The sequence below is a fragment of the Nyctereutes procyonoides genome, unplaced genomic scaffold, assembly GCF_905146905.1.
Source record: "Nyctereutes procyonoides isolate TBG_1078 unplaced genomic scaffold, NYPRO_anot_genome, whole genome shotgun sequence".
In the NCBI taxonomy this organism is placed as follows: Eukaryota; Metazoa; Chordata; class Mammalia; order Carnivora; family Canidae; genus Nyctereutes; species Nyctereutes procyonoides.
Window position 1 is genome coordinate 3,189,443 of NW_026575121.1, and position 72,089 is coordinate 3,261,531.

General features: G+C 39.6%; 1 protein-coding gene across 1 annotated transcript; it reads right to left on the reverse strand.

Moving 5' to 3' along the window:
* Window positions 1-8,656: 8,656 nt before the first annotated feature.
* On the reverse strand, window positions 8,657-36,963 carry ITM2B (integral membrane protein 2B). Its single transcript, XM_055335673.1, has 6 exons — window positions 36,773-36,963; window positions 14,836-14,964; window positions 13,144-13,350; window positions 11,130-11,240; window positions 10,541-10,691; window positions 8,657-9,403 (listed from the first exon to the last, which is right to left on the reverse strand). The coding sequence occupies exons 1-6, from the start codon at window positions 36,887-36,889 to the stop codon at window positions 9,318-9,320; spliced, it is 801 nt and encodes a 266-aa protein (XP_055191648.1). The 5' UTR covers window positions 36,890-36,963; the 3' UTR covers window positions 8,657-9,317.
* Window positions 36,964-72,089: the final 35,126 nt, after the last annotated feature.

The following is a 72,089-nucleotide window of genomic DNA, read 5'->3' on the forward strand; positions in this document are numbered from 1 at the left end:
AACAAGAGATGATAGTAGCTTTTACTAGTGTTATTAGCATTAGGAGGAGTAAAAAGTAGCTGAATCCCTAATAATCTGCATTTTGAAGGCAGAGTGCAGCAGATTCGCTGATGGATTCCATGGGATGTTTATGAAAAAGGGAAGAATCAAGGATGAGTCCACATTTTTAGTCTCAGCAACTGAAAGTTGAGATGAAGAAGCCAAGGGATAGCTAGCTTTAAGGAAGAAAATTAGGTTTGGCTTTGAATGTGGTGTCTGGTATGACTACTAGCCAAGGAAAATGGGGATTTGAAAAGATAGCAACCTATACTTTAGAAGGGATTTAAATGAGAAGTTATCCAAACTGCAGACGTTTATTTGAAGGAGTAATATATTTGGCTTGGCCTTCAATTCTTAAAAAAAAAAAAAAAAAAGGAGACTATTTATAAGTTGTTGTTAGTGTTAATGACTATAAATCTAATCATAGGGGATGTTTTCATGTTACTTATACTTTACCCACTTCTCCTCTCATAAAGATGAAGTTTACAATGAAGATGCTTTCACAGTAAAATCATTAAACAGACTTTCCAACATGAGCTGTCCACCAAGAGTTGCACATAAATGTTCAAAGCAACTTTATTCTTAACAGGCAAATATTGGAAACAACTGAAATATCCACATGCAGGAGAAATGATAACCAAATTGATGTATATTTAAAAGTGAAACACTAGGGGATCCCTGGGTGGCGCAGCGGATTAGTGCCTGCCTTTGGCCCAGGGCGCGTGCGATCCTGGAGACCCGGGATCGAATCCCATGTCGGGCTCCCCCTGGTGCATGGAGCCTGCTTCTCCCTCTGCCTATGTCTCTGCCTCTCTCTCTCTGTGTGTGTGTGTGTGACTATCATAAATAAATAAATAAATAAATAAATAAATAAATAAATAAATAAATAAATAAATAAGATTATTTTTTTAAAAAGTGAAATACTAGGCAGCCCTGGTGGCCCAGCGATTTAGCGCCACCTTCAGCCTGGGGTGTGATCCTGGAGACCCTGGATCGAGTCCCATGTCAGGCTCCCTGCATGGAGCCTGCTTCTCCCTCTGCCTGTGTCTCTGCCTCTCTGTCTGTCATGAATAAATAAATAAAATAAAAAATAAAAGTGAAATACTCAGTAATTAAAAAGAACTACCGATTCAAGCAATAGCACAGAACGTCAAAAATGTTGAGTGGAAAAAGTCAGACTAAAGATGTTATATACTCTATGATTCAAGTAAAGTTCAAGGAAATAGCCAAAAACTGATCTATGATCATAGAAACCAGAAAGTAGTTGCAACAGGGTGAATATTGAGTGAAAAGGCGCAGAAAGCAAACCTTCTGGGGGGATGAAAATGTTTTGATCATGGTTAACAGACATATAAAATTGTTAAAACTCACTGGACATGTGCATTGTACTGCATGCAAATTGTATCTAAAATATGCAACAAAACATGAGCCAACTACTGAAAAGGTGATATACAGAAAAACCTTGGCTGAAATCAATTAATCTAATTAAGCACAAAGTTTTGTTCTGGGTTTTCCAGCCACCAAGGCAAAAGGGAAACAAACTGCTTTAGCTCTATTATCTAATACTAGTGTACATCAGAAGAGAAAAACTTTTTTCCTATCACCAAATTTAAGAATAGTTAGATAAAAAGCACTAGATGCTACTAACACTATGTAATACTTTCACTAGGACTTTTATAAAAGCAGAACCATTTCTGTTTTTTTTAATTTCTATCAGTCCTCAGAAAAGTCAGGAGGATGATACTAAATCATGTTTCTATGAAGGCATTTCTATGGGGAGTTAAATGAAGATATTCACAGTAGTTTTCTAGAAGTCCTTAGCTGTAGCGATCGAATCTGGACTCATTCCCTGGGAATAAAGGATTCTCAGATCACCCAGGCTCACCTCCCTGTGTGTCTCAGCTGGGTTTGTGACAGGAGTTGGGTATCAGATAATTAGGGGTTGACTAGAGTGTAATATTCTCTGGAGCTGATTAAAACTAGATACATGGAGTTTAGCTACCAAACTTGTACTTGGCTAATTATATGCTTTGTTACTAAAAAATGTTCTAAGAAAACACCATATTCCTGCCCAAACGGAAAACCATGCCTGGCTTTACCGAATCAGGGACATAATGGATGCCTGTATCCCTGGTATTCAAGAAACTCTACTGAATCTCCTTCCACGCTTCCCAGCAGAGGTATAACTGACAAATTAGGCAATACTGTGTACGACTCCCTACTTTTAATTCATTTAGCACCTGCGGCCATACCTAAAAAATACAAATAGCGTATCTTGTCCTGTGACAACTGAGTTGTCTATTTTAACTTGTATTTATTTATTTACTTTTTGGCCTGTATTTTAAAACTTAGTTCTACCTCCTTCTGGTTATCACTGGACCTAAAAGAATGCTGGTATCCTTTTGACGATGGAAGAGCATCTGGCCTCAAATTCCACAGTATGATACAGCATGGAAAAATACAATCTTTTCTTGGTTTGAAACATTTGAGGATAAACAGTATCAGTTATCACTTCCGTCCTATAAAAAATCTTAAAATGGCTCCCATGGTACATTTTATTTTGAACAAGGCTGTGTCTTTGCACGGTCAGCTGGCCAGGGTGAAGTATCCTCCAAGTAAGACCCTCATCGGCTGAATGAATTGATCCACAAAATGTAGCTCATTCATTATTAATTCAATGGCCCATTCAAATGCTGAAGATTGTCTACTAAAAAATATTTTGGCTCTAATGAAGTTGATATTGAACTGTTGTTTTTCTTTTAGCTACAGCTGACCAAGAAAGTATTCTTTAATTCAATGTTAAGACCTCTTATGTGCCAGGCAGCGAGGACACAATGGTGCATAAGCTTTCTGATAAGTCTAATGAAAGGTTTCTGGAGTCAGATAAAATAAAGTAACATGGATGTTAAATAAAGAGAAGTATGGTGGCCTCTCTAAGGAAATGTTTAATCTGAGATCTGAAGGATAAGTGGGAGTTAATGAAATGTTTTGTTTGTGGGAGAAGGGGTGGGGACAGGCAGAGAGAAAACTGTTTCAGGCCGGGCCATCACTTCCCATGAAAGCCAGAACAGAAAGAGTAACGTTAGGATCAAAACAACGAAGTGGTAAATAGAAGTCGAGCAAGGGCAGAATTTTGGTCTTGGAAAGAGTTTTTTTCCCCGAGTGCAGAATAAACATTTATTTTAAAAAACCACAATCAGATTTATAGTTAAGTCAACTCACTCAGATTCAGAGTGAATAGATTTGAGGAGAAAGCCAGCAAAGATTTTTGAAGAGACATATAGACAACAGGTTGGGAAATGCTATACTATCTAGAATAAAGCTGACAGCAGGCAAGACGAGGGTGGTCTAGGAAGGAGTCATTAACTCAATAAATAATAATGGAAAGCTCCAACTATGTGCCAGTCAAACTATATATATTGAGGAGTCCAGTCCAGGAAATATATTGATCAAATGAGCAAGAATGACAATAATGTAAAAAACAGAACCTCTCCTGATGCTTCAAGAAAGGTTTCTATCAAGGGAGGCACAGCTGAGCTAAGTTCTGAAAGTTGACTAGAAGCCAACTGAAGCGCACAGTGGGGAATGGATGAGAATAAATTTCAAGGGAGGGAAAACTGCATTTATCGAGACACTAATGTAGCCAGTACAGTAGAATACAAAGAACAAAAAGCGAGTGCTATTAAAGTGAGGCTGGAGAAGTGGGTTGGAACTAGATGACGCAAATTTGTAATTTGGTCTTTATCCTAAGAGCCAGGGGATGCCACAAAAGTGCTTTATGCATGAGATGTGATAGAGAAAACAGCAAATTTGTGTTTTGAAAACTGGTGACTACAGAGTAAAGAATGGATTGTAGGGGGCTCGAAGTGGATGTGGTGAAGTGATTTAGACCATGACTCACTCAGACCAACCAGAAGAGTTGGGAGTTGGATGACTTGGAGGCTGTGCAGAGTATGGAGTTTCTGGCCTGGGCTTCTCACGCAGTTCATGACCTGTAAGACCACATCATCTGAACAGAGGAAGGCATCTTCTTACTCACTAGGGTATGAATCAGGTCATTTAAAAATTATGTTCCACATTAAACTATTCACAATGGTCTCCATTGGAAAATGGCACCAGAGAGGAAGATGGTAGAAAGAGGGGGGCATTCATTTTTTACCATCAATACTTTTGTGTGATTTTTTTTTTACAATGAAAATACAAATACAAATAGAAGTTTAAAAAATGAATATTGAAATCCCATCAAATTATTTACAAATGTAAACAAAAGAGCTAGGACGATCTTGTTTTATGCTATTTAGGAACGGATTCTGAGCTCTCAAGAGCCATCCATTCTGCTTCTCAGGACTAATCTACAACAGAGAGTTGAAATAGAATTAAGTGTAGGATCTTAATATTTTTTTTAAATCTTAAATTGTGATTAATATTTTCTCAATAAGATACAGTCTAACAATGATCAACAGTCAGAAAACTGAGACTAAACCATGCTTCTTCCTCAGGTAATATATTAATGAGACAGATCCAGAGAGGAAAAAGCTAGTATTGACTTTGGATGAGACAACGGAATCCTAGAAAATGTTCAACTAAAAGCACAGAAGGCAGAAGTGTGAAAGACAAAAATAGGAACAAAGAACAAGAGCTACAAATAGGAAATAGAAATGAAAATGGCAGTTATTAATCCAATTATATCAATCATCATTTTGAGTGTCAACGGTCAAAACACCACCTAACTATACGTTGTCTACAAGAAACCCACTTCAAACACAAAGACACAGAGATGAAAGAAAAGTAGATGGTTAGAGAAAAATGGATACCAGGGTAACATAATTCAAAAGAAAACAGGAAGAGCTATATTAATTTCAGAGAGAGTTGAAAGTAAGGAATTTATCACTGACAAAGGAGTGAATTACATAATGATACAGGGGACAGTTATCTAAGACATAATGATTCTTAAGGTGTATGCAGGTAACAACAGAACATCAAACTACACAAGGCACAAACTGATAGAACTGCAAGGAGAAAGACAGGACTCCACTATCACAGCTGGAAGCCAGTCAACACCCCTTTCAAAGACAACAAACCTAACATGCAGAAAATCAGTGAAGACATAGTTAAATTCAACAACACCCATCAAATTGTAAACTGCTGCAGTAACAGCAGAACACATTTTTCGCAAGCTCCCATGGAACATTCACCAATACAAACCGCATTCTCGATGATAAAACACAACTTAACAGATTTTAAAGAATAAAAAAAAATTAAAATAATAGAAATCAATGTCTGCTGTCATAGATAACTGTCCCCTGTATCATCTGTCAAACCACAATGTCCATTATTTAGGTTGAATTAAATGGAAACACAACTTGTCAAAACATGTGATGCAGCAAAAGCAGTGCTTAGAGGTAAATTTATGCACTGAATGCATATATTAGAAAAGATCTAAAAGAGATCATCTAAGACTCGACCTTAGGAAACTAGAAAAAGAAAAAAATTAAATCCAAAATAAGCCGAAGAAAAGAAACAGTAAGCAGAGCAGAAATCAATGAAATTTACAACAGGAATCAATAGAGAAAACTCAACAAAACCAAAAGCTGGCTCTGAAAAGATTAATTAAATCAGTAAGTGTCTGACCTGGCTAAGAAAAAAAGAGAGAGGACACAGATTACTAATATCAGAAATAAAACAGGAGATATCATTATAGATCCCATGGAAATTAAAAGGATAATAAACAAAAACTCTGATAAGTAAGATTTGATAACCTAGAAGAAATGGACCAATTCCTTCAAAGACACAATCTACCAAAATCCACACAAGAACGTGATGATCTGAATGGGCCTGTATCTATTAAAGAAACAGAATAAAAACTTAACCTCTGGAACACAAAGCACCATGCCCAGATGAGTTCACTGGTAAGTTCTACCAAACATTTAAGGAAGAAACTATACCAATCCTCTACAGTCTCCTTTAGTGGATAGCAGCAGAGGGAGTGCTTCCTGTCTACAAAAATCCTACAGCTAACATCACACTTAATGGTAAGAAATCATTATCAAGTACAGGGCAAAGGTGTTGCCTCTTAGCACCTCTTTTCAACATCATATTGGAAGTCCTTATTAATACAAGGCGGAAAGAATAGGAAATAAAATGTATAGACTGGGAAAGAAAACTTTTAAAATAGCATTATAAATATGAGGAGAAAAATAAGGATAAGTATCAGAATTAATAGTTGAGAGAGTCTCCTCTGGGCATAAGGAAGGAGACAGGAGGCTGCCTTTTTTTGGTAAAGTTCCCTTTTATAGTACTTGATTTCTATTTGCATCTATTACTTGGATAATTTTTTGAAAAGCAAATGCAAAAGTAAAAATTGCAAGAACAGATGGAAATAATCATGGGTATGTATATAAAAGCTTTTTGGGGGGATAAAAGCTTATTAAAATGAAGACATCTCAGTGTTTTTAACAGCAAAAATGTCTTAAAATTCAAAATGTCTAATAAGAGAACTCATTAAAAAATTATGCCACATTGACAATAAATATAATGCAGCCTTTAAAATGTAGAATTTTCAATGATATGGAAAAGTGTTTATGATATATAAGTAGAGGGAAAAAGACTCTAAAACAGTAAAGACATGTAAGAAGTCAAATGTACACACCAAAATAACTGAAACAACAGTTAAGTCCTCAATAGGGAATATACAACTTCTATTTTCCTTGTGTTTTTATCTATTTTTCCAAATCCACCAAGAACATGTCACTATTATGGTAAGAGAACACAGATTTTAAACACAAACATTCACAATTTTGTTATGATTATTTTTGTGTGATGGAACTGCGGATGATCTTTGCTTTTTTTTTTTCATCCCTTTGTTCATCCAAACTGTCTATTGGTGGTAAAGACAATGCTGTATGTTCAGCAAATCATTATGGTTCTCTTTATTTACACACAGGACAACTACAGTTCCCCATCTTCCTTACCATTGGGTCATATGGCTGCGCTCCGGTCAGTGGAAAAGGAGAGAAATGATGTACACCTGTCAGGCCCAGCCATAAAATCCTGCAGGATCTACCACCCTTGCTTTCCACAGATTTGAGGGGTCAACGTTGACCCTGTTACAAGTTGGAGAAGTCTGGGTCCTTGGAGCCTTCCTGCCACAATGGTGTGTGATAAAGTAGATACACTCCTACTATTTGAAGCCACTGAAGATGCTGGGGGTTGTTACAAGCTGTACATCTATCGTAATAGAGCATTACTATTATCCATGGGAAAACAAACTAAAACGCTCCTTCCAAAATACAAAACTTCAACAGCAGCTCATGATCTTTTGAATGAAGTCCTCAAGATGGCATACAAGGTCCTTCATGCCTGGCTCCACGCGCTTCACATCCCAAATTATCTCATTGTCCCTCCTGAATGCTCCCAAAGTTCCTGGACCTGTTCTTCCCCATTACATCATCAATCACAACTGTACTGCAAGTAGCTATTCACCAGTTCTTCTCCCTAGGATTGTGAGTCTCCTCTAAGGCAGATGTGTTTCTTCTTCACGGATGTATCTTCAACACTTAATGTTACGTGCTGGGCATATTAAGAATGCTATGAAATATCTGCTGAATAAACAATGTTTTCTTAAATGTTCATTGCCCCCTAAACAAACATGAAATTTTAGAGCCTGGAAGGTAGGAAAAAACAATTTTCATTTTATCAGAATATATTTTCTTCTAAAATAAATTCTTAATCTCTGAATATCTGACTAGCCAAAGCTCTTACAACATTACTAAAATTAATGCATGAGCCAGGAATTAAATATATTTTTGGACTAGAACTAGTTCCTAGACCGAACTGTTTATAGGTTTGTGAAACTAAAAATTCTGACTTCCTAAATTCAGAATTGAAATATTTTTTACCTTAGGAATTTATAGTGAAATTACTCTTAGAATATGTATTTTTTTAAAGATTTATTTATTTTACAGAGAGTACACAAGTAGAGGGAGGCACAGAGGAAGAGAGAGAGAGGGAGGGAGGGAGAGAGGGAGGGAGGGAGGGAGGGAGGTAAAGAAGCAGACTCCACACTGAGCATGGAGCCCAACTTGGGGCCCAATCCCACAACCTTGTTATCACAACTTGAGCCAAAAATTAAGGAGTCAGGCACCCAACTGACTGAGCCACCCAGGTGCCCTGAAATTCGTTGTAAGATATTTTAAACGGTGGTGAATTCTAAATTATTTCAGATAGAAGTAACCTTGGAAATATCAGAATCACCACTGTTAACTTGAAATGCTCCATTCATGAAGGAGACATTCACAGAAAAGCAATATATGTTGTGCTCCTTGGAAACTTTAAGGGTCAACAATAGCCCCAGCCCCTCCATTAACTACAAAAACATTAGTTTAAAGGGTTTTACACAGCATCTGTCAAAGCTGAGTCTTAGATGTTACTTCAGTAGTATCCATGAAGAATCTAACTTATTTTAAAAGTTTTTTATTCTTAAAAAATCTACAATTTTACCCACTGTTTATAGCAAACTGAATTTTTAAGAAATACTTTTTTTACATGGATTATCTTAAGATATAAAGAACCAAATAACTCTTTGGTTTTGTTATATGGGAAAAACAACACACAGTCCTTTAGTCAAACAACTTCGTGATATTTATATTCCATTGCACAGATATGGGTTATACAAATTAGTAACACAAGTTATTCCTTAAATTCCAAACATTTTCTAAAATATTATTACAGCAGATGTCTAGGATATTAAAACATCGAGGTGGAAATCATACTCTAAATAGTTAAATATGACACTGAAAATACTGCACATTTTAATTAGGTAAAATTAAAATGTGTGCTCAAATGCTCTAACAAACTAAGTAGCAGGGCAGCTAACAACTACTAATAAGTCACTGTGGTCCATTTTTACGTATGCATATATATGATTATTCTTGAGATAACCCCTCCTCTGGAAAATGCATAATTCAAACGTAAAAATCTGGATAAATGAATTAAAGAAATTTAAGTCCTTCCTAACACATAAGATCTATGGTGAAGTGTATTATTATCTATGACTTCATACAACTACTAATTCAAGATAAAAGACACCACACTTAGAAAGAAGAAAAGATTTTTAAAAGGTAATGGTTTTAATTGAATTAATGAGATGAAAAGAGAGTGAAGCCCTGTTTGCTACTTACATGAAAGAAGATCTTAAAAAATAATCACTGCACAAAATACAAAGGGTGGGGTTATGCTGCGATATTAGATTTTTCTCCCATAATATTTTTCTTGACTGTTCAAGGACAAATTACAGTTTCCACAGCAAATTTGTTCTCAAAATGCCGAATTGTAACACAATTGCTGACTTCACGTTTCTGAATACCTGTTTGGGAGGAAAAAAATTTTTAATTTCTGTTTCTTTAGTAACTCATACCCATCTTTATAGTTATATAAAGTTATATATATATATAGAATTTTTTTACTCTATATTCCATGAACTTCTATAGTTTGATTTTTTTAACACTAGAAAAAATAATTTTCCTCTCTTGTCTAAACTAAATATCTTAAGAGATCTTATAATGCCATATATAAATTTATGACCTTGAAGATATTGGAAATATTCTCTATCCTGACTGTGATGGTAATCTGTCGAAACTCAGAACTGCACACTAAAGAGGGTAAATTTCATTATATTTATGTCTGGCTTTTCAAAAAGAAATTATCAACTATAAAGATAATTTTTAAATGTAAGAAATCAACCAGTAGGTTTCAAGTGACTCATTAGCCTGAAAGGAGAGAACATTTAATAAGTGCTAACTTTAATAAGTGCTAACAAAAAGCCAGTAAAGCAATTTCACTAGGTCCCACAATTCCAAAACTCACACCACATTATATTCAAGTGGCACTTCTTACTTTCTACAGCTTTGTCACATGTACTTTCATTTTATTTTTTACAAAGATCTTGAAAGGAAATGGGGAGATACTGTCATTCTTGTTTTTCAGGTTTAAGAACAAAAAGGTTAAATGATTTGGCGAAGCTACATTACTTATGTCAGTGCTCTTAATTAATTCTTCAGTCAAATTCCCTTCTAATTAACCTGACTGTGATTATCTTAATATGATCTGAAAGGCAAACTCTCTGTTTAGAATCCAGATCCTTGGGCACACACCTGCAGAGCTTCTCTAGACACTGTCTGGACAAGAACTCTTGCATGGTGTGATTGAACCAAAGTAGTGAGATGCAAGGCTGGACTGGGTGACTGCATGAAAAATGAGGTAACGGCATCTCAAGGCACTGACACTTCACATTCACCTAATTCTCTCTATCTGAAAAGAGTGGATTGAGAACTTAGAGGATTCTCTGGAAATCTAGAAATACTATATAATGATACAGTATAGTTTTGCTTTCTCACTTGTGGCAAGCATACAGACAATACCGGCTTATATCTAAATCTAGTTCAACACAATGAAGTGAAACAACAAACTTTTCTGCCAGGACTTTAAAGGTAGAAAACGTTACCTCTGATGGTTTCTCTGCGTTGCAGTTTATAAGTTTCCTTGTCATGGCACAGTCGGTAAATAAAGAAACCCAGGTGATCGATATTTTCAATGCGATCGGTGATAACCATGTGCTCGTGAATCAGGTATGACTGAGGCAAATAGGTTCCAGCCTACATTTGGAAAATATATTATGTGAATACCTCCAAACATACGTTGAACAGATGAGATAATGCATGGAATGGAGGCTGGCAAACTACTGCCCACCATTTGTTTTTATGAATAAAATTTTACTGCAGTACAGTCATGCCCATTTGTTTACATACTGTCCATGAGTTGAATAGTTTGCAACACGGATCTTATTTCTTGAAAGCCTATTATTTATTATCAGGCCCATTAGAACTTAGATAATAATTTAAGAAATTGTATTTCAAAATATAAAATAATAAAAGGAAAAAACTCAAAACTGCAACTGTTAATTCCTCTTTACAAAGCTCTTGGTTATATTTCCAGTAAGATGGGCACTTAGAGGGCTAAAATCTCAACTGGGAATTCTAACACGCTATAACTATAACAGCATTATTAATAAGAAATATTCGAACATCTTATACCTTTATGTTAATAAGTAACTCCAATAGGTTTCTGGGAGGCATAACAATGGAAGTGTTCAGTGGAATCACATAGCACTTATCCAGATTAAGATCTAAATAGGCTGTGAGTTTCTGGAAAGACAAAGATACATTTTCATTAGATTAATATTTATAACACAGGCAGCAGCACCCAGAGTTTTAAGAATAATTTGTATCATTAAAACGGATTGGCTTTAGAATATTTAAATCACTTGCATTTCAACAAATGAAGTATTTGGTGGGACAGGAACAGAAGATAGTAATGAGAGAGGAAAAATTATTGCTACCAATAAACATAATCTTTTTTAAGATTGCAGAGAGGGCAGGTACATGCGCATGTGTACACAAGCAGGGGAACGGGCAGAGGGAGTGGGAGAAGCAGATTCCTCGCTGAGCAGGGAGCCCTACAGATGCAGGGCTCAATCCCAGGACTCTGGGATCATGACCTGAGCCGAAGGCAGACGCTTAACCAACTGAGCCACCAAGGTGCCCCAGTAAACAAAATCCTTATCAGGGGTTTGCTTCTGTAAGTGATTAACTTTAAACTATTAAAATTAACTGCAAATACCTTATCACCTGATAAGAGATACAGTCAGTTCTCTCACTTATAAGCTCTAACACCCTCCAAGGTACCCATCTATTACATGTAAAAATCAACTTCTCTCCTATGTATCCAGAAGGGTATTAGTTACTATCATTCCTAGGGAAACTGAAATAAGTCAATTAAGTGATTTTCTGTGTTCTTGTGGTTCAGATGGACAATTATGGTTGAGAAAGACTGCTTGAAAGGATGGTTTTGAGGATTAAAATGAGTTAAACCATGTTAAGAGATTTCTAAGAGCTCAGTGTTAGTTATTCTTTATCTGTTTGGGTAGGTTTATTATCTTGAAATACATAATTTTTCAAACTATTAACATTCATCAAATGCATTTTATCAAGCATGAAGTATCTGCAAAGCTAACTTCAATGATATGCCTGAATATTCAAAGTGGCAAACTTCTATACAGATGCAAAATCCATAGGTAATATGTTAACTTCTGAATTTCAGAATCCTAGCTTAAGAAAACAGAACATTCTTGGGACAAAAATTATTGGGGCAATTTAAATATCAACTAGATATTAAATAATACTATATTGTCATGTTTGTTTTCTTAGATGTGACAATGACATAGATGTCAGAGATGACATACAGTGTTGTAGAAGAGACAATAGCTCAAGTATCTTAAGGGGTCAAGTGTCAAATATGAGAAAAAGAAATTAAGAAAAATGGTAAAATTCTGGAACCAGGTGGAGGATTTGGAATATTCACTGTTTTCTCACTTCATCTTTTGTGCAACCTGTAACAATATTCAAAATACTATGGGGAGGGATCCCTGGGTGGCGCAGCGGTTTGGCGCCTGCCTTTGGCCCAGGGCGCAATCCTGGAGACCCGGGATCGAATTCCACGTCGGGCTCCCAGTGCATGGAGCCTGCTTCTCCCTCTGCCTATGTCTCTGCCTCTCTCTCTCTCTCTCTCTCTCTGTGTGTGACTATCATAAATAAATAAAAAATAAAAAAATAAAATACTATGGGGAAATGGAGAATGAGAACTTAAAAACTGATAAATGAAATATGCAGAACTAAAAATCACTAATTTCTGAAAATCCTACATAGATATAGGAACATGCATCACCTCTTACCAAGCAAACAAGGGGATATAAGAAACAGTAGCAATTTACTAGCAAAGGAGAAGCAGCCAGGAGGTGAGCTTTCAAGTAGACAAGGCAAAGGGAACCAAAGTTACAATGGAGAAAAGGTCACTGAGGATCTGCTTCTGATAAGGAGCCCATCAAATTTGGACAGTTTATCTTATCAGGCAGAAGAAACCCAAGGCCATTTTTCTTCCAGTAACAAGTAAACTCTAAATAGAATAAATTAGCAAACGCTGAAATTAAAACTGTAGAAGCATCAATTCAAGAACGTGCCTTCTTCTTCCAGTTCCAGACACCTGGCTCACCTTGTTGAAGTCATGAACAATGTTGGCAGGATCACTGTCTGCAAATTCGGGGACAGGCACACTGATAAATTCAACCTCATCCTCCTCAAAGATCTTAATATTTTCCTCGATTGTCTGGTAGCGGGCGGCTGGGGCATCTGCAGAAGGCTCGTTTAAGAGGACGTCATCTTTGATATACTTGATTCCACAGTAGTACACGTCATCTGGCTACGGAGGGTTTAAACACTATTTCAGCAATTCAGTGGGAGACAGGTTTTTAAATGTAAGCATTACTTAAGCTGCCACTGCTATCTAAATAGCATTTTGCTGGCAAACTCTTACTTTTAGATGACAAGTCAGACAGTTTAATTACAGAGTTAACATACTCTTTAAGATGGGGTTTTGAAGCATTGTTTTTAAAAAAATGGTTTCAGAAGGAGAAAAGTAGCTGATTTTTCCTTTACTTTTTGCAGTCGACAAAAATAGAATTTAAAGCCATTATTCATCTGGTGACAAGTAAATCTGAAGAAATACATCAGCCTATTCCCACCTGTAGGCAGTCTTTTTATAAGAGAATATATTCAGAAATGAATCATGTTTTTTTCCTAACAGAATATACTTTTAAGACTTTCTGATGTGATTCATTGATTAAATGATTTTTCTCTTATTAGCCAAAAAAGAGACTTTTCCTGCAATTTTTATAGGAATATAGACAGTTGTGATTTTTTTCCTTCATATACATTATAATTGAGAAATATCAGATTACAGCAATCATTATAAAGACTGTTTTTTAAAAAGAAAACAAAGGCTAGAAGTATATAACAAAATGTTAAGACAGAAATACTATTTCTGGGGGGTGGAATCACGAATAGTTTTTTTTCTATATCAACTATATTTCTTGTAAAAAAATTGCATTAAAAAGATGACTAGTTAAAAAAAAAAGACAACCAGTATTTCAGTAATGTCTATCAACATCCAAGTGAGCATGAACTATATACATCCCCTGGCAGAATGTTTCATTATTTTAATGAAAGTTATTTGTCAAGAGTTTCTCCAAATTTTAAGATGTAAAAAAAAATAAACCTACTAAACTATTGTCAAGAGAAATATATAAAACAGATCATAAATCATGATTATCATCAGAAGAAAAATCTGTCTTAACCCACTGGGATTACTAAACACTCAGTTATAAAACAACATTCAGCCCAAATTACTTCAACATCATTGCTGAAGTCACACAATGTTTACGGGGTGAACCAATGGCTGGGAAAGAGGCAGAGGGATGTGGTGCCAGTGAACTCAGTATCCAGGAGTAAAGGCTACTACTGTAGGGGAGTCCAAACTGGCTGACAAGTTAGAGTCTATCAATATGATAACATTTGATGTTGTCCGATGTATTGACTCAATTGGCAATTAATAATACTATACCTTAGCTACTAGAGTGGGAAAATGAAGGTTAGTCAATTTTGAAAAAAATCATACAATAATCTGTACTCTTTAGTCAGCAATGTGTCAAAAAATCATTATTCGGCTTTTAGTGACTGCCCAATAGACTCAGCAAACCCATGTTCAGATTTTTAACCACAAGTGAAACATAGGACTATCAAATGGCAAAGGCCACAAATAAAAAAATGAAGGCTTAGAACAAACTTGGGCCAATTTTTTAATATGCATGAAGAAAAGGCAAAGAAGTCCTTAGCATTTTCCACTTACTTGAAGTGCAAAATATTTGTACAGGTATGCTCCTCCTAGAATGACACCAGCAAGCATAAATGCTAGTCCGAAGCACATGCACCAACACCAGGCTCTTCTTTGGCCAACTGGTACCACTTCATCAGGGTCCTAAAATATGAAAAAGACCAACAATGGTTAATATTGTGTCTCCAGTCAGAATCACAGAAAGCTCAGGATTCAAAGAAGCCTAAAAAGCCTAAAAAGGATTATCATTTTATAAACAAAGTTATAAAGACCAAAGGACTCGGGTCTCCAATCAAAATCAACCCAGGAATTACTAGGTGGTGGTGCCAGGACTCACCGCAGCGCCTCCTGAGCAGAGGCATCAGTCTCTTGGGAGAGTTCTGCCTTCTAATTCTCAACACCTCTGCTATTCCTACCTCTAGAACAGTAACATACCTTATAATTTCTATTTTCTGTGCACAACTTTTGGTGATTAAAATGTCTTCTAACACTTAAAAATTCAGAAAAGTCTACAATACAACTTTGTCATGAAATATTGTGCTAAGCCTAACCAACTACAACTTCTGTGTATATCACGTTGAATTATAAAACTATGTATTAGCTTGCTATAGGGTAGGTCATATTTCACCGCATGTATAAAACAAAAAGTAACAGGAAAATAAAGGACAGAACAAATAATATGAAATAAATTATTTAAAAAATTAAAGTCTTAAAAAATAGGACATACTTTTCCAAAAATAATCCTATAATCTTACTGCCCTATCCTAAAATCGATCAATCAATCAATCAATCCCAGTTTTACAAAGGTCTTTATTTTTAAGATACATGCAGCAGAAAAATGAGAAAAGATTCAACAGAAAAAAACTTAAAAAGCCAAGAGATACATAATTAGTAAGTATTTTGATTCTGATCCACTCAAGGAAATAAATTAGCCTTAGAATGTCAAATGGGGTCACAATATTCAGTCCTTTCAATACTCCCTCTGTCCTTCTAATTCAGTCACACTACTCCATCACTTCAGATTTACAGCTAATTTCTGATTTGTACCCAGGTTCATGTCAAAGAGCTGACAAATGAAATTAGCTGCTAGTGTTACCTAACTCATGGTTCTAGATATATCAGAGACAGCAAAAGAAAAACTCCAAATCACTTGAAAACAACATAATAAAAGATGTTCTAGTAATCTCTCAAGTATATGACTGATCTTTGCTTGGAAAACAATATAGGATGGAGTAAGGGAGAAAGGAGGCTTGACCCACACCTCTACCAATAAATAGGATATAAAAAGAAGAAAAATTGTTATCAACAAGGCAAGATATGGTTGAGACAAGAATACAGTAAGAAAGTATGAAAGCAGGGGGGTGGGGGGGCGGGGAAAGAAAGAAAGAAAGAAAGCTAAAGTCCTGTTTTCAATGCTAAGATGAGGAATTTTGACTTGATACTACTGAGAAAAAGCCCTATCCCAGATGTCCCAAGCAACCAAGAACACTTTAGGGCTGGACGGTGTGCGACTAGATTAATAGAGGTTTTAAACATAGAATTTAACAACACTCTAGAACAAATGCCTTTTAACTTAAGGACAAGATCAAACAGTGCAGGAGCATTACACTTTGCTGCAGCAGGTGAACTTGCCAATGTTCATGTACATGGACATAAGACAAGTGCACTACAAAGTAGTATGTAAAAAGAATAAGCCTAGACTACCTTATCAAGCCACGTAAGATACTCCATCTGTGAACAGAAAGTTACGAGAACTTCGTAAGGAATTATGAAACTTGAATGATAAAGTCTAGTATTTTGTTTGAGCCCTTGTCTGATATAAATACCTAAGGAGATAAGAAACAGTTCGTAGCATAAATAATTTTAGGGTGGAGGCGGGGTGGGGGCATGAAAATGACAGATGGAAACAGTCACTTCCAAACATTTGGTATCAGCTGCTGAAACAGTCAACTGTGCGTACAACACCCACCCTATTTGGCAGACTCCCTTCTCTAGTAGCACACAAATGAAATGTATCCAAAGACCATGGGCAGACGCTTATAAAAAAATATGCAGCCCCAATGGTCAAATTGATGACAAGTTTCCAGGCCTTTTAATATATCATTTTTAACTGGTCAGCAAATTTCAAGAACAAATTATGTCTACCATGGGCAAAGAGCTGTGCTAGGCACTGGTATAGAGCCCCCGCCAAGAAAGAGATCATTTAGATCAGCTTGGAAAGTAAATACACAAAGGGAACATAAACATGGTATGGACAGAAGAATGTAGAGCACAGAAAAATGGATAGTGTTTGGAGTAGAATTCCCAGGGGAGAAAATACTAGAGGGGAATGTTGAAGAACAAATGCTCATTATCCACACAGAGGACAGAGTCAAAGGCCATTATATTTAGGGCAAAGAATGAATAAAATCAAGGAACCAGAAAGCACATCTCCAAAGGCCACATGTGCTATGGCTGGAGCATCCGATATGATGGGGAGGGTACAAGAAATAAGAATGGAGAGGTAACTGGGGCAGATCACAAAAGGCCTTTACGTATCATGCTATGGTGTTTGAATTCTCAGGTTCATTCAAAAATCACATTTCTGGACCATGACAGTTAAAAAAATTAAATTTCTCTAGGAATTTAATTTATAAAATGTTTCACTTATCTACAGGTCATTTATTCTGCACTTCAACAATATGAAACATGGCTTAAGAATCAGAAACTAAGTCTCTGAATCGCCACATTATAGATCCAAATCCATGCACCACAGTCATGTACTTCCTAAAAGAGCTATCAGGTCCTCAAACTCTATCTAGCTAATTTCTTTTTTTCCCCCCTCTTAATTTCTAATGATCATTTTCTACCTTTCATTAGAGTAATTCACACATGAATCTTCTCTCTCCCTACTAGGCTACAAAGGTTCTTCTGACTATCCATTCATATTTATTTTGCATTACTGGTAGCTCCAAGCCAAGCTCAATACTTGGTTGGCACTCAACAAATATTTGATGAGTGAATTAAAATTTGATTTGTTTTTCAAAGCTTGGTTATTTATTTCTTTAATGACCAATAAAAGTTACATCAACAATCAGCAAGATAATGAGGGGTGGAGGCAACATAAGAATTCATGACACACAACAGATAGTGGCTATTTAGCAAAGAACAGCCCTAAGTACTTATTAGCCCAGTTCAAAATTTATTGGGACCTATTACTTGCAATATACTGTGCAAGATCCTATGGGAAATCCAAATGTGATTAAGACATGGCTCATGTCTTAAGCAATTTACAGTCAAAATTAACATTATTCATGAGAGATAAATGACACAGTATTACAATCTGAGTCATGGAGAAAGCATTAAAACATACTGAAAACAGAAAAGGTTTTATTTATTAAAGTATATTTTAAATGATTAACACTTGATAAAGTAAGCTTAAAGGAAAGGCCACATAAATGAACTAATTAAAGTTCAGCAAGATTGCTGAAGATCAGTAATTAAAAATCAACTGAGGGATCCCTGGGTGGCTCAGCAGTTTAGCGCTTGCCTTTGGCCCAGGGCATGATCCTGGAGTCCCTGGATCGATTCCCACATCGGGCTCCAAGCATGGAGCCTGCTTCTCCCTCCTCCTGTGTCTCTGCCTCTCTCTCTCTCTCTCTATCTCTATCATAAATAAATAAATAAATCTTAAAAAAAATCAATTGAGACAAAGATTTATATGTGATTAGTCATACCACTGTTATTCATAGTAACTCCAAACTAGAAACCACTAGTTTCTAAATATCCACTAAATGATGAATGGATAAACTGTGCTATCCACTAAGTGATAAATGAATAAACTGTGCTATATTCATACTGAATCAAAAATATGCTAACTGAAACAAATCCAACATAAAAGATTACTTACTGCATGATTCCATTTTTATGAAATTCCAGATAAGGCAAATATAGTGACAAAAAGAAGCTCAGGGATCCCTGGGTGGCGCAGCGGTTTAGTGCCTGCCTTTGGCCCAGGGCGTGATCCTGGAGACCCGGGATCGAATCCCACGTTGGGCTCCCTGCATGGAGCCTGCTTCTCCCTCTGCCTGTGTCTCTGCCTCTCTCTCTCTCTCTCTCTCTCTGTGACTATCATGAATAAATAAAATCTTTAAAAAAAAAAAAGAAGCTCAATGGTTGCCATAGTCAAGAGCTGATGAAGGGATTAAAGACATATAAGGAAATTTTTTAGGATAATGAAATGTTTCCTATCTTGATGGTGGGGGATATACAGCTTTATACAATTACCATAAATTCAATCAATCTTGTGTGTAAATTATATTTCAATACACGAAGTGATGGGGGAAGGGAATCAACTGAGTGCCAATGTACCAGGCAATAAGAGAAAGTCTAACAACATGAAGTGCCAGGAAAAGTGTGGAGCAATGGTAATTAAAGTTGGCAGGAGTTGGTATAATTGCTTGGAGAAAAACCTGGTGGTATCTAATAAAATTAAAGACACACATACAGTTTTCATTCCTAGGAATATGGCCCTAGATAAAGTTTTATGTGCATACATAAAGAAAAAGGTCCAATAATGATTGCTGCAGAATGGTCAATAAGAAAAAAATTAGAAATAACCTACATGTCCATCAAGTAGAGAAGTATTATAGGTTCATATAATAATAGTTAAAAATCAATTAGCATAGTTGATTTTAAGATCTCACACACATAATGCCAAGGTTTTTTTTTTTTTTTAAAGGCAAGTTGGGTATTACCAGTATATGATATTTTAGACTTTAAAAACATATCAAATGGTACTACAAATTCTCTGGTTTTATATGCCTGAGTTATTTCATAGTTCAAGGACAACAAAAATCAACAACAACAAAAAATGGAAATCACTCATAAACAGGGCTTCTTTGCCAGGCTATAGGAGTTTACCTAGCCTAATTTAAAACAAGTCACAGAGACACTTCCTCCGCTTGTACTGCAATAAAACTGGTACACCTTAAATTATGCTGATAAGGTAAAAGAACTCCCACAGGTGCTGTACAATTATCATCTCATTAATCTTCCAATAAAACCTCAAGTTTTTACCCCAGTTTATAAATGAAGACACTGAAGCACACGCTGGCCTATAATCACCCCTCTAGAGTAGTATGAAAAGACACAGTTTTTGGAAGCATTCTTGCTTTCTCACTGCACTAATTTCTGGTTCAAATAAATCTTATCATCATATGATAAAGTAAAATTACTTAACCAATTTATTTTAAGCAAAATGAAGGGTAAATTCTGTTCTGGTACTTCAATTAGTTAAGAATTAGGTCACCTCAGTCAGTTCCCTAAGAGGCTTCAGTAAATGTGCTTCCATTTAAACTTAACTCAGACAACACACAAGGGTTTTCATATAATTTTGATTTTGTTCCTATACTAACAAATCACTTCACATCCTCAGGCACTTTTACTTGAGCCTTCTTTATAGGATGAATGAAGACACATTTTTTCCAAAGCTCTCAAATATACTATTACGCAATTATTATAGCCAAATGCAATCACAAAGCCATAGGAACCAGAATACAGAAGAAAATCTCTCTTAGGGTTAAAAATTATATTAGAAAGAAAGAAAGAAAGGAGAAGAGAAGAGAAGAGAAGAGAAGAGAAGAGAAGAGAAGAGAAGAGAAGAGAGAGAAGACAAGAGAAGAGAAGAGAAGAGAGAGAAGAGAAAGGAGGAAGGGAAGGAAGGAGGGAAGGGGAGGTAGCATAAAAATGCTGTAAGCATAAAAACGAGACAGAAATACAAAAATATCAATACAATTTATTCAACTCAAAGCAGCATGAACTACTTACTGAACCTTCAGAAATAGATTTAGTTATTTAGAAACATGTACACTTTTAAAACACATTTGGCAATATGGATAATTATGGAGATGCACAGGCAGCTGCCCATGGACGTGGTTGGTCAATATACTATTTTCCAAAATACAGAATTAGCTGCCAACGTTTAAAAAAAAAAAATCTGATTCAAATTTTTACAAATCAATGTTTTAGTTTTCTCGACTCATAATTTTTTTCCCCAGTTTAAGACTCAACACACCAAATTCTTTTCTACTCTGTTGCTTTGTTTTGAACCTTGATCTTCATTTTCTGCTGTGACTGGGTAATACGTCCTTCTATGAACCTGACTTTATAAAACAACCAGTCTAAATCATTGCCCATATTAAGGATTTGACTTCTGGGTTTCAGACTGGATTAACATTCTGAATAAAGAACCTTAATATTTTAAATGACACACCAGGCATTCTCTTACAAACATCAAATCCAAATTCGGACGGCATCAGCAAACCAAAAATGGTGACAGAGAAGAGGTGGAATGGGATGAGCCCAGAGAAAATTAAGGGTGGAGAGCTACAGGAATCCAAGATCTTCTCCAGACAACTTCTAGTTCCCAGAAAAGATTTTAAAAAGTGAGAATGATAGGCCACTTGGTTGTAATACCATCTAGGGCCCCTGGGTGGCTCAGTGGTTGAGCGTCTGCCTTTGACTCAGGTCATGATTCCCAGGTCCTAGGACGGAGTCCTGCCAAGTCCGGAGTCCTGCCAAGTCCGCATTGGGCTCCCCACGGGGAGCCTGCTTTTCCCTCTGCCTGTGTCTCTGCCTCTCTTTCTGTGTCTCTCATGAATAAATAAATTAAATCTTTAAAAAATAATAACAATACCATCTGTATTCTGGAAAAGGCAAACTACAGAAACAAAACAGAGATGGAGTGAGAGTAAGAACTACAAAACAGTATCAAAAAATAACATTTTGGGGGTGAGGAATGTACTCTGCATCTTGACTGTAATGACTACACAACTACACTTGTCAAAATCAACACAACCGTATACCCCAAAAGGCTGAATTTTTCAGTATGTAAGTAATACTCTAGTAAACTCAAATTCTTCTCCTTTTCCAACCTAAGAACAATAGCAGTTTTTTCCTAAGACCCAAGTAAATGATCCTAAAGAAGCTGGAAAGGACAGAAGACAAAACTGAAAAGATGGACAGCAGATGAAAAATGTCAGAATCCTGGAAGGGAAAGAGTTGCACAAGTTTAATTTATGTCTTAATTATGCCATCCTAAACATGGATTAATAATAGCACCTATCTCACAGTGTTGTTGTAGGGATTAAATAAGGAAACGTGAAATATTTAGATCATTGCTTGGTACACAGTAAACAGTTAAGTGCTCAATAGATAGCTATTACTATCCCACCACCATCTGATTTAGCTGAGAAAGGTTAAGCTGAAGCATCCATTGGCGTTGAAGCCAATAAGAAGCAATCTACAACAGAGTCCTGAAAAGGCCAACTGGAAAAAGATTTACAGTACTGGAGGGCAAAATTAAATCACTTCCCATTCCAGTAAGAATTTTAAAACAACAAACAAACCCTGGTTATCATTTAAGATCTACTTAAAAATTTTCCAAAATGCTTTCCTAGCTATATCCTTAGATCCACAAAAGTTATGTAGGTAACGGCTCCAACAGATTAGTATTACGTAGAATACCAGTGCCCTTCATTTACCATTGGTACATGTTCTATTCACCTTATACATTAGCTTTCTTTCCCAAGTATGGAGGCATCAAAAAGACGTGATGGAGCAATCTGTTCATTATTAATAGCACTGATTATCAAATATATATTCTGCTATATGTAAAAACACAAGATATATGGCTAAAAAGCTAAAATCTATAAAGACATCAACATCTGTCAACATTTTGTCTGGTTCACTTAAATTAGTAACTGAATTATGCTTTCTTATTTTACTTTTCAAATAAGACTGCTACTATCTCAACTATGGTGAAAAAGTCCATGTGACAAATGTTGTGTCTGGCACACAAAAAGGAAGTCATTTTCCAAGTGCTCAGAATCATATGGATAGTAGAGTTATTTTGCACTTGGACTAAAGAGGTTTAAAACTGAGAAACTGGGGTGCCTGGTGTGCAACTCTTGATCTTGGGGTTGTAGGTTCAAGCCCCACATTGGGTATAAAGATTACTTAAAATAATAATAATAAATAATAAAAATATAAAGTGAGAAATCAAAGAAAATACAATGTCTATAAAACAAATTTTTCATTAATGTCCTTTTTTGTGAACAAATCCTACAATACACAGCTGCAATACAGAAACAAAAAGAAATCAGATTTTTAAACCATTGCATAATATTTTAGCTATTGTGAAATATTATGAAACCTGAAAAAAATTTTTGGCATTATATAAAATTGGCACAGGCGTAGGGTAAAAAAATAGGTCAGAACTAAAAAAAAAAACAAAACAAAAAACAAAACAAAACAAAAAAACCTAAAATGCTTTTAGTGCTGGATCACAACTTAATCACTTTATATCATTAGGGACAAGCAGAGTATCTGACACAAAGCAGAATGTTAATATAGGAATATCTTAACCATTCTCTATTCTTTTTTCTACAGTTTTTAAAGACAGCCATTATTCTTCAAGGTGTTTATTCATCTACACTGAAGAGAACTTTCTATTTTAGGAAGTAAAATTTCAGGAGATTTTCTTCCTGCTCTTTTTTTAAGTAGAGCCTACTTAAGGCTCCACACCCAATGTGGGGCTTGAACTCAGAACCCTGAGATCAAGAGTCCCATGCATCACCGACTAAGCCAGCCAGGTGCCCCAGATTTTCAAATTCATATTGGTGAGATCTAAAGCTATGCAGTCAACAGCATTATATAGAACTGTTACTTATTGTTAATCATAGCTTTTACTAAAGATAAAGTGCTCAAGATAGATTTTTTCTGCCATCAGCTAAATTATGAGTTCTTATTGTTCCTAATAAGATTATCAACTCCTATTATTTTCTTTTTTTTTTCAACTCTTATTTTCTTAAAACTTGAAGTGTGATAGGAATGTTCTATTCCCTATAATTCATTATAAAATTAAGTGTCAAGATTAGAGAGCGGAAAAAAGCAAACTTGTTCTGGAATCATTTTTTTTTAAATTTTTTTTTATTTATTTATGATAGTCACACAGAGAGAGAGAGAGAGAGAGAGGCATAGACATAGGCAGAGGGAGAGGGAGAAGCAGGCTCCATGCACTGGGAGCCGGACGTGGGATTCGATCCTGGGTCTCCAGGATCGGGCCCTGGGCCAAAGGCAGGCGCTAAACCGCTGCGCCACCCAGGGATCCCTGGAATCATTTTTGTATAAATCTTAGATTTTAATATCATTCAATGAGATAATTACACATTCATATTCAAATATGAGTAATTCCATTTAAAGTGCAGAACTATTTTTTTTTTAAGATTTTTATTTATTTATTCACGAGAGACACACAGAGAGAGGCAGAGACACAGGCAGAGGGAGAAGCAGGCTCCATGCAGGAAGCCCAACACAGGACTCAATCCCGGGACTCCAGGATCAGGCCCTGGGCCAAAGGCAGCACTAAACCACTGAGCCACCTGGGCCGCACAAAAGTGCAGAACTCTTCATAAAAGAAAATCCAAGTATATTCTTCTAAAAGTGTAAAAAATTTAAATGTGGAGAGTGACATTTTCTGTCCAAGTTTAAAGTTAGACAAAATGACTACTAGAAAAAAATTCCAGTTCTTGAGATCAGAGATACTTGTCTATTGTGAACATGTAAAAATTACTTTGAACCTATGCCCAGCACCAAGTACATGTACAATACGCAATCAGTAGTTACTGGATCTTGCTCCCTTATTCCACCACTCTCCAGGCTCTTAGATCCAGGGGTGTTGTTTTCTTGTGACTTTTGACATTTAAGTAGGCTGTGATTAATTTGGCCTATACTACTGGTTGGTCTCTCTCAGCTATACTAGGTGCTACTTAAAAACTGGGATGCTTAGTAATTTTTAAATTCATAATATAGTGTCTGGCCATGAAGTAAGGTGCCTCTGAATATGTGATCAGTGTAGTTTTCAGGGAAAAAAAAAAAAGATCAACTATGGAAGGACCATGAAAGGACATTTAGTGCAACACATCATTTTACAGATAAATATAATGAGGCCCAAAGTAGTTAAGTAAAATTATTTGTGTAGCATCTCAAATTAATAAGGCCTGAATGTTCTCTCCATGTACATCTTAGGGAAGGAAAAGCATGAAGCTATTATATCAACTATTTGACTAAATAATAGCTTATGCAAATTAATAGTAAGTGAAGTGACACCATGTCACAATAGGATAATGCTCATATCCAATCAGAAATGACTTAGCCTCCGCTTCCACAGAATTCTGCTATCATGAGCTTACCTAAATTGAGCATAATAAGCACCATGTATTAACTATACAACAGTAGTGTTATTATGTTGAAAAAATTAGTAGGATTTTTCTCTGTTCATCAAATTACAATGGGCGGTAACAGGAATATTAAAATCATATGCACACGAAGCAAAAACAAAGGAAACTAACTCAGGCTTACAAGCATGTAAGCATTTGAAAGTAAATAGTAAAGGCAAGATATTAATTACAAAAATGAAACTTAAGTAGAAAAAGTCATGAAGCAAAATCACAAAATTGGTAGTAAGTGATCACTAAAATAACTCACGAGGGAGACAGCCTTGGAACTGTAAAGAGAGAGACCAAAAGATGCTTCATGTACCTTTGTAGGCCATCCTGTCTGACCTTACAACTAGTACTAATATGGGGTGCCTGGCTGGCTCAGATGGAAGAGGCATGTGACTCTTCATCTTGGAGGTCATGAGTTTGAGCCCCACATTGGGTGTAGAGATTACTTAAATAAGTAAATAAATGTAAAAACAAACAACTAGGGCTAATAATAATAATGTAGACAAAAATGGTTTCCATTTGTATCTATTATGATAAAGTCCACTTTCAATGTTAAAGGAAATATTCTATTAAATCTTTAAAAAGATATTAAGGGATCCCTGGGTGGCGCAACGGTTTGGCGCCCGCCTTTGGCCCAGGGCGCGATCCTGGAGACCCAGGATCGAATCCCACGTCAGGCTCCCAGTGCATGGAGCCTGCTTCTCCCTCTGCCTGTGTCTCTGCCTCTCTCTCTCTCATTCTGTGTGACTATCATAAATAAAAAAAAATAATAATAATAATAATAATAATAAAAAGATATTAAGACAGCAGTTAGCAGTCCTATGACTAATTTCCAGTTAAATGATGTTTACCTCTTCCTGAAAGCTCGACAGAGTAAATAATAAAGGGATAAACAAATAAATCAATAAATCTTAAGCCAGAGAATGGAAATGAATGACCTCAAACAAACTACATCAATAAAAATTTCAAAAGCCAGAAGCATAAAGAAAAAAAAATCTCAAGCTTCTGGAGGGAAAGAAAAATAAATAAAATAAATAAATAAATAAATTGGTCATGTACAAATAACCAGGAATCAGAATGACATCAGACCAGAAGATAATGAAGTAATGCCATCAAATTGCTGAAAGAAAATTATGCTAACCTAGAATTTTATACCCAAATCAATTACCAATTAACTGTGAGGACAGATTAGATTCCCAGATATGTTAAGTTTTTTTAAAAATTAATCTGATGGGATCCCTGGGTGGCTCAGCAGTTTAGTGGCTGCCTTTGGCCCAGAGCCTGATCCTGGAGTCCCGGGATCGAGTCCCGCATTGGGCTCCCTGCATGGAACCTGCTTCTCCCTCTGCCTGTGTCTCTCATGAATAAATAAATAAAATCTTTTAAAAATAATTTAATCTGATACTTTTTCTCAGATTCATAAAACTGTAGATCCAACACAGGATAAATACAAAGCCAATTCAATTCCAGGATGATAATTACTCTCAGGAGTCTGGATAGCAATATGCCTAGATTACAACCAGTCTGGATGGTAGACCGAAGAATGACAAATGAAATACCGCCAAGAAAAATACAAAACTCAGTAAGTTACCTAATAAGTTTGTAAATACACAAAGGCAATTAATTATACTGCTGTCAAAGTCTGAGGATGAAGTAGCAAAAAGTACACAGAAAATTAAAGCAATCCTTTTGACCCAATTATTATATCCAGGGAAAATAAAGAGATTTGGAAAGAAAGGTATAGAACCAAGTTATACTACGTTACTCAGGTTTAATAATGTTTATATCGATTACGATAAAAGCATGGAATATCAATAAAAGAAGCCACTATAACTACACCTTAAGATGGAATGTTTTTAGTATGTTAATTTATAAGAGGTAAAATATTCACTTTCCGTATTAGGAAGCCAGTAGGTGATACCTAAAATTGCAAAAACACAAACAAAAACCAACAGCAGCATAAGCAAATATATAGAGTATGTGTTTTCCAAATGTAGTCCAGGGACACCCTTCTAGGAGTTTCACAAGGTCAAAACTATTCTCCTAACAAAACTAAAAATAATAAAACTAAATAAAATAAAATAAAAATAAGACACTTTTTTTTTCATTCTCACTTTCTGACTAGTGTGAAGTTTTCCCAGAAGCTGAATGTATGATAGCACAATAGGCTGACCACAGAATCTGATGTGTGAATCAGCTATTATTAATAGTCTTCTACTTGCTATTCAGTAGAGAGTTGCATAAATGCAAAAGTGTTACCTTTACTCTTCTTAAAAATTTCTGGTTATTTGGAAAATTTTAATATTCATAAAAATGTTGCATGTTTATGGTAACTTACGGTAATGTGATATAGGTATACTATTGCTATTTTAAAGTTTTAATTTCTAATATTGTAAATATTAATAGATATAACCTACACAAATCAAAACCTCTATGAGATCCTCAACAATTTTTAAGAGTACAAAGGGGGTTTGAGACCAAAAAGTTTGAGAACCACTGATCTACAGAATAAGGAGCTAGGATCATTATATGGCTGGGCAGACTGTCCTGAGTACAAGGAAATCAACAGAGCCAGAATCCAGTTTGTACTCTGCTCACCAAAACCACAGAGGGCACCCTTTTTCTATTTTGCAGAAAGCCTAGAAGCTGGAGTGAACCCAATTGCCTCAAATTAATCTTCAAAGATAGAAATTAGATTAGTGGTTGCCTCTAAGGGGAGAGGACAGAGTCTAAAAGGACATGAGCACTTTCTGATTTCAAAGCAATGTTCTATCTTGACTGGGTTGTTATTCAGGTGCATATATTTAAAATTATGTAACTGTACACTCAATCAGCATTGTACTGTATATAACTACAGTGTAATTTTCAAAAGTGGGTTCCTCGGTGATAGGGCAGGACTATTTGTATTTTAAAACTAAGTATTGGGACGCCTGGGGGACTCAGAGGTTGAGTGTCTGCCTTCAGCTCAGCGTGTGAGCCTGGGCTCCCCACAGGGATCCTGCTTCTTCCTCTGCCTGTGTCTCTGCCTCTCTCTCTCCCCCTGTCTCTCATGAATAAATAAAATCTAAAAACAAAAACAAAACAACAAAAAACAAAACAACAAAAAAAAAACAACAAAAAACTATTTAAACTAAAAACAAAAACAAAACAACAAAAAACCCAAAATTAAATTTACAGAATTCTATCAACATCCTTTATGTAATGGAGAAATACCCACTTTTAAGTGAAAATGGATACAACTACTACTAAGGGTCTTCCATTACAGGAAGGACTCTTCAGCAGAATACCTTGGAGAGGGTGATTTAACAATACTGTTATGTAAACTGACATGTGACATAGGGATAAACAAGTAAACCCCAAAACAAGAATGGGGGGGGGGGAGTAGGACTTTATTCTAATAGATGGGAATGGAGGAAATGCATTAATATTTAACTAGTTTCTATGTAGCAGGCACTGTGAATATCATCCCAACAACACTCTAGGACTGGTGCCACCAGTCGATTTTGCAAATGAGGGAACAGAGATGTGGGGAAGTCTCCTGACTTGTCCAAGTTACCAGATCCAGGTTACAACATGAACTTTTGCCAGTAGGATCTCACCCTATCTGAAAGTGGCTTTAAGTTTGTGGCACGGGTCTATTAAAAAGCAAAACAGAAATTAGTAACTGCTCTGCTTCATGAATTTTATGTCTATCTTATTATCTTCACTTCTAGAAATCTTTAAGTTTACTTAAAACAAGTGACATCTGCAAAGCTGAATCAAAGCCAACAGGAAAACTAGACAGATGCTGCATTTGCTCTCGCATCACATGGCTGTTTAACAATCTGAGGAATGCCAAATCCTGTGACACTTGTAGTAGTTGTAAGTAATAGTAATGGTAGGAGTAATAACTGCAGGTAATGTCCACGGAGTCTTTTTTTTTTTTTAATGGGAGAAAGGAGGTGGGGAAGGGCAGAGGGAGAGAGAATCTTAAGCAGGTACCATGGGCCGGCACAAGGAGCATGAAACAGGCTCGATCTCAACCCCGAGATCATGACCCAAGCTAAAATCAAGAATCAGCGGCTTCTGGGGGTGAGCCACCCAGGTACCCTAATGTCTAACTGGGTCTTACTCTCACCCTATTGTAGGCACGGTGAGGAACTTTTTACAGTTCATGATATTCCTCATTTTGCTGAAGGAGAAACTGAGACAGAGCTGAAGTCACTTACCCCATGTGTCACAGTTAAGTGGCAGAGACGGGATTTAAACCGTAAAGTATGGGATCCCTGGGTGGCGCAGCGGTTTGGCGCCTGCCTTTGGCCCAGGGCGCGATCCTGAAGACCCGGGATCGAATCCCACATCGGGCTCCCGGTGCATGGAGCCTGCTTCTCCCTCTGCCTGTGTCTCTGCCTCTCTCTCTCTCTGTGACTATCATAAAAATTAAAAAAAAAAAAAAAAAAAGCAAACCTTTAAAAAATAAAATAAAATAAAAAAATAAACCGTAAAGTATAATTGCATAGTCTGAGTTTCAGTAAGTTGACAATACTGCTTCTTGAACTGTACCTCTTTACTGAGCAAGGGGATTGGGGCAAAAGGGAGAAATTGGTTGATCCTCCCCCCCCCAGCCATTTAAAAATATAAAAATAACTCTTAGCTCATGGACCCTACAAAAACAAGCAGCAGGCCACATCTGGACATGTGGGCCATAATTTGCCAGCTGGGCTCTCCACTGTTAGGGAGATTCAAACAGTGGCCCACGTCAGGCCATCAGTATTTTTACCTGAAATTCCTGTGTAAGTCAGATGTGAATACTTAAAACTCAAGTTTCAAGTAAAAACCCCATTTCTAGCTTGCCTTTAAAGACTGGAGAACCAAACAATACTGGATCCTCCTTTTTTCTTTTTAATGAAAAATAAATATTTAAATCGTGGGGATCCCTGGGTGGCTCAGCAGTTTAGCACCTGCTTTCAGCCCAGGGCATGATCCTGGAGTTCTGGGATCGAGTCCCACATCGGGCTCCCTGCCTGGAGCCTGCTTCTCCCTCTGCCTGTGTCTCTGCCTCTGTGTCTCTCAGGAATAAATAAATAAAAATCTTTAAAATATACATATATTTAAATCAGCTTCACTGATTCTGCTTGGGCCCCGGGGGCCTTGAGTTTGCCATCTCTGCTTAACAGTTTAGCACTGCCCTGGCTAACGCTGAGAGCTTGCTTGGGAAGCAAGGAAAAAATGAACTGAAGGAGAAAGCTATAAATTGAAAGGTAAGAACTGGTAGAGTAGGGTATACAGCAGAACAGAAATGCTACAAAGGTTGGCTGAGAATTTTAAGAAATGCTGATGCAGACAGACTGATTCTGGGAATCAGCTTTCCCAGCACTAAAGCTCGGTCTTCTTTTGGATGCTGCAGGATTCAAGTAATCACTTAACTATGCAACTTACCTTTTTGGGTTTTATATGAAATAATTTTAAACATGCTAATCACACTTAAAGCAGAGAAAACAACTCAAGATTTAAGCTTTATTCTTCATACATTCTGCAAAATAAACAAACTTTTAAAAATTTTGGCATTAAAACAAACTTCCAAATATACAGAAGTCCATCAAAACCTAGTTTCTTAAAGTATGAAATTCAACTGTCAATAAGTTTATGCAAATATTTTAAAATCTCCAAGTACTGATTGATATCTAACACCATAATTCATGTCTATTTCCCAAATAAATTCCCTAGATATCTAACTCAAAAATGTATTTATAAGTTAGGTAAATTTTATTTATATTCATTTCTGATACATGTACATAAATATATACATTTGCTCTAAGTCATACAATTACTGCTGGAAGCTAATTAATACTAAAAGATAAGACATTAAATGAAAAATTAAAGTATTCCTCTATTATAAAAATAAGAGTAAGTTCTTCATTTCTATGACTCAAGATTAAGGTTCTTCTGCTTAAGAATAAAGTCTATGTTCATTCTTACGGATTTTTCCCCAAATGGTAGAATTATAGAAATAGTTCATAAAGTTCCTTCCTCCCCTCAAATCAATTAAAAAGTTTTATAGAAATCTTTAATTGTTGAAAATAATTTTGTTCATTCAATTGTTGGTAACATATGAAAGGATTATAACATTATAGCTATCTTTAGCCATCAAGAATATGTATCATAAACATTAATTAAAGGGGATAATCACAATTAAATGATTTTTTAATGATGTTCTTAGGTCATATCTGCAATAAAATTTCTAATTTTCAACTTTCAGCCATCTACCCTGTAAAAGACATTCACTGTTGTGCAAAGAAAATGGGAGCCAGAAAATAACTTTATACATAAGCTTCTTGAAGAACTAGCTCCACTGTCACTATCTTCTGTATCATTTGGACAAAAACCACCTCATTGAGAAATTCAGAATTGTCATATCCTTTAACAGGCAGCAGTTATGACCTGAAAGTTCTTTGATGGCAAAGTCCTTAACTCCTCCAGTCTGCGTTCTAATAAAAATTCCCAAGTTACCTAAGAGTTTAGGAGGATGAATTCATCAATATTGTATTTGAAAAGACCTAAATATCGTCTGGATCTTCCTCTACTGGCACTATGATATACAAAGCAATCCAAGTAACTTTAGTTATAATATGAATTCAGAAAGTATTTATTCTTGGAAAAAAAAAAAGACACCCCAGATATTTAAATTATGGTGATAAAACAAGAGAAATAAAATGTCCCAGAATGACTTACTACTTTGGATGAACATTTAAGGCAAGTCAAGCTTTAGTGAAAATATATAATCAAAACTTTGTAAGTTAAATACTCCATCAACTTAAATAAGCCTGTGTCATGTGTTCTAAGAGATACTTCTGCTTAAAAAAAAAAAAAAAAAACTTACATTCACTTGAACCTCTTATATAGATAGCAGAGCTAAATTCCATAACATTTTATGGGGTTATGATTTTGCTAATAATATACTCGATTCTGTTTAGTCCAGAAAAAATATGTTTAAGGTGACATTGTGAAGCCCAAGCAGGTAACTTGTCCTCCAAATGTGCAACACGCAAGCTCATCCAACCTTTGTCCACCCTCCGCAGCAGCAGCAGGAACCCGTGAGGGTCGCACATGCAGGGTCAGGGGCACCCAGCCTGCCAACTCACGTCTATGCATAGGAGCAATAAATTTATCTCTCAGGGTGGAACCCTCACACATCAGCTATCAATACTCTCAGGGAGAACCAAAATGTAAGGACTCTAAGTTTCTACTGGCCACTGTCTACAAACACTAAATTACACAACTAGGTGTATGTACTTCCTTTAAAAAGAACCAAGCTCCCAATCTCTTCTCTAAAGGTCAACACATTTCAGTAAATGTCATCACATGTGGTTCCTTCTTATCCCCAATCTCCCACCCCCCCCCCAAAAAAAAAACAAAAAAAACCCGCACAGACACCAAAAAGCTAAATTACTAAGCCCATCATTCCTATGTATGCATACAGGAAATTCCAGAAAATGTAAGGAACTAGGGTCCAAAGAGCCTTGTTGTAATGGGTAACTCAAAACTTAACTGGGTTAGTAGTTCTGTACTTTTTTTCTCCCACTTCCATCCGGCCCCATCTCCTCTCCTACACAAGCACTTTCCTTTTCTCTCCCTTTAACCTGTACAATTACAATGCAAGGCAGAGGAGCGGCAACACTGTATTTCCGCAGTAAGGCTTGCAGGGATACCTATGAAGCAAATTTAAGCTTTCTGGGTCTTGATATGGGGAAAGGTGTTTCATAATCAGGCATTACAAAAAAAAAGAGCTGTTGACAACTACTGCTCTCAAATAAGGTAACCCAAAATAAAAATTTGGTTTATTACATACTACCTTGGTCCATTTCTTTTCTCTTTGACCCACTGCTACTTAGTATGAAGAAGGAATGTAACATGCCAAACACAGGGAAGACGAAAGCAAACAGTCTGGTTAGGATGAGGAGGTAGTTGTTATTTCTCACAAATAAAACAATTTAATTCCTGCCAAATATAGTTATGTAATCCTAACATCTTCATAGAATTTTAAAACTGGAAGAGTCTTTATAGACTATGTGGTCCTACCCTCTCATTTTACAGATAAGGAAAGTGAAAACTTACGTCTAAGATCAAGCAGTTATGCAATGACAAAACTGGGACTTCTGACTCAGTACATTAAGTATTTTCTTTGATATTTGCAGATATAACAGCTTGCCAAAGCTCAAAGTTATAGACACAAACATGAACGAACTGCCGCCTGTAACATAAAACATGCATGTAATTTCAAATTTGCCTGTTACGAAAAAAAAATAGAGATCATACTCTGCTATTTCCGTATCTCTGAGCCTTGTGTGCCAGTAGGGACAGGCAGAGAGAGGAAGGGGAAAAATTAAGGGGAAATTGTAGGAAACGAACAGTAAATAGCAATCTAGTTGAGATCATCAATAGACAGGAGGTTGGAGTTGACAGCCACCAAGAGACAAGACTGAAACACGGGGCTACGGAACTGCTTTCAGAGGGTTCTCCACCTGCAATGAGAAAAGAGCTAAAGAAAGAGCAAAAGACAGAAGGAACACTGAAGTACCGGAATGTGTGTTACATAAGACAGCTGACTGGCGTGGTCAGAATTCTTGGTGGTAGAGAGAGAGACCAGAATTCTTGGGTAGATTCTAAGGTAGCAGACTCTGCATTTTTAAACCAGAATCCAAGAGGACACCAGGGCAGGTGACCCCTAAGTGTACATTTTGAGAAACAAATAGCTTTTAGATATTGTGGTCTAGGAGCCCTTTAAAGGTACTAAAAACTTCTTGTTGGGGAGTTCTGGTCCATAACTAGCTTCACTTTGATTCTCTGAACCAACGGGGCAGGCAAGGAAATGCCCCAGGGCAAGCACACGGAAGGCTGTTTCTGTGCAGAATCCGGGCAAACTCGGGGTTGCCATAAAGTCACCCCGAGGAGCTAGAGCACATTATGTAATCACAGCCCAAGCTCAGACGAAGGGATGGGAAGTTCCTTCACAAGGTCTGTTGTGAAGCAAAGTTTTCATGTACCGTTAAGTGACTGATGATTAGGATTCTACTCTTCAGGTAGAGCAATATTTTGTCACTGAAGAAAAGGCGGCTTTGAGCTTTATAGCTCGAAAAACAATCCGTCCTTTTTTTCTCTGCCTATTCATCCGTGACGGCTGCGTGGTTGCAAAGGAATACGCTGGCCCTCACAGCTCAGTGCCAGTATTTTTATTTGGATACGGAATCTAAGAAGATCAAAATAGAAAATAATGCGCAGAGCTACCAACGGCTACTTTTTCACAGCGGCTGTGACCACAAAATTTGAGTACGGTGAAACTGAGTGTCTAAAAACAGGGTTAACATTTCAGAAATGACAGAAAACATCAAAAGTCAGAATGTAAAGCTGTCTAGCAAATTAATTCTGACTTTTATCCCGAGTTCCAAATCTCCTTCAATACGGAGAAAAGAGAAAAGCCCTCTGGAGTGACATCATCCGATGCTTTCTCCCTCTCTCTCTCTCTCTCTTTTTAAAGGGGAGGAATTATATTTATTTACAGGATTTTAAAAAGATATATAATAAGATTAAAATCTCTATTATGTATCTGTGACTGTTATGACAGGGCACTTGACAATCTATTTTAGGTCCAATGAATGTTAGATAAACATAGAGCTAAGATAATAATTTGCTACTGGAATTATCCCTCTGTGCATTCCAAACATTTTCTTTTAAAACCGAGACTGTTTGCAATGGATTCAGAAAAACAGTACCAGTACCAAAACTCTTAATCTTTTTAGGGAATCAGCTCACTGTTCCTATTTCTCTTCTTTTTTTTTATTTTTTAATTTTTTTTCACTGTTCCTATTTCAAGGAAAGGCATTTAAAAATCAACCCCTGATGTTTTTAAGAACATTTCCCCCAAAAAAAAAAAAAAAAAAGCACAGGCACATCCAGGGTAACATCACCATCTCAAAATTTTTAATAGAATATTACTGCCACATCTTTCAACAGGAATTTTCATTAAACTGTATTTTTAAAAAATTACACTTCTTACTCCCACCTGCACACGACTGGGTTTTTTTGAAGCTAAAGCTAAGTTCACCCTACCGATTAACAGGTCTTGAGAAACACTGAGGAAAAAACAAAGTCGTGCAACCTAAATAACTCCCACAGTTAATTTCTACAGGGTTGAATTTGCGCGGCCTCCAGAAGATCTCGTGGAAAATAGGCTGTGGGGCTTTCCTTTGTAACTCCTGAGCCCATCACAAGCTTGTTCTAAATAGATCATTGCAGGAATCCGCTGAAAGTTAGCACGGTTCTAGCTCCGCTCCTGATTTTTCATTAGGGCTAAAAGGGGGAGTCTTGTTAAGTAAATAAATATATTAGGACTAAAAGGGGGAATCTTGTTAAGTAACTAAATAAATTAGGACTAAAAGGGGGAATCTTTTTAAATAAGGAAGGAAAGAAGGAAGGACTAAAAGGGGGATTTTGTAAAATAAATAAGGACTAAAAGAGGGATTTTGTAAAATAAATAAATAAAAGTAAAATAAAGGAGGATTTTATAATAATAAAGAACTTTTAATAATAAAGGATTTTATAATTAATAATAAAGGAGGATTTTATAATAACAGTAATAAAGGAGGGTTTGTAATTAATGAGGATTTTATAATAAAAAATTTTAAAAAGAAGGATGTTATAATAATAAAGGGGGGTTTTATAATAATTAATAAAGGAGGATTTTATAATGAAAATTTTAAAAAGGAAAAAATTTTAAAAAGGATGTTATAATAATAAAGGATTTTGTAGTAATAATAAAGGAAGATTTTATAATAGTAAAGGAGGGTTTTATAACATTAATAATAAAGGAAGATTTTATAATAACAGTAGCAAAGGAGGGTTTTATGATAATAAAGGAGGATTTTATAATAAGAATTTTTAAAAGAATTTTATAATAATAAAGGAAGTTTTAATAACAAAGGATTTAATAATAATAATAAAGGAGAATTTTATAATGGAGAATTTTATAATAACAAAGGATTTAATAATAATAATAAAGATTTTATAATAGTAGTAAAGGAGGGTTTTATAATATTAATAATAAAGGAAGATTTTATAATAACAGTAGCAAAAGAGGGTTTTATAATAAAGGAGGATTTTATAATAAGAATTCTTAAAAGAATGTCATTATAATAAAGTAAGATTCAATAATAACAAAGGACTTAATAATAATAATAATGGAGAATTTTACGACAAAGGATTTAATCAATGATACTCAGGGATTCAATGATGCTAATGCTCACACTAACAGCAACGGCAAGGGAGGCCCCCGGCAGCCCCCGCCCCGCGCTCGCGCCGCCCCGCCCCGCCCCGCCCCGCCCCGCAGGTCCCTCCCGGCAGGTCCCGCCCGCCGCCCCGGGGCCGCGGAGACGCAGGTGGAGGAGCCGGCGCCGCCCCCGCCCGGGACCAGCGCAGGCGGCGCCGGGTGACGTCAGCCGCCCCAGGCCGCGGGGTCGGCGCCGCGGGCGGGGGCGCGTCCAGGCGGAACGAGGCCCCGCGGGCGCACACGCGCCTCCCGCCGCAGCCGACGGCCCCGCGGGGGAGGGGGAGGGGGAGGAGGAGGGGGAAGGAGGAGGAGGAGGGGGAGGAGCGGCGCCCGGCCCCCCGCCCCCGCCCCCGCCCGGCCCGGCCCGGCCCGGCCCGCGGACCTTGCAGTCCACCGCGACGGCGTCGGGGGGGATGATGAGCGCCTCCTCGCCGCACTTGGGCTGGTCCTTCTTGGCCTCCTTCTGGGCCAGAGCCGAGTTGAACGTCACCTTCACCATGGCGCGGCCTGGGGCGCCCTCGGGGGGCGGCGGGCGCGGGCGCGGGCGGCGGGCGGCGGGCGGCGGGCTCCGGCGGCAGCCTCCTCGGCCGGGCTCCGGCAGCGGCTCGGCGGCGGCGGCGGCGGCGGCGGCGGCGGCTCGGGACGGACGAGCGGCTCCGCGGCGGCTGAGGCGGCGACTGCGGCACCGCTCCCGCAGCCTCGCAGCTCCCGGGCGAGGGCGGGGACGGCTCGCACCCCGGGGGCGGGGCCGCGGAGGGGGCGGGGCCGGCGAGCGGAGGGCCGGGGGGCGGGGCCGGGCCGCAGGAGGGACGGGGTTGGCGGGCGGGGCGCGGAGGGGGCGGGGCCTCGGGGAGGGGCGGGGCCGGGCCGGCGGGCGGAGAGCCGTGGGGGTCCGGGACCCGGCTCCGCGCGGGACTGCGCCTCGCCCCAGGGTCCCACGCAGGGTCGCGCCGGGGCGGGGCGGGGCGGGCCCTACTCGGGTGCGGGCGGGCCTGGATTTTCTGGTTCTGAGTTCGCTTGCAGCCAGTTGCACCTGGGGGCTCAGTGTTGCAAGTTTCTGACAAAATCAGGTGAAGTTTGCTGGGTTTGCGGCGCGCGGCGGGTGAGGCCGGCCCTCCCTGCTGGCCGCCCCCACCGCAAGCCTGAAGACTGGAATCTGTGGGCGTCCACACTTCCGCTTCCTTTCCGTGTTGTGGAACCGGCCCAGTGGAGCGCAGAAACGTTTAAAATGTTCTGTCCTTGTGGACGCCTGCGGGGCTCGGGTTGAGCATCTGCCTTGGGCCCTGGGCGTGACCCTGGAGACCCGGGATCGAGTCCCACGTCGGGCTCCCTGCATGGAGCCTGCTTCTGTCTCTGCCTCTTCTCTCTCTCTCTGTATCTCATGAATAAATAAAATCTCTTAAAGATTGTTTTTTATAAAAGCAGCTCTATCTTTGTTATCAGACTTATTTTATCTTCCTGGGACCTCACCCAAGGGCGTTACCTCGCTCAGACTAGCCTGTCTGCTCGCCTTCCTTCAGCAGGTCCATACCTTCCCTGCCTACTCCCAGAGCAGTTTGGAGGCAGGCTTTTAGCAGATTTGTGTTTTGCACATCCCACATTCCTAAACCAAAATGTTCCCCTCTTGTGCAGATTTGAGCAAAACCCCATGTGCACACCGGGCTGATGTGTGATTCAAAGGCAAGGTACTCTATGATGAATCTTTAGTCGTTTTATGCAAAATTAAAAACGAAGGATTAAGCAAAATCATGTTTTGAAAAGATTTTACTTAACCTTACTGTGAGAGAGGATACTGGCCCGCGCTCTCACCGGGTTAATGATTGTGGAGCCCTTTGGACAGATGGTTGATCTTGTACCCTTCCACCCCACTCTGTCCTGGTCCAACCGGAGATACGGATATATCTAGAATGTTTCATCTGTGTCAACTCTGACCAGGGTCAATCGTGAAGAAAGTAGGTTGAGGCTGAGGTCCTTGGAAATGTGTCTCAGCTCAAGGAAGAGGTTCGGTCTTAGACTCCGTAGAATCAGACCTGAAATGCCTGTGAGATTGTTCAAGATCTTCATATCTTTACGATCATGTTTCCAAAGGCCATCCTGGACTGCGAGGGAAACCGATCCAGACCTAGGCATTCTGGAATTTCAGTGAAAGTTAAGTGTTCAGTTGAGAATGGCAAAAGTTGAATTCCAGTTCCAGTGAGTTCCCACCCCAGCTAGCCATAGGTCTTGCAGCAACTTCTTAAAAGTCCCTGGGCCTCACTTGTCCTGGGGGATCAACTCTGTAAGGTTTACTTTGTGAACCGGCATAGTTTCATACATTTCCCGAGACACTACACTTGAGAACTAAGGAATTCTGAAAACAAGATCTGGAGAATTATAAGTGATTATACATGTATCCTTCCTGCTTCTCTTTTTGCTACGATGGAAAAATATCCGAGGCATTTGCAGTACGTGGAATTAGGGAAGAAAACAACATTTTGGACACTATTAAACAAATCAGGAAACTAAGGCAGAGGAAGAATGAAGACATTTGACGGAATCATTTCTAGTCTACAAGACTTGGGGATAAAAGACCATTCATTATTTTGCATACCAGTATCCAGCAACAGTTTAAAATCAGTTGGCAAACAGTCTGGGAATAGTCTCCTGGTTTTGTTTCCCCATTTTATCTGGTGTGTCTACAAAACAGTGTAGTGTACCACAACAGCTCAGATAATAAAGAAACTGGATCAAGACCAAACATAGCAAATGCACGTCCCGTGATTTAATAAAAGGTTGCCTGTTGACCCTGGAAGGAGTGGGGGAGGAGTAGAGTTGATGACTCAACAAAAGAAAGTTAAAAACACACTGATAGGTTACCATTAACTACTGAATGCACTAGGTTCTACGGGGCCTTTTTTTTTCTTTTTCACAGTGATTTTGGAAGAGTAAGGAAAGTATTTTAGAAGTGATCCCTTGCTTTACGTTTCACCTTGATGTCAGCATGTCTTTTTCTGTTTAACCAAGAGGGAAGACAAAACGGAATCAGAGAATTCAAGTCAAGAATCTTAGATCACTTAGATTTGTATAATGTGCTTGGAGGTGGATTTTTTTTTTTAAGGTTGTTTGCATCTCCATAACTTTGAATTCATTCTCTTTCAGATTTAGCGGGAGGATTGGAATTTTTGCAAATTTGGGGCCCTCGGCAAAACAACATCACTCAGTGTGCCCTTTGAAATGTGCTCTTGATACTTTATCTCTTAACCCAATGTTTGGCTGTGGCTAGGCATCTTGTAGCTGTCTCAGCTTTTATTTAAGAAGTACTTATTCCAGGCAATGGTGAAGGCTTCATCTTGCCTCTCTTCAGATTTAAGCAAGCATTGTTCTTCTCTCCATAACTTTGAATATGTTTATTGTTTCTAAATTTCTTATCTCTCAAATTTAGCTTAGTATCTGGGATGGAGATGTTGATAATGATAATGACTGTCGAATTGGAGAATGATGATCGCAGGGGATGATGATGATGATGATGGCCAACAGAGAGACAAGAAGAAAGCCCCACTTACGGCTTGCTTTAAAGCACAACGGAGGGACGCCTGGGTGGCTCAGTGGTTGAGCGTCTGCCTTGGGCTCAGGTCCTGATCCCAGAGTCCTGGGATCGTGTTCTGCATCGGGCTCCCCACAGGGACCAGGACTCTCCCTCTGCCTGTTCTCTGCCTCTCTCTCTGTCTCTCATGAATAAATAAATGAATTTAAAAAAAAAAAAAAAAAGCACAACTGAAATTGTTTAACTGCCTCCCTACCTCAATACCATATATGTTTTTCAACTAATTTATTTTACACCATATTATTATTTTCCTTGATCAACTGGCTTAATTAGTTTTTCAGGGTTTGGGGTTCTTTTCCTCTCAGAATCTCAGGTTGTAATATGCCTTTGGGAATTGTCTTAATAATAAATGCAGTTCTCTTGATTTGATAGATTGTGGCATTTGGGATTTTTGTTGTTGTTTCAATTTGATGGTGGAAAGACTGGATACACTCCACCATCTTCCAGTTGCTATTAGCTTGCCTCCTCCAAAGCATGGCTCTCCAAGAACAGCCATGCTTGAGATATGTCTCTTCACATTTCAAAGAGATGGAGAAAAAAAGAGAGAAAAGATGAGAAAAACAAGTCAAAAAAAAAGGGGGGGGGAGAAAAATGGCAGAAAGATTCAGAGACGGTGCAATGAGCAGAATCCCCTCAAAGGACCTGAACCCTAGTCTTGCTTAAGCTTCACCATGCCTCATATTTACCAGTAATACTCAAATAAGCCAACTGTTCATACTATGACATTGAAGTCTAGAATGACCTGGAGTGGCCTGGTGACGTTTCATAGAGGAGACAGGATTTTGGTTGGAGAGATGGAAAAGATTTGGCTGCAGAGAAAGGGAGAGGGAGAACAGCCTGAGTGAAGGATAAAGCATGAGCAAGGACACCAAGACCCACAGAGAGGCCTGGGCCAAGGGCCTCCAGCGGATGGTACATGCTGAGTAGCGTGGGGCCTAACAACGGCATGGGGAGGATGGAGACATAAATCTCTAAGTTCTGTTACAATGAGTAGCGTGGAATTTTTTTTCTGAGGGAATAGCTGAAAGTTTCTGCAAATAGCCTGTTCAAACAAAACAAAACAAAACCAAAAAGGTTGCACTGTAGGGACGCCTGGGTGGCTTGTGATTGAGCATCTGCCTTCAGCTCAGGGCTTGACCCTGGGGTCCTGGGATTGAGTCCCACATAGGGCTCCCCACACGGAGCGTGCTTCTCCCTCTGCCTGTGTCTCCGCCTCTCTGTGTGTGTCTCCCATGAATCAATCAAAAAAATCAAATATCAAAAAAAATTTATTGCACTGTAAAGATTGATTGGCACTCTGAGTGAATGAGAAAGAAGGAAACACCAGACAGAAGTTTGCAGGCCATGGAAACAGCTTCCCTCTTTAAATTGCTTTTTTTTAATGAGGATAAATAGATACATTTCTAGTACTCATATGTTAGAAGGGAGACTGTACAAACCAACATCACTAAGAACATATAATAGAGAATTTGTGTGGGTCTAAGTCAAGTAAGGTAAAAGAAATATGCACAAAGGCTGGTTAAATATCATAAAAAATCTGCCCTATTGCAGTGAAATCTTACCAAGTGTCATACTGGGCTCCATCCAGGAAGGCTAGGACTTCCAGGCAAATGGCATAGGAACGTTGCTGTGATCATAATCACTATTTTGGCAACATGCATTGCGGGAAGAGGCACCGACATTTCTGTCATGACTGCACATATGATCTACAACCCTCCCCCACCCCCGCACCCCCCACCGCTGCCGCGCTCACACTGCGTGTATGTGTATAATCTAAACTTCAAGGCCCTTTGTCACCAAGCCAGACTTAGGTCCCCAGTGCTCTCTCCACCCCATTCTGACCGGCATTCAGTATAGAAATTTGCCCTCTTTCTATCTTTACCAAAATTACTATTTTAATTAATACAGAGAAAACAGTACTTTGCCATTTTTAATCCCATTTTGTTATAACAGAAGAGGAATATGAAGTTAATACTAAGAAATTTCTTTTAGTGGGTTTCTTAAATGCTTGATTAAATTTCTAGACCATTTTTTAAAAAATTTTTATTTATTTATGATAGTCACACACAGAGAGAGAGAGAGGCAGAGACACAGGCAGAGGCAGAAGCAGGCTCCATGCACCGGGAGCCCGACGTGGGATTCGATCCCGGGTCTCCAGGATCGCGCCCTGGGCCAAAGGCAGGCACCAAACCGCTGAGCCACCCAGGAATACCTCTAGACCATTAATTCCATTTTTTTTTTTTTTTGGTGCACTTTCCTAAAATGAGATAAACCTGACACATATAGTAGACCACATAGAAAAAGCACCTGAAGGCCAACTCCATTTAACACTGATTTAAAAAAACAACAACAGGGGATCCCTGGGTGGCTCAGCAGTTTGGCACCTGCCTTCAGCCCAGGGCACATCGTTGAGTCCTGGGATCAAGTCCTGCATGGGCTCCCTGCATGGAGCCTACTTCTCCCTGCATGGAGCCTGCCTCTCTCTCTGATCTCTGCTGTGTCTCTTATGGATAAATAAATAAAATCTTAAAAAACAAAAAAAAAGTATCAGTTACCCCAGGATCTAATTAAAAGTCTCTATGAGATCCCTAAAATTGTTTTCCTTATTTTTTAATCTTTTCCCCACAGCAGAGACAAAAACAATGCTAACTTTATGTGGATTCTGGTGAATTATTTAACTTTGTGACACTTTAATGAAATAAAGAAAATACCACAAACAAGACCACAATCAGAGAGGGAGACAAACCATAAAAGACTCTTAATCATAGGAAACAAACTGAGGGTTGTTGGAGTAAGTGGATGAGGTAACTGGGAAATGGGCATTAAGGAGGAAGGCACATGATAGCTTGAGCCCTGGATGCTCTATAAGATTGATCAATCACTGATCTCTACCTGTGAAACCAATAATACACTGTATGTTAATTAATTGAATTTAAATTTAAAAACAAAAAGGGAAAATAATATCACTTAATCCTAACTCTCAAAATACTGTTTATAAAGTGTAACTGCATTCATTAGTAGAACATATGGCAAAATACGTGGTCTCCCAGAAATATTTTGTAAACTTAACTGCTAAATAATTTTTTAAAATTATTTTGTCTAGAACCTTTATGATAATGAGTGAGATAGTCTAATCAGAGTTTGATATTCCACATCTCTAAATATATTTGTATATTATACCTTATATTTTATCATACTCATAGCATCTAAGACATATGTGCAATTTTTTAAAAATATATGTGGAATTTAAATCTAAGTCAAAATAGAAAAAAAAAAAAGAAATAGTGCCGGGCAGGAAATCAAAAAACAAATGTGGCTGGCTTGGGACACTTAGATTTCTGAAAGCTATAAATGTGAAGTCTCACGTTTTCAGCCTTAATAGCCAGAGGACTTTGCCTTGTGTTCAAACAATGTTCTAGGTAATAGAATCACAGTCGTGGAAAAAAACTTCAAGAAGTTCAGATAGTTCTTTTTCTGCCTCGTCCAAGAACAGATCGCAATTCAGTCTAATGGGAAGGTCATGCTCATTTAGACAGACTTATTTTTAAAGGCCACTATGAAATTATTTTCCTTATGATCATTAAACAAAAATATTCGAAAATCAAAGAAAAAGCTGAATGATTCTGGTCTCCTGCAGGACTGTGGGCAGTGGAACTGTGGTCAAAGATCACTACAGTGACCTTTCCACCTTAGAACCCCAAGATACACTGCATCTGGCAATAGCTACTAAACAAGAAAATCATTCATAAAGCAGCATAATTAGCAGCCCAGAAACAGTAAGGGCTTATTTTTTCCACACTGAGTCTTTGTGACTTCTAGGCGGCTTCCAGTGTAGATGATTTTCAAGCTGTAGATATTGATGAGGAGGCTGTTTCCTCTATTACTCAGAGATAAGTCCTAGATCAACATGACAGTCTATGCCTATCTAAAGCTGTCCTCTGTAGTCCTCACCCTTAGTAGACACAAAGACCTGGGAAAAGCAACCCTCAGAACTGACTGACACAGTTAACCTGTGTCACCTGGATCAGACTTCATGCCACTGCACCCTAGGGCAAGCAGGGGTAGGGCCCGGACTTGAGAGCTATGTTTCTTCAATTTGGTAATAACTGCAAGATCATTGGGCTGGTGAAATGAGCTGGTTTCTTCTTCTGCCCCAGTAGGCTCTATTAAAAAAAAAAAAATTAAGATGATTTTGATGCCGAAGAAAAGACTATTGAACATATCTCTTCAGTGAGGTGATTATGGTAAAGCACATCAGGAACTTAGAACCAAGGGAGCTCTAGGTGAGATAGAAGTGTGAGGAGTGCATTGTGCTGGGTGACCCACACCAGGGACAAAAAGAGGCCTTAAAGAAATGTGTTTAGGAGCCTCCCTGTTAGACGCCTGGGTGGCTGAGTGGTTGAGCGTCTGCCTTGGGCTCAAGTGATCCCGGGGTCCCAGGATAGAGTCCCACATCGGACTCCCTGCAGGGAGCCTGCTTCTCCCTCTGCCTATGTCTCTGCCTCTCTCTGTGTGTCTCTCATGAATAAATAAAGAAATCTTCCAAAAAATAAAAATAAGAAAAGAAGCTCCCTGTTATAGACTGCCCCCTACAAAGCACTCAGATGCAAAAGGAATTATTTATACCCCAATCTATACTGGACAAATCAGCCTGAGTCCCAGACTTTAACTGGCTTGAAAAAAAAAAAAAAATATATATATATATGAAATGCAAATAAGCCCACCATAGCTGGAGAAATCTAGTTGGATTTTTACTTCGTATTTGGTATAATCCACTTTCTTCTGTTATGCTTTGAATCATTGCATAACAGAGAGGACTTATACCCAAGAGAAAAATTGTTTGTACTCTGAGGCAGACAGCATCTAAAGAGACGGTTTCTGTGTAATCTTTCATCTAGTTTTCCTCTGGCTTATTTTAAGCAAAGGGGGAGAAAGGTTTGATTTATTAAAACTCCAGAGAACCAAGATCCAAATATTTATGTAAAAACCTCTTTTTTTATTTTTGTAATTTCCCTTAAAGGATGTTTCAGACAGATAAAATAAGAGCTGATTCAGGACATACATTTCGAAGGCCAGGGGAAATTCAGGCATCTTAGGTATACTAAACACAGAAGTTTCTCCTTAGGATATTCTTCGGGGCTGGTTGATCACACTGCATAAAAGGCCTAGAAAATCCATCGTGAGAAACTACCTGACCTGAGCCAGAAATAGTTTAACTGACATTTGCGCTAAGAGACCACAAGGAGAGAGAAAATATTATAAAAGAAAATCTGATAAGATGCTAAAAGACAAACCAAGGAAGTGGTCTGCCTCTGGTTTCCTCAGTGAAAACAGCAAAGAAATAAAAAAAAAGACCATCTCTTCCCCTTTCTAAGTACTCAGTCAGGGGCAGTTTCTGGCATAGAAGAACTGCAGGAACAAATGTAGGTAGACATTCCCTGAAAAGACAAAACCATATAGAGCTGCAGATAAACCTCCAGGCATTAGAAAAGAAACAAAAATCTCTAGTCACTCTGGAAATACCCATACACTTAGGAACTTTCCTAAAGGAGTGTATAGTCTCAGGTAAAGGTCCTTAAGTCACCAAAGGGGGGAGGGGTGATCGGAGCACCAGGCTGGTTCAGTAGTAGAGCACTGAGCTCTTCATCTCAGGGTCTTGGGTTCAAGCCCCTGTTTTGGACATGGAGCCTACTTAAAAAAAAAAAAAAAAAAAAAAAAAAAGGGATAAAAGGAACGGAGATACCTCCGTGTGGCTATGTACTACTCAGATGGGGACCATTTGTTCTTCGAGACTCTCTCAATGCCTCATCTTTCAGCGCCGTGGGTCAAACTACCCATGGAACATGCTTCTCCAGAAACACCACAACCAGTTTTTCCTTGCTTTGCATTAGTCAATTTCTAAACTTTGAACCTCATTTCTTTCTGTAAGTGAATTAATTATATCCTGACAAGAGAACGATGATACTTTGGAGGCATAAGACCACACTGCATTATCGTCATGATCAAGAGAGAACATGACCATCATTCTAAGAGATCGGAGTTAATTTTATGAAGGATTAGAGACGTGTAACAGAAGCAAACACTTCTGCAGGCAAGGAGCCTAAATGGCATTTATCGACTCAGTTCAATTCAGTTTTTTGAAAAACCGCTTGCCACAGTTCCTATACACTTTATAAAATTCACATCCAAAATAATGGGGGTGAGAAAAGTCCCTAAGCAATAGCAAGTAGGTGGGTGGTTGCAGGAAGACTGTGCAAAGACCTACAAATAAAGGGAGAGAGTATGAACAAAGAGGGTGTAGCAAATGAGAAGTGGAAAGGACACATGTCATTAAGAACACGCAGTTCTGGGAGGCAGGAGTTTGAACGCATAAACCCTGTGGTCTTATGGAATGCACCCAAAAAAAGAAAGGAAACAGCTCAGTTGGTTGAAGACAGATTTCCAAGGAGTTGTTCTTATGGAGTTCCCCAGGAAAGCCAGTATTTCAGAAGCACTGGGATCCATGATCCATAATTATTCTCAAACAAACAAGGAGAAAGGGAAGACTAATCCACGTGAAGTCCTGACATTGGTGAAGAAGACGACGCAGCGGAGAATCACAGCTCAGCTGCAGTGAAGTCCAGGCCCACAGGCACAGAACAGACCAGGTTATGTCCCTAAGGTGACGCTGCTCTCACTGGGGCAACAGTCCCCTCCCAGGCCAACCAGAAGGATGTCACTTATAGCAGGCTCCCTCTGGGAGGAACCTGAGGAAAGTCGCACGAAAAGAGGAGAGGAAACCCAAAGAGCGTATTTAGTCTCACACATCCTGTGCCTTTTTCAGCTGCTATTTTGAAGGATAAACATTACGTTTGTGGTTGCCTTTTTTCCTAGGTTAAAGGAAAACAAGACAAAACAATATGGTTGTCAAAAGAAGAGACAGGAGAGGAGCTAATGGCCTTGGAAGGGCAGGCTACTTTCCTGGTTTTAAAAACAAAACAAAACCAAGAAAGGAACTTTAAAACAAAAAAACAAAACAAAACAAAACAAAACAACAGTGATGGAGAAACCATGAAGTCCTTGCGTCTCCAGTGCCCGGGGTGGGGGCCCCCCAGCTGGTTCTAAAGTAACCTACACACAAAGATACCCTGTCAAACGGGAATCTCTGCGAGCAGAGAAATGACACACCTTACCTGTACAGCGGCATTCCATGTGTAGGCCTCATTCCCTTGGCATTTTAGAGGGAGGGTGTTTTGTTCAGCTCGGTTTTACTGAAACTAGAGTGTTCTCATATTCTTCTTAACTAGATAATTAAAGCCAACTTGATTTAGGGACAATCTTAAGATCTTAGCAGGATCCTCTTCTGGGTCCGAAGGCAACTCACTTTCCCACCGTCAGGGCCCTTCCAGAACAGCCTTCTGGTTTTATAGTAGATACCAGGGTTGGCTTCTACTACTACATCTGGGAACCCCGCTGTCATCACACAGGACCCCACAAAGCTATCGTCTTCTGATAGGTCAGAGAGTTTGAGAAATGGCCAGGTCCTTAGGGATCAACCTATATGGAACTGTCGGGGCAGTGAGTGGAAATGCCTGCTGGCCTCCATAATATTGAGACTTCTTGAGAAATTACTCAATGTGGCTGATAACATAGGCATTAAAGGATATTGGGGGGTGGTTTTCTTTATATCATCTGCAGTGTGATGACTTGTAATGGTGCCCCGAGGTCAGGTTTGGAAGAAGAAAAGAGCTCCAGGTGCCCCCAAGAGGTATGGTTCTAAAATGATAACTGAAAGTGTATTCTTTTTTTTTTTTAAGATTTTATTTATTTATTCATGAGAGACAGAAAGAGGGGCAGAGATACAGGCAGAGGGAGAAGCAGGCTCCATGCAGGGAGCCCGATACGGGGACTTGATCCTGGGTCCTCAGGATCACACCCTGGGCCAAAGGCAGCGCTAAACCGCTGAGCCACCCCGGCTGCCCTGAAAGTGTATTCTTGACTGGCACTGGATTCATTTCCTCTGGCTGCTCTAACAAATGATCAGAAACCTGATGGTTTAAAATGACAGAAATTGATTCCGTCAGAAATCTGAGGCCAGAATTCCAAAACCAATATCACTGGATGAAAGCAAGGTGTTTACATGGCCTTGTTTCCTCCCAGGGGCTTTGGGGAGAATCTATCCACTGCCTCTTCCAGCTTCTGGCAGCTGCTGACATTCCTTGGCTTGTGGCATCATCACTCAAATCTTCAAGGCCAACATCTTCAAATCTTCCTCTGCTCCTTCTTTTCCCTCCTCCTCCTCCTCCTCCTCCTTCTTCTTCTTCCTTTTTTTCTCTCAGCTTCCTCACTGTGTGTGTGGGGGGGGGGGGGGGAGAGACCGAGACAGAGATCGCCCCTCTGCCTAACTCATATAAGGATACTTGTGATGACATTTAGTTCCCACAGGATAATCTCCCCATCTCAAGATCCTTAACCAAATTACATCTGCAAAGACAATTTTTCAAAATAAGGTAATATTTATAGGGTCTAGGACCTGATATCTTTGGAGTCTTTTTTCAGCCCACTATAGACACATGTTCCATCCTTTCTCACATACCCAGTCATGCACATTACCTACACTATTCTAGTAGTCATCACTAGGCTGCTTGGAGAACAATTTATTCATTTATTTTTTTAAAGATTGTATTTATTTATTCATGAGAGACACACACAGAAAGAAGCAGAGACACAGGCAGAAGCAGAAGCAGGCTCCATGCAGGGAGCCCGATGCAGGACTCGATCCCAGGACCCCCGGGATCACACCCTGAGCCTAAGGCAGAAGCTCAACCCCTGAGCTACCAAGATGCCCCTTGGAGAACAATTTAAAAAGCCTGCAAATGTTCAGACATAATCCATATGTTTTTCACTATTTGGGGGAATTCTATACAAAATTACTTGGAATGCCTTCAAAATACTATTGAATAGAAGACTGGATGATAAAATAACCTTTGTGGCATTATTGACTTTGGCAAAAGGTTGAAGCAGTATCCTTGTATCTAACTAATCACCTTCATTATCAGAAAATATGGTACTAACTATAATGACGTTGATGGTACTCCATAATGAAGTACAAATCAGTTCGTAAAAGATGAGTTTATTTAAAAATGCAAATCAGGGGCTCTTGGCTCCCAAAGTTCCAGGAAATTAGAATAGACATAAAAAATATAATCAATGGGTACTTTGTGATTTTCTAAGCTAGAAGTTGTTATTGGCATCATTATCAAAACAAGACATAAGAGAGCTGTTAAGAGATGGTCTGAGTTTCAACATGTTTGTCCAAAAATGAAACAAAAATAAGTTAGAAAGAAAGTGGAAAGAGAGAGAGAGAGAAGCAGAAGCAGAGTTAATATTATGGTATTAGGTAGGGGTCCCTGGGTGGCTCAGTGGTTTAGTGCCTACCTTCAGCCCAGGGCGTGATCCTGGGGTCCCGGGATCGAGTCCTGCATTGGGCTCCCTGCATGGGCCCTGCTTCTCCCTCTGCCTGCGTCTCTGCCTCTCTCTCTCTGTGTCTCTCATGAATGAATAAATAAAAATCTTCAAAAAAAATATTATGGTATTAGGTAAAATAGATCAGAAACTGAAACAATACAAGTGAGAAACAAGATTGCTATGTAAGTGGTAAAAACTATATGAATATGTAAAATATTAACATTAAATCTAACTGTCTTCAAGAAATAAAGCAAACAAATACCTAAAACAAAAGCTAATGCAGAAATACAGGAGGAAATAAATAAAAATTTATTCCTCATGAAGACTTTATAAACTCTCACTATAAAAATGGCAGATCAATCCAACAATCAAGTAGTTATATAACTGAACAATGAAATAAAGTAGAATTGATACACATGGAGAGAAAAAAATTAGATTTTCTCCTTAAGAAGTAGAATGAGACTCAAAGATGCGTGATAAATGAAAGACCGTAATTCTGCATGCCATTTCGTCTACGATACAATAAGATAGAATTTTTTTTTAAACTTTTATTTATTTATTCCTGAGAGACACAGAGAGAGGCAGAGACACAAGCAGAGGGAGAAGCAGGCTCCATGCAGGGAGCCCGACGTGGGACTCGATCCCAGGACCCCAGGATCACATTCTGAGCTGAAGGCTGGCTCCCAACCACTGAGACACCCAGGCATCCCACAAAGATAGAATATGAAAGTAACCACTCATCTGGAAAGCATGAAACACTCTCTTAAATACCCGAGTCAGAGAAGAAATCAGAACTACTTAATGAAACAGGGTGTATATTATCAAAAGCAAGTTGTATACGCTAGAAAGTCCAGTAAACATTGTGGTCGATGGTCCAATATTCTTTGTACTCCGATGACATTGCAAGGGATTTGCTTCTGAGTTGGGTATATACACAATTTTTGCCAATGAATTTAATTCTGTGAAGAAAAACTGCCTTGCTCCTATGAGAGAATCAGAAGGGAGATGGCCGGTCTACTTCCTCTAGGCTTCTCGTACCTGGATATGATGCTTGGAATCACCTATTTTAAATTGAGTTTGTTGCCAATATTAGCACATCTAAGAGCTGGATAGAACGTGGGTCTTTCATGGGATTATTGAAATGATACACTGGTCCACTGCCGATCTTGTCCCATCGAGATCTCTTACTAAGTTAGTGAAGCTAGTCCTTCTTAAATGAGTTTTTTATTGAGTTTTCTGTTATTGTACCAGAAAGAATCCTGACTGATATGAAGCATAAAAGTAAAGAAAATGTTTTTTTTTAAAAAAAGGAAGAAAATGTGTATGGCATAATGCAATTTTTAAAAAGATTTTATTTATTCATGAAAGACACAGAGAGAGACACAGAGACATAAGCAGAGGGAAAAGCATGGGGAGCCTGATACGGGGACTTGATCCCAGGATCCTGGGATCATGACCCGAGCCAAAGGCAGATGCTCAACCACTGAGCTACCCAGGCATCCCCATAATGCAATTTTTTAAAAAGGAACAAAATAGACTCATTTGTGAAAATATACAACTGTTAGGAATGGCTAATGCTTTCTTAAAATTTTTTAATTAAAAAATTATTTTAGGAACAGCTAACACTTAAAGAGGATTTACTTTTGGCTGAACACTGAGCTATTTTATATACATTAACTCATTTAATCTTCAGAATACTTCTAATCAGCTGGTTGTCATTATCAGCCCCATGTAACAGATGACAAGGTATTTGTTGATAATTTGCTAGTGATTGGCAGAGCCCGCACTTGACCCCAGGCAGTCTAATGCCCTAGTGCTCTTATACCTTATGCTACATTTCTGCTCACCTCTCTGTATTTTTCTCTGATTTGGAAAAAAAAAAAAAGGTTATTCCAAATAAAGGATTAGACAAATACAGGGATAGCTTGTTTTATTTTGCATCGCTTTCTTATACCTCACAGATATTGAATTTTTTACAAATTGAAGGTTCGTGAGCCTGTGTCAGCAAGTCTATCAGCGTCATTTTCCAACAACGTTTGCTCCCTTCGTCTCGTCTTCGTCTCTCTGTCACACTTTGGTAATTCTCACAATATTTCAATTTTTTTCATTATTATTATATTTGTTATGGAGATCTCTGATCGGTCATGATTCACTGAAAGCTCAAATGATGTTTAGCATTGTTTGGCAATAAAATATTTTTAGATTAAATCATGTACTTTTTTGATATAATGCAATCGCGCAGGTAATAGACCGTAATACTGGCTAGACATAACTTTTACATGCACTAGGAGGCAAAAAGATTCATTCGACTCGTTTTATTGTGATTCTCACATTATTGCAGTGGTCTGGAATCAAACCCGTAATACCTGCAGGGTATGTCTGTACACGTCAACATTCCAAATTGCATTTGATATATGGTTAAGTGAGATATGCACAGTGTATCCATTGTCTGTTGCTGGGTGACAAACCAGCCCCAAATTTTGTGGTCTGAAACAAAATAATTATTTACTTTGGTCATAAATCTTTAATTTGGGCAGAGCTGAGCAGGGATGCCATACGTCTGTTGGCCAACAGCATTAGCAAGAGGGACTAGTTTGAGTGTTAGTGCGTAAAGGTGACTCAGTCACGTGGCTAACAAGTTGGGACTGGCTGTGTCCTGAGCTCAGCCAGGACCGTGGGTTGAGGCCCTCAGTTCTGCTCCTGTGGGCCTCTTTACAGTTTGCTTGGGCTTCCTCACATCTAGGTGGCTTACTTCTAAGAGCAGGTGTATCTTTTGATACACTTCTTTTGAACTCAAACATTCTATAACCTCACTTTGGAGGTCACACGGGGTCACTTCTGTCAGAGTCACAAGGCCACTTAAAATGCGGAACAAAAGTGTTACTTCTCACTGGGAGGAGCGTCAAAGAAGAAGGTATGGGGCAGTTTGGTTGTCACAGACAGATTAGGAAAGTACAATCTACCACAAGCACTTTTATACATGTGAGAACCTAGATAGCAAGTCATGGAGTGGGAAAATGTGTCCACAAATATAAAAAATATATATGTATTTTATTATATATGGTATATATATATATATATATATATATATATATATATTTAAAAGCCTTCAAAATAATTAAAATTTTGAGGGTTAAGTGTCTGCCTTCAGCTCAGGTCATGATCCCGGGGTCCTAGGATGGAGCTGTTATCAGGCTCTCTGCTAAGCAAGCAGTCTGCTTCTCCCTCTACCCCTCCCCCTGCTCATGATCTCTCTCAAATAAATACATAAAATCTTTAAAAAAAAATAAGAGAATGAAAATTTTGAACCCAGTGTTTGGCAGGGCTGACCATGCACTGTAAATTGGTCTGAGATTTTTAGAAAGCTGCTTCATCTATTCATACTCTTTGACACAATCAAAAATATTCTTAGTACTAACAAGATGTCAGTAAACATGATGACTCCAAACTGCTTAATAATCATTTGGATGGTGAAAATGGCAATTTTGTAGGCTTGTGAATATAACACACATACACGTTGGATAACAAAATAGTACAAAAATAGTATGCACAAAATGTTAGAACTATGCAATACGCATTCATATATACTGACAGATTAAAACTGAACATGGAGCAATAGAAATAGAATTTAATGGACTTTTGTGATCTTTTTTCTATAAAATTGCTTAAATGTATTGTATTGATAAGTAATTTTAATGTACTATATAAATTGAATATCTCACAAATTCAACAATCAAAAATACAGTACATTAAAGAAAAATACTCATAAAAATAGAGACATTCTACTTTATCATACATGGGTTAATATGTACTATTTATTGAGAATGTGGACTATTTGGGGGTGTGCCTGGCTCGCTCAGGCAGCAGAGCACGCGACTCTTGATCTCTGGGTTGAGCCACGTTGATCATAGAGATGACTTTTTAAAAAATGCTGAATACTTGGTTAAGAATAATTTGCTTGGGGACTCCTGGGGGACTCAGTGATTGAGTGTCTGCCTTCGGCTCAGGGCCTGATCCTGGAGACCCGGGTTTGAGTCCCACATCAGGCCCCCTGCATGGAGCCTGCTTCTCCCTCTGCCTGTGTCTCTGCCTGTTTCTGTGTCTCCCAGGAATAAATAAGTAAAATCTATAAAAAAAAAAAAAAAAAACAATTTTCCTGCCTTTTAGAATTTAGAAAAATTATTAAGCTAAGATTGTAAGACTGTTGGTGTGACTTAAAATAACCGTCTGTGGAAGTTATATCTCTCCCACCCCTGCCATGATGGAGGATATGAAGAATGGCCTCCCTCTCCACTTGCCCCAGTTCCTCAAAATTACAAAAATTATAAAGATGAAGAGGAATTCATTCTATTGCTTGAAAATAACAACATATGCTATCAGGAGATCTGAGATTTTGAAAAATTCCAGAAATATTGAAAGCTTATATCATCGGATTAACTGAGCAAACCTCAGTTCTAAAGCTAGTGCAGACTGTAACCAATGCGCATGCTGATGGAGAAGGCAGGGATAGGTGGTGTGTGGGGTGGAGGAGGGGGGATGTAGAGACTCTTTATTTCCTGATCCGTTTACTATGAACTTAAAATTGCCCTAAAAAGATTAAGTCTATCAATAAAAAAATAACAAAAAAAACCCTAGTACATCAGAGACTTGAGAGGTAGGAATGATTAAAATTCAGAAGCATTGGATAAAGGAGCCAGTTAAGTCTTTGGGCATCTCCTTTCTAAGCAGATTGCAGTAAAAGCATTTACCTCCAGCATCCTTGGTACCGAGAGGCAGGGACCTTCCTTGGGGCGTGCATTTTCAGCTGGGGGTAAGTGATGCCACTCTCAGTGGGAGTGGGGAAAGAGGAAAGAAAAAGGATAGATATTGCAATAATTTCTGTGGCCATATCTGTGGTATTTCATTGGGCACAAGTGGTGATTAGGTGGGGGAAAGGGCTCAGTTAAGGTTTCCTTTGGAGGACAATAGTGAAAAAAAAAATGGTTGAGAAACATTGCTCCAGAGAGAAGTGAAATGCAGAAGGAATGGGAGAGAAGTGAGGAGATCCTCTTAGCACCTCTCCCCACGGCCCAACCACGATGACCAGAGACAAACTCACTGGAACAGAACCGGCTCCCACAAACAGGTACGCTCAATTACAAAGACAGGCAGCAAACCAGGAATCATCAGGCTTTTAAGGAAAAGCAACACCATGAAAGGCAGGCACCAAACCCAATAAATATAAGCACGAATGCCCAAGGAAACAGTTACCAGAGCAAATACAATTTTAAATGAACTATAATCCATAACCTCAGAGATAGGAGAAGTTACTACAACCATACCAGCAGGCAGTTTTTAATTAAAGAACCAGTTGTTGATCTTGAAAACAATAACTGCAATCATTGAAATAAAAACCCTTGTCGATAAGCCAAACAGCAAAATAAATATGATGCATTTTAATTGCATCAATAAATTTTTTGAAAAGAAAACATGTATGACTACAATCTAGATGTGGTGGGGGAGTTTCCTAAAATGAGCCCTAATGGTCCTCTAATGTCAGAAAGTTTTAGTTCACTTTTCCATAAGAGGGAAATTTCATGGAATCATTTTAGAAAATGCTTACTTCATAGAATTGCTGGAGAGACTCATTATCACAAAATGCTGCACAGTTTACCAAGTAAGACATGTTTTTCTTTCTTTTCCATTATGGTGCTATTGTCTTACTGGGTGACTAAGACTTTGTTTTTGGTGTGTGTTTTTTTTTTTTTTTTTTTTTTTTTTTTTGCCGTTACACAGTGGGATCTTAGCATCAATAAATGGATTTGAAATGATTCAGTAACTTTCTAACTTCATTGCATAATGGTAGTGAGTAGAGCTGAGTCATTTGGAGAAGAAATAACATGTCTTAAGTCAGGTGAATAAGAACCCCTTTCATCACAGTAGCCCCAGATTGCATGTTCACTGCATTCTACAATTAGCAGTTAATTGTAATAAGAAACTACTTATCCACATATCATAGCTTAGCAAAGCAGAAAGGAAGCGCTTAACATGATCTTTGCGAACGTTTCAAGCAACAGGAACATTAGAATCTCCTGCCATTCCCAACTTTCCAACATTCCTCTGGACTTCTCTGCTGGACTTGTATCTCCAGTAGCCTTAGTGGCTCTCTGATGAAGATAGTTGCTCATATAGATGGAACACCTCTATTCCAGGTGTTATGCTAAATGCTTTCCATGAATTAACTCAGGTAATGTGTCCACAAGCTAGGTAAGACTCTGATTATCCCCATTTTACAGGTGAGAAAACTGAGGCCCAGAGACGAAGCAATGCACCAAGGCTTTACAGCTGGTAATTGGCAGCGTTCAGTGTAAATCCGGGATCTGGCTCCAGAGCCTGTGCTCTCAACTTTGTGCCAAGTGGAGAGACCTTGGGGCTGTGGAAGAGCTTTTATGAAGTAGGAGTCAAGAAATGAATTGTGCTATTTGGGAATCCAGATGTGACGGGAAGACTTGTTACTGCCCAGTGGGAAATGTTGGCTCTGGGTCTAACGGGTCACTGTATCACATTCTACTTGTATCTTACTCTATCTCTGTTACTTTTTCTCTTGACTTGTTTTCTCCCTTGTTTTTTTTCTGTGGATTGATACCAAGCCTAGGGAGAGGTGGCGGTCCTCGTGTGCTGAACAGTGTGTACACATGGAAGAGGAGTTTAGACATAGCACAGGGAGGCTCCCATATGGTGATCTTTCAAATTTCAAAGCAAAATATGGGAAGCCTAGTTTCATCCTTTTACCATATTGATGTTTTTCAAATTACATCTGTTATTGGTTTTGTTTTTGTTAAGATTTTCATAGAAAGATATATCCATACTATACTAGCTGGTGATTATATTTTTAAAAAAAATTATAGCGCTAATATGTATTCATTGCAACAAAATAACTGAAGAGTGCAGATTTGTGTAAAGTAAAAACTTCTTTTAAAAAAGATTTTATTTACTTATTCATAATAGACATAGCGAGAGAGGCAGAGACACAGGCAGAGGGAGAAGCAGGCTCCATGCAGGGAGCCCGACGTGGGACTCGATCCCAGGACCCCAGGATCACACCCTGGGCCAAAGGCAGAGGCTCAACCACTGAGCCACCCAGGTGCCCCAAGAGTAAAAACTTTTCATGTGGATCAGATATTCAAATGTAATTTAAACCCATAAAATTAGTGGAAGAAAACATTGGTGGGTTTAAATAATCTTGGCAGGAAGGAAGGACTCTCTGCATAAAGCGATAGTCTTGAATGATGAAGGTAATCAATCAATACGTAATATTGCACAAGACTTTCTCTTAAAAATGTACCATTAACAAACTAAAATGATTAACAAAAGCAGGGGGACAGAATCTATAACATCTATCATAAATAGCTATTTAAAAAATATGTTCAGGGGCACCTGGGTGCCTGAGGGGTCCCTGCAGGGAGCCTGCTTCTTCCTCTGCATGTGTCTCTGCCTCTCTCTGTGTGTCTCTCATGAATAAATAAATAAAATAAATAAAATCTTACAAAAAAAAAGTTCATAGAGCTACCTCAGATCAATAAGAAAAATAAAATTAAATAGAAAAGTGAGCAAAAGGACACAGTTTACAAGGAAAAAAACCATAAAAATGACTTGACCTCACTCCTAAATAAAAATATTAACACACTGGTGATACGTGATTTTCATCTGTTCTCCAAAAATTTAAACTCTTTATCATACCCAACGTTGCCAAGGGAGTGAAGAAATAAGTATGCTCACATAGTCTTAGTAGGAATGTAAATTGATGTAACCTTTTGGAAGGCACGACAGCAGTATTCACGAACATTTTCAATTCTCAGATTTATTGACCAAGCAATCCTAGTAGGAATTTCTCTTACGTACATATTCAAACAGGCACAGCAGAGCATGTGTCATTTTGCCAATGTTTGTAACAGGGAACAGCTGCAAACAGCCTCAACGTTCTTCAGAGGAGGGGGAAGGACAAATAAACTGCGATGTTTCCTTTTGACAAAGACTATCTAGTATTTAAACTACAGAAGCTGATCTAAATGTGCTTCCCTGGAAGGATGTTCAGGGTCATGTGACTTAGTAAAAAAAGCAATTTGCAGCTCGGTACCTGCGACATGATCCCACTGGGGGATGCATCTTTTACGGTATGTACAAGTCTTGGTGAGGATGCTTTAGTTCCAAGTAAACAGAAAACCATGACATTTAGCAGATGCCATAGTTGCATGTGTGAGGCCAGTCGGGTTTAGGGTTAGCTTTACCTGCTGGCCCAACTTTCTGTTTCCTGGATTCTCCTGGCTCGGCCTCCTCTGCTGACTCCTCAAACTGGCTCTAGCTGTTCTGGGCCTCACCTCTTGAGAGGAACCACCCCCCCTCGCCCCTCTCAGCAAATTTCCCTTTGGATCTCTCTGGCCTAAGCTGGATCATGGCAGTGACTCAGGAGCTCAGTGTCAGCCCAGGCCCAGGGGAAGGGAAATACCCTGTCCTGATGGCTTAAGGCCTGGATTTCTGAACCAGTTACCAGCAAGGGAGAGGGATTTAACATGATCGTCTTGAGACCAATTAAAGTTCACCCAATAGGTTAACCCAAGGTCATTATTACCACTCATATGCCAACCCCTCACCCCTGCCAAAGGAAAAAAAAAAACCCAAATGACAGACAAAATGACAACTGTATATGGAATTGCAGGGAGTGAAAGGCTGTAAGGGTACATACAGAGTTTTATTTTTCACCTCCTAGCCTTCTACACCATTACTTTTTTTTTTTTTTTTTTTTTTTATTGCTGCATGAGTCTGATTCAGGATCACAGCAGGGGTCGTAGGAACAGATGGCATACTCAGAAGGGTTTGATGAAGAGACTTTAATAAAGAGATTTTATTTACCAAGGTATAGATGAGGTTAAAGGAACAACAACAACAAAAAAAAGGGATGAGGAAGCAGGTAGGGACAGGCAACCACAGGAAGTTGTTCCTAGCCCTAGGCCTGAGGAGGCCTGGGGAGTGGGTGGGGGCCAGGCGGGTGGGAAGGGACCACAGTGAGCTGGTGCTGGGGCCCAAGAATGAAAGAAGGGTGAGGCAGGAAGGGAGTGCTGTGTCGGGGAACTAATAAATACCTCGTGCTTTCCCAGCTCCATTAGCCAAACCCAACCAGAAATGAGAGGACAAGCGCTGATGCAACCCACAGAGGTCAGCCTTTTGGGACTCCCAGCCCAGCGGAGCCTGAGCAGGATGGGGAATGGATCGGGGGAAGAGGGGAGCAATGCCCAGCACAGCAAATATTTCCTAATTGAAAACAGGAACACTTAAAAAAAAAAAAAACAATTAAAAAGCACTAGGAATCCTGTCACATGTGACAAAATGGATGAGCTTTGAGGACACTATGCGAGTGAAATAAAGCAGTCACAGAAAGACCAATACAGTATGATTCTACTTGTGTGTGTGGGGGTGACTCGAGTAGTCAAATGCATAGAAACTGAAAATAGAAAGGTGGTTACAGGGGGGCTGTGGGGAGGGGAAAGGTGCGGTTTTATTGCTTAATGGGTCTATAGTTTCAGTTCTGTGCTGTGCAGCGATGCGAATAGACTTAGCACCAATGACCCATACGCTTGAACGTCGATGATTTCTGGCCATTTTAATAAGTGTGTAGGGGTATCTTGTTTTAATCTGCAAACTTTGCATGACATGCTATGTTGAGCATCTTTTCATATGCTTCTCTGCCACCTGTAGACTTCCCTGGGGAGGTGTCTTTTGCCGCCCCCCCCTCCTTTTTTTAAGATTTTGTTTATTTATTCATAAGAGACAAGGAGAGAGAGGCTGAGACACAGTTAGAGGGAGAAGCAGGCTCCCTGAGGGGAGCCCAATGCAGGACTCGATCCCGGGACCCTGGGGTCACACTCTGGGCCCAAGGGAGACACTCAACTGCTGAGCCCCCCAGACGTCCCTTTTGCCCCTTTTTAAATCAAATTATTTATTTTCTTATTGTTGATTTCTGAGAGCTCTTTGTATATTTGGGATAACAGTCCTTCATTGGATGTGTCTTTTATAAATATTTTCTCCCAGTCTGTGGCTTGTCTGCTCATTCTCTTGGTAGTGTCTTTTGCAAAGCAGAGATTTTTAATTTTAATGAAATCCAGCTTATCGATTTATTTCACTAACTACACCAAATGCTGGGTGAGGAGGTGGAGTGATGGAAACTTTCAGTCATGGCCAGTGGGGATGAAAAATGATCCAGCCTCTTTGGGAGACGTGTTGGCAGTTCCTTGCAAAACTGAACATATTTTAACCATATGATCCAGTGATTGTGCTCCTTGATTTTGCCCAAATGAGTTGAAAACTCATGTCCACACAAATGATTGCAGCAGCTTTATTCATAACTGCCCCCCAAACCTGGAAGCAACCAAAATGTCCCTCAGTTGGTGAATGGATAAATAAGCTGCAGTACATCCATAATATCCAGTGGAATATTATCCAGTGATAAAAAGAAATGAACTATGAAGCTTTGAAAAGCTATGGAGAGGGGGACCTGGGTGGGTCGGTCAGTTAAACATCTGCCTTCAGCTCAAGTCATAATCCCAGGGTCCTGGGATCAAGCCCCATGCTGGGCTCCCTGCTCAATGAGGGGACTGCTTCTCCCTCAACCCTTCCGCCTGCTGCTCCATCTGCTTCTGCTCTCTCTCTCTCTCTGTCAAATAAATAAATAAAATCTTAGGGGAAAAAAAGACAGAGAAGCTTAAATGCATATTGTGAAGTGAAAGAAGACAATCTAAAAAGGCTATTATTATGGAATTCCAACTATAGGACATTCCAGAAGAGGCAAAACTATGGAGACAGTAAAAAGATCAGGGATTGCCAGGGTTTGACGGGAATTGAAGGATGAATAGGCAGACCAGAGAGGATTTGGGGGGCAGTGAAATCACTAGGCATGATACTGTAATGGTGCAGACCCATCATTAAACATTTGTCCAAACCCATGGGATGTACACCAGCAAGAGTGAACCTTAATGTAAACTATGGACTTGGGTCATAATGATGTATCAAAGTAGTTTCATTGGTTATATCAAATGCACCACTCTGGTGGAGGTTTTTTTTAAAAAAATATTTTATTTATTTATTCATGAGAGACACACAGAGAGAGGCAGAGACATAAGCAGAGGGAGAAGCAGGTTCCCCGCAGGAAGCCTGATGCAAGACTCAAACCCAGGACCCCGGGGTCATGCCCTGAGCCCAAGGCAGACATTCAACTGCTGAACCACCCAGATGCCCCTGGTGAAGGATTTTAAAATGGAGGAGTTGAGCATATGTGAGGGCAGGGAGTATATGGGAATATATCCTGCTTATTTTGCTCTGAAACTAATGGTGCTGTAAAAAATAGCCTATTTTTTAAAAAATGGTTATCATGGTAAATTTTATGTTGTTTTTTAACCACAGTTTAAAAAAATATCTTTCCTTTATTGCTCACTCCCTAATCTGAATCACCAGCAGCAGAGACCATTAATTGTGTCCATATTTTTAACCAAGTTTCTTTTGTTTTCCAAAGGTAGTTATTTAAAAGCAAAATGGTGCTCAGAGATTGGTCCTGACTGGAGAAATACAGACTTACGAGCTCCCAACATGGGTGTGATGCTCCCATTTGGAAGCGTGGGGTGGATGAAATCTCTAGGGGGCCATGTGCAAAGAATGCAGGATGGGTTGAAGAAGACAGAAGCTGGGAAACTCACGCTGAAGAGGCCAAGAGAGGAGTTGGCCAAGGAGAATGAAGAATAAACAAAGAACCAATATGAAGACAGGAACCAAAGACCGAGAGCATTTTAAGAATAAATGCATAAATCAAGACCACAGTGAGATACTTAGGATGGCTATTAGGGACGAAAGAAAGAAAAAAGAAAGAAAGAAAGAAAGAAAGAAAGAAAGAAAGAAAGAAAGAAAGAAAGAAAGAAAGAAAGAAAGAAACAAGTACAAGTGTTGGTGACGATGTGGAGAGAAGCGTTGCTGGTGAGAATGTAAAGTGGCAGAGCCACTGTGGAAACTAGTGTGGCAACTAGGAGTTAAACGGGGTTGCCATAAGGTTCATTCCTAGGTCTATGCTCAAAAGAGGTGACACAGGGACTTTAGTGTTCATACATTACTAGTCCCAGTAACCAAAACAGTGGAAACCCATCCATGGGTGAGCAGATAAACAGAATGTGACACACGGATGCAACGAAATATCGTTTGGTCTTAAGAGGGAATGAAGTTGTGATACGTGCTGGGACCTGCAGGAACCTTGGAAACATCACGGTGACCAAATAAGCCAGACACAAATGGGCAAACCATGTCTGAATTCACTTATATGAGGCACTCCAACGAGGCAATTTCATAGTGACAGAAGTTAGGTGCCAGGGTACCAGGGGCTGGAGGGCAGGGGACAGTGAGCAGTTGGGGCCCCTGGGGACAGAGTCTGGGTTTGGGAAGGTGGTGACATCCTGGAGGTGGGTGGTGGTGATGGTTGCACAAGCAAGCGAATGTACCTAATGCCACAGGACTGTACACTTAAAATGGTTGGAAGGGTGAATTCTATGTAATGCTATTTTATCGTAATTTAAAAAAAAAGGAGAAAAAAAGGGATAAATGCGGAAAGAAACCAGATGCAAAAGAGTATGTATCATATACATCGGTTTGTGCGAAATTCAAGAACAGGCAAGCTCAATGGGCGGTGGGTGGGGTGGGATTGGTGGGAAAGAAAAACTGTACGTTTCCAGGAGTTTGCAAAGGGAAAAGGGGACAAACAGAGTGAAGCTTTCGTTGGGAAAAGGAAAGTCGGATGTATTTTTAGTGGGAGGACAGATGGAAAGGGAAGGATGGCCGCAAGAGGGGGCTGACACAGTGACACCCGGGATGCACAAGAAGAGGACAGGGCCCAGCAGGGTGCCCTGTGGCAAGGCCCCGGGACACCCCCTGTGCTGGGGTCGGACACACAATGTAGGGATGGGTCCGGGTTAACCAGGTGGCCGTGTGGAAGGGGGGCCACAGAGGGCGCTCCAAATTGCCGGGTCTTTCCTGCGCAGTGCTCAACTGGCTCCCCTGACCTGTGCACCCTCAGCGTTTCTCTGCAAATCCTATCCGCTCTCCCTCTAAAACAGGACTCTGCACCAAGCACTGCTTTAACAGACGGTTCTGTGGAAGCTTTCCTTTCCCGAACGCCCAAATATTTGATTAGAGGACTTCTAAGCACTACTCCAGGCACAAGATTTTGTCTCACTATGGATGCGAAGTTTAGACTAAGTTGGTGGGAAAATATATGTATTTTTATGTATTTATTTTTTAAAGATTTTATTTATTTATTCATGAAAGACATGAGAAAGGCAGAGTGGGACTCGATCCCAGGACCCTGGGATCACGACCCGAGCGGAAGGCAGATGCTCAATCACTGAGTCACCCAGGTGCCCCCAAATATATGTATTTTTAATTTCCTTTGTCTCTTAAGTTGAATAAATGCAGCTGAGAAATAGATGGATTATGCCAAAATTATACTGGAAATAGAGAGCTATCTGCAGTCCATATACAAGTTTCATTTTTTTTTAAATGAGAACGTTCATTCCACCAAGAAAACTGATTTCACACTTAGCTGAATTAAATATATCCACACACACTTGATGTATCAAAACTTGGTTAGTAAGAGGTGAATGACCAGAACAGGCTTCTCTGTCTCTTGGAACAGTGAAGGCTTCATTGTAGTGTAGCAGGTCCTTGATAAGATTCTGGGACAGCTTTAGGATGGGTTGTGTCATTAAGTTAAAAGTTGAGGCCTCTGTTGGAGGGCAGGCAATACTGCAGTAGAGAACTAACTAGAAACTACTTCCGAAGAAGCCCCTTTTCAAAGGTCACATGCAGGCCATTCAGAAGGCTCAGTTATAAGTGGTTCATGCATGCAGGAAAATGGAAAGCTTGATTAATATTCAAAGGACGAAAATGAAAAGGACTCCCAGATACCGCTTCAGCTTACCAAATGAACGAGATTTGTAAAAATCACACGTAAGGGTAAAGCACGGTGGGAAATCTCGTGGACCGCTGGTAGGAGTACAAATCGGCTCATCTCTCACACAGAACAGTACAAGGATGTGTCTCAACGGCCCTCACCACTGACTCCAATGGCCACACCTTTGTGAATCAGTAACGTAGGGCCAGGCTGTCTGTTATCCTTTAAAGAATTCAGAAAAGTGGCGTAAAGCTTCTTCATACAAAGATGTTCATGGCAGTGGTTGTGATGATAGGAAAAAATTAGAAACATCTGAATTTCTGAACTAACACAACAGTGTTTAGTCTGATGATGAGGATTTCAACCACACACACACAAAAAAAACAACAAAATACACATGATCTGATATGTTTTATAAGCATTTAAAATATGTTTTAAGAAGTTTTAAAGGAGGCAACTGGGGGGCTCAGTTGGTTCAGTGGTGGACTCTTTTTTTTTAAATTTTTATTTATTTATGATAGTTACAGAGAGAGAGAGAGAGAGGCAGAGACACAGGCAGAGGGAGAAGCAGGCTCCATGCACTGGGAGCCCGACATGGGATTCGATCCCAGGTCTCCAGGATTGCGCCCCGGGCTAAAGGCAGGCGCCAAACCACTGCGCCACCCAGGGATCCCAGTGGTGGACTCTTGATTTCAGCCCAGGTCCTGATTTCAGGGTCCTGGGAGAGAGAGCTGGGAGACTGGCTGTTCTCTCTCTTACCCTTGTTCGATCTCTCTCTCTCTCTAAAATAAATAAATAAATAGAAGAAGAAGAAGAAGAAGAAGAAGAAGAAGAAGAAGAAGAAGAAGAAGAAGAAGAAGAAGAAGAAGAAGAAGAAGAAGAAGAAGAAGAAAGAAGAGAAGAAGAAAGAAGAAGAAGAAGAAGAAGAAGAAGAAGAAGAAGAAGAAGAAGAAGAAGAAGAAGAAAGAAGAAGAAGAAGTTTTATTTTTATTTTTTTAAGAAGTTATTTTAACAATGTAGGGAAAGTATGACATATGGTAAGTGATGCAGTATTATTGTACTATGTGAAGATATGTGTATGTATAGAAAAAAAAAAAAAAGACCAGCGAGTGTCAACAGTTAAAGTGGTCATCTCTATCATCTCTAACTGTCAGGGTTTTCAGTGTTTTCCCCCTTTCCTTATACGGTTTTTGCATTTGGCAGAATGGATGGGCATCATTTCAAAAATATGACTACGAAGTTATTTTTCAATAACAAGAGAAAGTTCCTTTTGATAATTTTTGGTAACGGTTATCTCCCTGCACTCTAGGAAAACAGACCAAGACACCCAGCTGTAGTCAGCTACTCACTCAACAGTGTTTAGTGAGCACCCACTGCACACCCAGGACTGGGGATCAAGGGCAGAGAAGACATCCAGACGCAGGCTGGCCCTCGTCAAGCTTACAGTCTAGGGGAAAGTATGGGGCATGAGTTTGCTGGGACCAACCCTAACACAGGTACCAAAGACTGGGTGGCTCAGAAAAATGGAAATTTATTTCCTCACAATTCTGAAGGCTGGGTGTCTGAGGTGAAGACGTTGGCACAGTTGCCTTGTTCCCGAGTCTCTCTCCTTGGCGTGTAGACGGCCATCCTCTCCCTGGGACTTCCTATTATTAGACCTCTGCCTGTGTCCAAATTTCCTCCTCTTATGAGGACACCACTCATATTGCATTAACGTCCACCCCGATGACCTCTTTTCGATTTGATTACCTCTTCAAAGACTCTGTCTCCAAATCCCGCCACTTTCTGAGGGGTCACATGTACTGGTGGTTTAGAACTTTGACATGTGTATTTGGAGGAGGCAAAACTTAGCCCATCCCATAGTAATTTAACGACACTCTCATCAAGAAGAAAAATGGAGGGACACCCGGGGGGGCTCAGTAGTTGAGCATCTGCCTTCGGCCCAGGGCGTGATCCTGGAGTCCGGGATTGAGTCCCACGTGGGGCTCCCTGCATGGAGCCTGCTTCTCCCTCTGCCTGTGTCTCTGCCTCTCTCTCTGTGTCTCTCATGAATAAATAAATAAAATATTTTTTTAAAAAAACAGAAAACCAAGGACTGGATAGGCTGAGATCAAAGACTAGACTCTGCGCTCGAAGCACATTCACCGCGCTCCAATGCTTGCTACCTGCAGTCTTCCTTTTCAGTGCTTCGGTATGTTTTGTGGCTTCTTCATTTAACAGGTTGACAGGAAGAAAACAAATTTCCATCTAGTTAGGATGAGATGCAACTGACATTTTAAATTTATCTTCTCTTCAGAGTGTCAGAAAATGAATATTTATTCTCTGATGCCTGATATTACGAAGTCATTCATTATCTTTCAGGGAACAGATCGGGTTGTGCATTGATACCTGCTGAGTTCCCAGATGAGCATATGTCACGATTCCCAAAAAAGGGCTCAGCTGCTTCTAAGTCTCCAGAGCAGTAAACACACCCTGGTCGGGGGAATGAACTCTGTCCGGCCTCATTACTTCTCTGTGACTCATTTTTGACGGTTTTCAAAATTCGGAACAATTTTTACGGGGCCCTGTGTAGAGTCTACCTAACTGACAATCCGCTTCCTCTAAACCTGTATCCGTTCTGGTCGCCAATCCTTCATGCCATGTGGCAGGCCGTACATAAATTCATTAAATTTGTTTTAAATGGATAAAACTAAAACAGATTCTTGAAGCTGGATAGACCACAGTCACAAAATGTTTGTTCCATTGCGTTCCTACCCCTCATCGCCCCCGCTCTGTTCTAGGACCAAACAGAAACTTATACAGTGACTTGACAAGCAATACAGGATTGGTATCACCTGGTGGTGAGGGGCCTGGCCTGGAGGGCGGCAGCCCCACCTTCCACCCCCCTGCAGGATCATGCAGGGGGACCGAGTGAACCCCCAGGAGGCCCTTAGAACAAGGCCCGGCACCCAGTGACACACACGACGTATATTGTGAGAGCTGCTCTTATTACTAGACTTCGCAGGGCAGACTTTCCGTCGGATGGGCCCTTGCCCTCTCACCCCTCTCCCACACGACCAGCGCTCTACGAGGACCTTGAGCACTTCTGTTACATCTTAATAAGGTAAACACTTGACCTCTTAACTATGTGAAGTCCACTACCTGTGCTTAGCCGGATCCGCCCAACTGCAGCGACTCCCTCTTCTATGACCAGTAAAGTTAGAATTTGTATAACTTTATCTTATTTTATTTTAGATTTTATTTATTTATTCATGAGACACAGAGAGAGAGAGGCAGAGACACAGGCAGAGGGAGAAGCAAGCTCCTTGCAGGGAGCCCAACGCGGGACTCGATCCTGGGACGCTGGGGTCACGGCCTGGGCCAAAGGCAGCCGCTCAACCCCTGAGCCACCCAGGGACCCCCAAACAATAACCTCTTACTCCATTCATACTCCAGCCCCTGCCAACCGCCATCCTACTTCCTCTCTCTATGACTACACTGGGTTTCTCATTATGTAAGTGGAACCTTACAGTATTGGTCTCTTTGTCTCTGGCTTACTTCACTCGGCATGTCTTCAAGGTTCATCCATGTTGCAGCATGTGTCAGATCACATTCCTTCTTAGGGCTAAGACCAACTTTTTTATTTCAGTGGTTGCAAAACATTCCCTTTCTGTTGTTGTAGTTTTAGGTGTTTCCCCCTTTTTAACGACTCCGCCGATGAACGTTGGGCTCGGTATTTAAATGTCCCCAAGTTTTTTGAGGCCTACCGTAATAATGGAAGGTTGAAAAAAAAAAAAAAGGAAAAGTCTAATGTCCAGGAAATCTCACTAAAAACATGTCTTTTTGGTTTTATCAGACATAAATAGATTTTAAGATGCATTTCAGATTTTGTTTTAGAAGCAAGGCAAATGTTCAGATGTGTGGCTTTGTTGTTGTCTTTCAGCAATGATTACACATCATCTTGGCCAATGTATTCACTAACCATAAAAGGAGAAAAATGTGCATTTCCTTGATAATATTGAGAATGAGCTGGCAAGTGATCCCTGAGCTCTGGGATAGGCTAAAAGGTGAAATGGAAGATGTTTCACCCTGCCAAGACTTGAGTTCAAGTCCTTAAAAATGGTTTCTTTTCCAATAATCGTTAAGACTTACAATTGCAACACTGGATGAGGAAGCTTCTGGCACGTATTTTATTTCAGACAGCAAACTATTGATGAGAAAAGCAGGGAGACATCAGATGAGAAAAACTGACAACAACCTTGGCAGTTGAAAATACATTTTTCAGTATGAATGGGGGCTCTGGTAACAAGCCTGGGCCTTCGAGGGATATGGATATCCTCTTTTCTTCTTTCTTTCTTTCTTTCTTTCTTTCTTTCTTTCTTTCTTTCTTTCTTTCTTTCTTTCTTTTTTCTCTTTTTCTTATAGGGAGGGAAACTTTTCATTGGATTTTATTTTATTGTCCCAGGTAGAAGAAACATTTTTATATCCGTTATTCATATATCCTGCCTAACACAAAAATTATTTAAGTAAATTGAGAGAAAATTAAAGAACATAATTTAAGAAATCTGAATACAAATTCTCTGGCTCGTTTTTTTATTGTTGAGGCACGGAACTTTCCTCTGAAGAGATGAACAGAAACATCAACACGAACATGAACTCTGATGACAGTGAGGAAATAAATAGCTCAGAGCTTCTCAGATGATAGTGGCTATGTCTTGTCTACCTAGGGTGGGTCAGCTCAGTCCTCTATTGTAGTTAGGATTTTCTTGGCCCATAAATTGAGTAACCATATGCTGTAGATTTTCTGGAACAGCCTTCGTTTAAAATATTCTTTCCTGGTGTTAGACCATGTGTCGGGCCATGTGTTCTGACATTTTTATGGAAAATGTGGTCAGCTTACCCATAGTCTTCAATAGTTCCCTGATGGGTCTTTCCTTCAAGGTACCCAGAGGCATCCGGGTTGGGGTGTGAGTTCTACACATTCTCCAGGAGTCAGCTGATGTCTTTGCAACTCTGTGAAGTCCAACCTGCCTTCGGCAACCATTTCCAGAAACTTTCCCTCTCCGTTTCTCACACCATCTACAGAATGTCACAGCCCGCCCAGCGTTCGGTGGTACGTGGTCTTACGTTGCTGTTGTTGCTGCATGTGGTTTAGCTTCATCTCCTCGACTACCTTGTGCAGCCTGGAAGAAAGGAACACCGCCCCGATTGCTCTCACAACCTCCCCAGTGCGTCACACCATACTGGGCAGACGCAGCTCCAGTTTAAACAAAAAGAAAGATTCGTTGAGTATTTTGTATCATTCAGGGAGAGGAGCCCCTTGGGAAACGCCTCTACCTGAACCCTGCGGTGAACCTGTACTTACTAGGCTATTGGTTAAACCCTCACCACATTCTTGCCAGAATTCAAATACAGGTTTTTGGCACCAGATTTCTATTCCAAAGTATTCATTTGATAACAAATAAGTAAACATATATTTGAGGGAAGAGGGGAGTAGAAATCCAGCCCTTGGGTTCTCGTATGTGCTAAGGACAAGAGCTAAGGTTTACGACTTTATGATTTTATCCGAGACATAGACATAGAATTCCATAATTTCTTTTTCAGGTGTCTCTTCTTTTTTGTCTCCTCACTCCGGAGGCCCTCCCCAACCGTGGTGCTCTATCCCGTCAACGTTTGTTCCATGGGAGTTGCTCATGAGGGAGACAGATGAGTGCTCCCAAATCCACATCTCTTGAAGCAGCTCTTCCCTGCGCTCCAGCCAACTGCTCACGGGCAGGTGGAGGGTGTAGGAGAGAGAGAGGGTGAAGGCCTGGGAAGCTTGGGGACACTCGGGCAGCACCAGGCATCAGGGAGCCTTTTCGAAGGACTCAGAACAGATGAGATGGAGTAGATTGGGGTGGGGACGCCTGTGGCCCGGATTTCAGAGAACGTGGGCTCCAGATCGCTTAGTCCCCATGTCCTGACGCACCTCTGGAGGCCTTGCGTCAGCTTGCCTCTATCACGCCTCCTTCCCAAGACCCCATTCCTATTAGTATTAATGCTCATCTTTTTTCCAAGTAATTGGAATGTTTAAGAGAATCTAATTAGCCATATGTATACACATACCGCATTAGATTTATAAGAGTTATTTAAGTACCTGGGGAAGATTTTGCTCATTAGGTTGTAAATTTGCTCTGCAGGCATTTAAAATGTGTAAAACAAGAATTGACTCTGTTAAATTTACAAACGCAGTTTAAAATGTTTAAGGGGGTGTAATTACCCAAGTTTGTAAATGTTATTCATTGCTTAATTTAACTTCTTTACCATGAGCTAACCAAATATGAATCAAAGAAAAGTGAGAGAATTATTCTTAACTTGCAATACAAGATTACTAATTTGAACTCAAGGAAAACTTGATTTTTAATTGTGACTTTAAAAAATGGAATATCAATTTGATATCCCAATAAATATAGTTTTTTTCTTTTTAAAAAAAAAGATTTTATTTATTTATTCATGAGAGACACACAGAGAGAGAGAGAGGCCGAGACACAGGCAGAGGGAGAAGCAGGCCCCGTGCAGGGAGCCCGATGCAGGACTCGATCCAGGACCCCAGGATCACGGCCTGGGCTGAAGGGAGATCCTCAACCGCTGAGCCCCCCAGGTGCCCCAATATAGGTTTTTTTCCTACTCCTAAAGATTTCTTTTCCATCCAAGACATAAAAAACAAAGAAGCGAACCTCTGATAATATCAAAAGACAGACCCTAAATATGTTTACATGTAAATGACCCCTCATTGGCCACAGTCTCTTTGCTTCTTATGGGGTCCTGAAATTTCTGGAATATAAATGATCCACAAGAGCCTTCCTTACCTAAGGAAGGGAATTGTTAGCACTTTTAAACTTTCCTGTTACACACAAATTTCCTTCAACTATCAGGCATGGGATATGGAACATGTTTGCTTGATGAAATGGAATTTGCTCCTTGATTTATAAATGATCTATGTTAACCCAAGCCTATTACTAAACAAATCACGGAGACTCTTTAGAGCTAGAAAAGTATCTCCGACCTGCTACCTTCCTCTCTCCTCCTGCTTCTTCTTAGTTTCTCTTCTCAGGGGCAATCCACAGGAAATAAAGAATGAGGATGCCAGCAGCTTCAAACACACATGCAAAACCTAATGTCTTTGATATGGGGAAAGCTGGAACTGTACCCTGCTGCTTCTTTACTTCTGGACGGTGCACTGCTGTCTAAAACTACAAATGAGGGGTGCCTGGGTGGCTGGAGAGTGGTTAAGCATCTGCCTTGGGCTCAGATTGACCTCAGGGTCCTGGGATGGGGTCCCACAGTGGGTGGGTTCCCTGCTCTGTAGGGGGGGGTGCTTCTTCCTTTCCCTCTGCCCCTGCCCCTGCTTAGGCTCTCTTTCTGTTTCTCTGAAACAAATACATCTTTAAAAAAAAAAAAAGGAAAATAAATAAAATAAAATAAGGTGACAAATGAACCCACTACCATGGCGTAGGTACACGATGCCTGATGAAGTGCCCGGCCAGACTCTAGAGCTCTTTCGTGTACTTGCTCTCTTCAGGCCACAGTGACCGAGTGGTGGCAGGTGGCCTACACCAGGGCCAATCACGACCACCTTACCCTCTAGACAGCTACGTACTTTTGTTGTTTTTGTTGTGGTTTGTTTTTGCTTTGGAGGTTTCTTGCTATTCATACTTGATTTTACTGAGGAAAAAAAAATTCCTCTTCTGGATTAGTCCAATTGAAGAGAACCCTGTCACTGCAGACAAACTATAAAATACAAAAGCAAATGAAAATGACCATATGCAGGGACTTATCAACGCTTATCAGGGTTTCTTGCTATTATAAGACTCCAATAAAATTCACAAATGAATTAAATATTTGGATGCTAAAGCGTATACCAGATGCAGCTCTACTGCGTCACCTGAGAGTTAAACCTTCTCTGCGTATTTAATCAGCCTCCTTTATCTTTTGCGTGTTATATGTTTAAAGCGATAAAATAAATTGTCCTAATAAAAAGGCCACTATTGGGATGCTTGGGTGGCTCAGGGGTTTAGCATCCGCCTTGGGCTCAGGGCGTGACCCTGGGGTCCCGGGATCGAGTCCCGTGTCGGGCTCCCTCCATGGAGCCTGCTTCTTCGGCCTGTGTCTCTGCTTCTCTCTCAGTGTCTCTCATGAATAAATAAATAAAATCTTAAAAAAAAAAAAAAAGGCCACTATTTTTTTTTTCTGCTTCATATATTGGGATTTCAAATGGGAGTTCATTTTTAGAAAGGATTCTCTGCTAAGGAAAGTCTGAAAAGCCACTGATTTACATCAAGCTAAAAGCCTCTTACTTTTTCCTCTAGGATTTCAGTCCTCGTCCTTCCTTATCTTGTTGCACAGAAACACCACCAGCAGCGTGCTCGTTCTCCTGAAGATTTCATATTTCCTCCCTCTTCAATAATCTACAAAGGCTCCTTGCAGACTACTAAGCTAAATTCGATGTTTCTGGCCTGGTTTTCCAGGCAGAAATAATCTGACCTGACTTTAGCTTATCCAGACATGTTCTTTCCTAGCCACTCACACAGATCCCTCGAGTCTGGGAAAGGTCACTGTGTCCCCGCTTCCTTGTCTGCTGCCCCTGACAGGTCCTGTTGCTCCCCCTGCTCTGGGCCACCACCCATCTGGGACGTGGCCTGAGAGAAATGAAGCCCACTTGCCATCAGCTCTTTCCTACGCCCCAGCACC

Coding starts and splice junctions, on each gene's coding strand:
- ITM2B (XM_055335673.1), bottom strand. CDS start 36,889: ATGGTGAAGGTGACGTTCAACTCGGCTCTGGCCCAGAAGGAGGCCAAG. Junction 10,692..11,129: donor AGTTACTTATTAACATAAAG/GTATAAGATGTT, acceptor TTCCAAATGTAG/GCTGGAACCTATTTGCCTCA. Junction 9,404..10,540: donor ACGCAGAGAAACCATCAGAG/GTAACGTTTTCT, acceptor CCTCCCAAACAG/GTATTCAGAAACGTGAAGTC.